Below are 72,089 nucleotides of genomic sequence, written 5' to 3'. Positions count from 1 at the left end.
GAGTTTTCTCCTTTGTCATATCACAGATACAGTATTGCTTTGTTGAATTGAACTCTGTCACAATTATAGATTGTGAGAAACACTGGAATTACACACCTGAGTCTAAGTGGTTTAGATATCGTTTTACCAGAGATTCCAAGTGTTGATGAACCTTTGGTTAGGTTTTCAGAATCTATGAAAACTGTATGTTTTATCTGTCTACTCTTTGCATGACTGAATCAGGTGATCACTGGATTATCTGGTCTCTGACCACTACCATACAGCTGGAATATAACCAAGGGTGTTGTAAGACTAAACTCACTCACTCACTCACTCCAACCTAAAGTTTACTGAACAGCAAAAGAAGCGTAAGTTTCAAAGAATGAAATATCATTAAAGTAAGCGTTCATGTTTATCTCTTCTATTTAAAAACTTGACAAAAAGCCAGTGTTGCATTTCTTTTGTTGTTCAGTATAGTATCCTCAACACTGTTGTATGTTATCAGTGATACCGCTCACACTGGGGAGGTGGAGGACCTGTTGGGATGCATGGAATCTCCTGAAGGTAGAGCTTCAGTTTGATCAAGAGACAAGACATCACCTATATTGCCATCTGTGTGATGAGAGAGTCACACAAAAATAATTCAGTCACGGTCAGTTTTGGAGGGGTTCTTGCATAGTTTGTATCTAGTTTTGAATATTTATCATTTTTTGAAATATGTTTTTGTATTTTAATTTGAGTGTCAATCCAGTGATTGAATGAAACCAAAGATTAAAAAAAATAAGGAAAATGCAAGTCGTTCAAATTTCTACCAATCTGTCATGACATCATAAATACAGCGATTATATCATGAAAATATACAGGTCATATTTCATTCAAATAGTGTGTCTAAAAGGTCTGCATTCACAAAACATGACAAATCATTTCAAAGCCAACTTAATGTGTAGTTTGAATCTCTCTGTGTCTAATCATGAAGGCATCATCAGTCACTAGCACTGCTTCTAAGTTCTTTTCATGAAGCAATGCATACTAAGGTTAAGCTTAACTCCCACTGTCTAGCATTGCAATAAGGATACCTTAGTGACTTATGATCACCTTAGTGCTTTGTTCAGGAGGCCCCGACTGATTGTAGGTAACTAAACGGTCAGCTGCTGGAGACAGGATATATACATTTGTTCAAATGGTTCACGTTTCGTCTTGATTAATTTCAGATATTTTGACCCTTGGATGTACTTTGGAAATAAACATGTAAACTTCCTTGTGGTTATTTGTGTAAACTTCACAGGACTTTGCTGTTAATGCAGAACTGATGTTGTAGTGGACACTGCAGTGGACGGTCCTAATTGTGATGTGACAGGATGTGGAGTCTGGACATCTGGTGGAGGTTGTGGCCACCACTGTGAACATGGGTCAGGATGTCAGTTTGTCACACACACCCCTCCCTCCCCTTGGGGATTCCAGTACAGAACAAAAGCCTCATGTCCATGTTCTACCACTAACCAAGTGTGGATCTGTCACAAGGCATGACCTAAACCCTGTGACATGCCCATCAAATCGTCATGGCAGAGACTGGTACTCATTCTATCAATCACTGGATTGCTGGCAGGATATTGCTCACTGAGACATGAAATGTACCCACTCATTTACCCTCAAGTCCCCCTTATTTATAACCAACATTACACCTCATCCCACGTATTCCTAATCTAACTCACTTTGTAAGTGTCAGAATTGTATATAAGACGAGTACATGGATGACAACTTCTTTTTTCATGTAACACAATGTTATAGGGTTATACAGTAAAAACAGGTTGTCATCCATATACAATGTCTTATATAGTCACCAGCATCTAAATGCCCCTGACTGAAGGAAGGTTGGGTAAGCCAGTAGTTAAAGTATTCACTCAACACACTGAAAACCTGGGTTCCATTCCCTACATGAGTACAAAGTGTGATGCCGATTTCTGGGGTCTCCAGCCATTATGTTGCTGGAATATTTATAGAAGTGGTATAAAACTGTAATCAATCACTTAGTCACTCACTGTTTCTTTTCGTTCCCCCCACCCCCCTTTACTCCAGTAAAACAAAGTGTTTCACTTTCTCCCACTCCTGCAGATCCTGCAGTCATTCAGTGATCTTACCCATCCTCCAGCTTCCATTCATTAAGAAAATGAACTCATCTACATCGTCGTGATTCATGATTCCCATTCATCACCAGCTTCAGACAATTCATGGCAGCCACACATGGACAATAATTAGGATAATGATTTCAGAAAATCTTTCACTTTCAATCCAATTTGTCACGTAAGCCTCAAACAGTCTCTTGTTTTATAAAGATCCAGTCACTGTAAATAAAACTGAAATCTCTCTAAGACTGGATCTTGTAGTGCAGCTCAGGTCATCTTTGTACAAGAGCAAATTAAACATCACTTTGGGTGTATCACAAACTATTGCTGTAGATGCATCCATTGTAAGCTTTCAAAATGGCTGACATGGTTGAACTTTTATGAACTCCCAAACTACAGAGTTCCATATTTTGTGAATCAGTGTGTTCCCCTTGATCACCCCTGTACACAGTGTGTAGGTCCCAGTGGGCAGTGTTGTTGCAGCAGGGGAGAGGATTAGTCTTATCTCGACATTTCTAATTGGGCAGAATGGCCAACTTATCTGGGAATGTGTAGATCAATGGGTATTGGAGAAAAATAATGCCATATATACCTGAACAAATTGTGTATTTATCTGGGTTGTTTATGTGTGAATTGTGGGGGTTGTATCAAAATGTATTTTACTAATATACAGAGATAATTATTTCTGTTACAGCAGCAATTTACATTGAGAGTAATCATATAAGTTTGATTGTAATTGTTTGCAATTTACATAGGTTTTTGATAATTAATTTCAGAAAAGAATCAATGTAAAATGCTGTGTATGTGTAATCCAGAAAGACATTTCAAATCTCCCTCTCTCTCTCTTTCTTTTTCTCTCTCTCTCTCAAATTTTCAAGAAAGCTGGATCAGGTGGTCATGCTCGCTAACTTGGTTGACACATGTCATCGGTTCCTAATTGCACAGATCAATTCTCATGCTGTTGATTATTGGATTGTCTGGTCCAGACTTGATTATTTACAGACCGCCACCATATAGCTGGAATATTGCTGACTGTGGGGTAAAACTAAACTCACTCACTCACTGTATGCCATTTACGGCATGCCCAAACAGTTTTGAGATGCCCCCCATGAATGTATCAGAGTCTTATTTTCTGCCTGACTGGAACTGGCCATCAGTCAGGGCAGAAACATGTCTATTTCTTCTGTGCTTGATTTCAACAGCGTTATGCTTGTCAAACTCTAATCACTGGAAGTTTGTGTGCTTTGAATGTTTGAGCTTCCATGATGGAGCATGATTCTCCATAAAACCTCATAAATTGAATGTATATTTTGTCTTGTTCATTCATCATTAAAGATTCATATATCTGATTTAAAACAAACTTTAAAATTCCTGATACATAATATTGACAAACTCTATGAATAAGATATTCTTTTATTTCGGTACAGATTCTTGTACTGTTACTATCATTGAAGTTGGTAAATATTGTACTTCCCAACTTTTAAAATGCCATCCAAACAATTCCTCATATACTAGTATTTTGTTTGAACATAGTTAAACATCACATAATGCCTACAGATGGGACACACCTGACTGAATTTAAGAATTACTTTTTCTATTGATTAAAGAAATGTATATAAAAATTAAATGTCTAGTTGCTGTTTAATAATAGGATTTATTACATCATCCAGTGTTTTCTCTGTCCTGTGATGCGAGTTGATATTTGTGATGTTCTTGAAGGACAGTGTGTGGTTGGTGCCAATGGAATCAATATGAGATGAGCTCTTGATTGTACACTAGCTCACGTGCACACACACACATCCACACACATCCACACATGTATGCACTCACTCTCTCATGCATCCCCACTCACTCACACACACATGCACTCACTCACATATCCCCCACGCACACATGCACTCAGCCTCACACATTTACTTCCATGTGTGTATGATGGGTTACATTACAAGTGATGTTACATAGGTGGTACAGAGATGGTACAGAGATGGTACAGAGGTGGTACAGTGGTGGTACAGAGGTGGTACAGGGTACAATGGTGGTATGCTCACTACATGAATGGTACATCAGTACTTTGTTGTTAGTCACAATATTGAGCATGTTATAATATAAGAACTCCCAATGGCATAATGGTCAGCTTCAGGCACTAATGGACTCCTAAATATAATTGCCTCTATGACCTGGCATTACTTACGAGGTGAGTAACTGTGACACTAATTTGCAGAAATCAAAAAGAGGTTCATTTGCCTCATTCTACCATCCAGCTCCTTACATCATTAGAGAAGCCTAAATAGAAGCCACGCCAGAGAGCTTTGAATAAAAGGATCATTTGTAACTCCAAACCCTGCTTCAAATTGTTCTAGATTATTTCCAGCAATGCCAGTGGGTCAATTGCAAAGACCATTAAAATTGCACTCATCCCAGGAGTGTGTTTCTGGGCAATGTGCTGCTTAATGATGAATCAGGAACACAGATACTGCTCTCCTGAAGACTGCCTGGCAGGGTGAGAATCTGGGTCTGTGGGACCCCAGGCTCATTAGCACTAATCAGATTTAACCTTTTCATCTGTCATAAATCATTACCCGGATGAAGTGCAGATCATTATGGTTTATGGAGATCCATCTTGGAGATCATGTGTATCAAAATAATGATGTGGGTGTACTCAGTGGTTGAACTGGGGGATGATGCAGCATTGCCAGGTGAGGCATGGTAGGGTAAGGTGACTACAGGTGAATTGTGTTGGCGAAAGGTGAATACAGAAGCATCATGTTAGCATTATGTTAGGGTGAATACAGGTGTGTTGTGTAAACATAAGATGAATACAGGTGAGTTGTGGTAGAGTAAGGTGAGTACAGGTGAGGTGTGTTAGGATAAGGCAGACAGACTAGGGTAGATGGAGGCAAATTGGGGTAGATGGAAGTAAACTGGGGTAGATGGAGGCATATTTTCCGTTAGCTGTTGGCATAGTTTATTAATGGAAGTTGATTGGAATAGATATAAGCTGTTTGTGGGTAAGCGTGAGCAGATTGAGACTATGGTGTAAGTATTTTTATCAATTTGGAGCAAAATTCATATTTGTATATTTGTCTGTTAAATAGTCCCCTTATATGTATACAAGAAGACTTTATATTTTTCTCCACACAGCTGGCCAACACTTTGGTGGAAAGTTAAAACTTTTAAAATAATCAGATCTGTTTGTTTTGCTGTTAACAATCATGAACATGATTTAATGGTTGGAGACGGCTTTAACTGCATCAGCTGTGTACATCAGACGTCAAGTTGAACAGATTTATGTAGCTGACGTTGTAATGTGGGTGATGTTGTTGTGGCTGGACCGTGTGCTGTCTTTGATAGATGTAGTTTGATGTTTTTAACTGAGTTTGTTTATACTGGCTTGGCTCAATTACAGTTAGAAATAACACAGAGAAGTAGGATAAGCAGCTCTTCCAGCAACACCTTCCATTCTTCACCAGCTCATGGCAGGGAACACCACTCATGTCCTCTTTATCTTGGCAGAGTTGTGTCCCCTGAAATGCACCAGGAACCCATGACTTGCCACCCATCCCCTTCCTTCCCCTCCACTTTGAACTGTTGAATTGGAAATATGAAATATAATTGATTAAAAAAACAGTGTCAGGTGGAAGTAAGCATGTAGTTCATTTGATTGAATGCTGACGCACTGCAGTGGCATGTATCATCTCTCATAATATCAATCATCAGTTTGTCTGGTCCACACTCTTAAAGGCTGGCACCATGGTTTAAGTATAGAACAGTATTATTCAAAATGACCTTTATTAATCTGAAAAAAAATGGTTATGGACAGAAATAACTACAATGTGTCTTATTTAGTGTTCTTAAATCTTTCTGTTTAACCATTCATTGACTGAGAATGTTGAAAACTTACTTTCCATATTTTCACTCACTGACTCTCTCACTCAAACATCCATCCTCCCGCTGCAGAATGTTCAAACCTGGACCAGACGTTCCAGTGTCTAGCAATAATTTGCCAAGCTTGACCACCCAGTGCACAGCCTCATAGTTCCTGGCGACCTGTTTGATCATGGAATCACTGAACCTTATCATGGTACAGATAGTTTATGAGGAAACAGTACTACATGCAAGAACTGTCATGCCACGCCAAACATCCAACATTACCAGTAATTCCTGCACAAACGTGGGTAATCCTTTAGTCAATGGTATTAGTGATTGCCATGGCAAATGAACATCCCCACCCTAAAGATACATGATAAATCAGGATTCAGTATATTTTGGGATGTTGACTGGGGATCTAAAACTACTGGATGATAGTATTTTGACATGAGACATTTTGGTTTGCTAGGCTGAAGAACCCCCACTGTAATGCTGTGAGTTGAACCCCCACTGTAATGCTGTGAGTTGAACCCCCACTGTAATGCTGTGAGTTGAACCCCCACTGTAATGCTGTGAGTTGAACCCCCACTGTAATGCTGTGAGTTGAACCCCCACTGTAATGCTGTGAGTTGAACCCCCACTGTAATGCTGTGAGTTGAACCCCCACTGTAATGCTGTGAGTTGAACCCCCACTGTAATGCTGTGAGTTGCTGCAAACACCACCCATAACTACATGTACTTTGAACAAGTTTAAAAAATGTGAATGTGATGTTAAAACCCATTTCACCTGTACAAAATAAACGACTTCCTTCTTCACACCTGCAGCCAGAATAATTGAGTGGAATATTTTTGTCTGTGATTATTTACTTTGACAAGAAACTTACATACATGTAAATCCTATTTTAACAACTTGTGAAGATTTGAATTAGCACTGGTCTTCAGCAGCCAAAGCTTGTTCTAAGGGGGTCCGTTGAACCATGTCATTGTATCTGAATTGTGTAGATCTGTAAAACTGTACATCACTAGATTGTCTGGCTCAGAATTGATTATTTACAGACAACCATGATGTAGCTGGGATATTGCCGAGCTAAACAACAAACAAATCTATTTTGACAATTATTCCAAGAGGAGGTATAGCAGCCTTAAAGTTGTTGCTTCTCAGATGGAGTGAGTTTAGTTTTACACCACTAGCAATATTCCCCCAGAAATGGCCTTCACACACTGTACCTGTGTGGGAAACTGAACCTTTGAGCCCCTTCTCACATGGAATGTCATGGCAATATCCACAGACAATATCCACAGGTGCATTTATATTTTCATTCGCTGACTACTCCTGTCTCTCCTAACACAAACACAAACGGTAACACAACCTTATCCCACCCATGCAACCACTCACTCACACAACAGAAAAACATCACGAATATAGTACACTAAAGTTACTGATCTTGAAATGTCTGAAGACAAGCATACTTGATTATCACCTCTTTGCTGCAAGTTCTTCTTTTACTACTGCCTAATTTATGACAGAACATAAAATGGGAACAAATTGGTTCTGCTCATTATATTTAAATGGATAATGTCTTGTATGAAATCCTAGCCATGATATCAAAGCCCTAATAACTTTGTTCACACAATATTTCTGGGTGGCTTGCCAGATGGGTGTCTATGGGAACATGCAGCTCAGGTTCCTGGCATTCTTTCTTCCCCTCGTCTCAAGTTATGACGCGCTGAAAACCAAGAGCAGAGGGGAGAAAAGCAATTAATTAATAAGGGTCGTTAACAAAGTTAGATCAGTGAGATAATATTCAGAGGAGTTGAAATGAAATCATCCATGCTCCATTTAAACCCTGTGAGAAATAATTCAATAGATCATGTTTGTTTGTGTAAATAATCCTACAGGTTTCACAAATGTACATGATTCTCCCCAGCCCTATACTCCACAAGTGTCAATCACATACACCAGCTTGCTGGTGTATAGAGCTTCATATTACATAACAAGCACATATTGATTAGAATTAACCCCTTGACTGACAGGTAGTCATCAGGTGTATTATTGTGGGTCATGTTTCATATACATACACACACTTTGTATCAAAGGGATAAAATAGAAGTTTTTGTAAGAATGACTTTGTTTATTTTTATGTTATTATTTTGTTAGTTTGTATGGTATATTTGATGTTTCTGTGAAGGGGTTAATAATAATTGATTTCATTTGCCATGTGTTTAGATTTCCTCCAGTAAGGTGTTAGTGTCATTTAATCACCATGGTAGAGTGGTGGACACACAGTTCTCATGAGGCCAGTAGTTACTACATATTCTGTGAAGTTTGGAACTGGTAGGTCAGTAGGTGATGTGTTTGTCTTTTATATATTAGGTCAGGGTTTGAATCTGTGTAAATGTTGCCTTATGTCAAAGAGCAATGTTTCAAGGTCTGTTACTTCAGCATGTAAGTAAACATGCCTGCATGGAAGAAACAAGATAGAATATCACAATGAGTTGTGTTACCATAGATGTAATGGGTTCTCAGAAGTGACAAATTATTTAAAAACATTTTCTACAAGCAAAACTTTTGGTAGGGTTTTCTAACTCATTAGGTTTAGTGTGTAATCAGCCGTCCGTGGTTTAGGCCTTTACTCATCATGAAGAGAGTCTAGTTCACTCACTCACTCACGCACGCACGCACGCACGCACGCACGCACGCACGCACGCACGCACGCACGCACGCACGCACGCACGCACGCACGCACACACTCACTCAATCACTCAATCACTCGATCAATCACTCACTCACTCACTCATTCACTCACTCACTCATGTGAGGGATCATCATATTCAGCAGATTGTACAAATATCAAATCCTATGAACCCCCAAAGTATTCATGGGTTTTAAAACCCATAGTACTTCTGTATACAGATAATATCCCTGTGACATGTGAAGACTCCATCTGTAGTCACCCTCCACTAGACATCAACGTGTGCAACAGGCAGGTAGTGTTTGTACAAACTGGCTGTTATATAATAAACAGGTCTTCCTTTCCAAGCCACTTCAACCCACCCTTCAACCCAACCGACTCTGCTGATCTGAAACAGTAAACACATAAAGGTAGATGTCAATACAGTAACAAGTAGTTCTACTACTGACTGCATGCCTAAGTTATGAGACATCCTTCATCAATGAATGAAAAGACTTCAATACAGTATTTATTCCGAAATGCAGATCACAGGAAAATTCAAATATGTCTGTGGTTAGTTACATGCTCTCAAGTACTTTTCCTTGTTCCTGCTATAACTCATTCATGCTTTCCAATACTTCTCATGTTATCCAGGTTTCCCACACGCTTTCAGGCGTGCTGCCCTTGCTGTCCAAAGCTTCTCACTCTTGTTTGCCAATCCATGCTTCAACATGCTTTCCAAGGCTTCTCATGTCCTTCCATGTTTCCAACTGTCTTTTGGACTTGCTCATGCTTTCCAAGGCTTCTCACCCTGTTGCATGCTCTCCTATGCACCATCTTGCTGACGCATGTCTTTCCAATGCTTCTTACTCTCTTATATGCTTACCTGGGCTCCTTTATCCTTTCTAATGCTTTTCACACTCATTGCTTACCTGGGCTCCCTTATGCTTTCTAATGCTTTTCACACTTAAAATGCTTACCTGGGCTCCCTAATGCTTTCTAATGCTTTTCACACTTATATGCTTACATACGTACCACGTTTTGTACCAGTGTTCACACGTGCCTTCCAACACATTTCAAGCATCGAATGCTGCATGCTTACCTGTGCTAACCCACACTCTCTTGCTCAAGATCATCCACTCTGACAAGAGGTCATATAATAGATATCTCTGCTCTGACACATTTTTCCAACTTCTGTGAACTTTTAGAGACATTACTGTATGCGTTTGACTCCATGTAAATTGGACAACATCTGTGAGTGGCAAGCAGTGAAGCATGCTGACAGTGACTCACACAGTTCCACATCTCAAGTCACTGTACCTTTGACTGTAGCAGGCCTGTACTGTTGACTTTCTGTGATGCATAGTACACACAAACTGTCTTCTTCAAAAGCATGGATTATATATAAGTGTTTGTAATGTTGGCTGAATCTTTGGTAGGAATGTCATGCATTCAATCTTAGAGAGGTTGTGATTCACAGTTTTAGATTTGGTGTCATTAATGGTATTTTTTTCCAGCACCATACTTGAGATAATGGCCTCAACCATCTTATTCACTATTTTGGTTAATGTAATGGATTTGTGACTCATTATTGTTACCCTAGCTACACCCAATCCATGCACTCCCATCCACCCTCTATCTAATCCCATCCTTGTACCCATCTACCCCACCCCTACTGTCTATCAACCTCCAGTCCTCCATACCCATCCATCCACCCTCCATCCACCCTTACAAACACCCAGTCCATCCGTCCATCCCACCTTACATACGCCCAGTCGATCCATCCGTCACCCTCCATCTACCCAGTCCATCTATCCATCCAACCCCATCCACCCTAAAATACACCCAACCATCCATCTTACTCCATCTACCCATATATACATCCAGTCTAACCACCTTAAAATACCCCCATTCCATCCATCTATCCTTCAGCAAGGTGTCTTCTCAGTAGAACATTCCCAGCTAACGACATCCCTCGCAGATGAAAGTGGTCACAGTACTCAATATGTAATTACACAGGTATGTTTAATCCAATCAGCCTCGCACATCAGTAAGTTGGCATGCAGCTCCACTGAACAGGTAATTACACATCTCTACAGGTACAACTTTCAGGAATGCCTCTCACCCTTCAAGGTCATCTGTACATGGACAAGACTGGACCTTGCACTTACCTGTCCTAATGACAGGCTAGACCTGACCTGTAATGACAGACGAGACAGCCCATCACTGGGCTGGGGGCAGATATTGGCAAACCACTTACCTGTGACTGATGTGGAATCATGAAGATGTGAGCGAGTTTCCATACCTGTGTCATTCGTCATTATAGCTGGAAAGATGTTGTTGTTTCTTTGAAAAGGTTGCCAGAGGGGGGAATATAGCCAGCAAGCAGATGGTGTATTTTACATCTTTGAATGAAATAAAAACTGAAACGTGAAATTCTTCTCTTTTCCTTTTTAATTCAGGAGTGTATGAAATGGTGCCCAGAGTACAAATGTTGTCAGTGTTTGAGGAAGTGGTAATGCTCGAATTCTTCCCACTGTGGTGTGTATACATACATATGCTTTTCCTTTTTAATTCAGGAGTGTATGAAATGGTGCCCAGAGTACAAATGTTGTCAGTGTTTGAGGAAGTGGTAATGCTCGAATTCTTCCCACTGTGGTGTGTATACATACATATGCTTTTCCTTTTTAATTCAGGAGTGTATGAAATGGTGCCCAGAGTACAAATGTTGTCAGTGTTTGAGGAAGTGGTAATGCTCGAATTCTTCCCACTGTGGTGTGTATACATACATATGCTTTTCCTTTTTAATTCAGGAGTGTATGAAATGGTGCCCAGAGTACAAATGTTGTCAGTGTTTGAGGAAGTGGTAATGCTCGAATTCTTCCCACTGTGGTGTGTATACATACATATGCTTTTCCTTTTTAATTCAGGAGTGTATGAAATGGTGCCCAGAGTACAAATGTTGTCAGTGTTTGAGGAAGTGGTAATGCTCGAATTCTTCCCACTGTGGTGTGTATACATACATATGCTTTTCCTTTTTAATTCAGGAGTGTATGAAATGGTGCCCAGAGTACAAATGTTGTCAGTGTTTGAGGAAGTGGTAATGCTCGAATTCTTCCCACTGTGGTGTGTATACATACATATGCTTTTCCTTTTTAATTCAGGAGTGTATGAAATGGTGCCCAGAGTACAAATGTTGTCAGTGTTTGAGGAAGTGGTAATGCTCGAATTCTTCCCACTGTGGTGTGTATACATACATATGCTTTTCCTTTTTAATTCAGGAGTGTATGAAATGGTGCCCAGAGTACAAATGTTGTCAGTGTTTGAGGAAGTGGTAATGCTCGAATTCTTCCCACTGTGGTGTGTATACATACATATGCTTTTCCTTTTTAATTCAGGAGTGTATGAAATGGTGCCCAGAGTACAAATGTTGTCAGTGTTTGAGGAAGTGGTAATGCTCGAATTCTTCCCACTGTGGTGTGTATACATACATATGCTTTTCCTTTTTAATTCAGGAGTGTATGAAATGGTGCCCAGAGTACAAATGTTGTCAGTGTTTGAGGAAGTGGTAATGCTCGAATTCTTCCCACTGTGGTGTGTATACATACATATGCTTTTCCTTTTTAATTCAGGAGTGTATGAAATGGTGCCCAGAGTACAAATGTTGTCAGTGTTTGAGGAAGTGGTAATGCTCGAATTCTTCCCACTGTGGTGTGTATACATACATATGCTTTTCCTTTTTAATTCAGGAGTGTATGAAATGGTGCCCAGAGTACAAATGTTGTCAGTGTTTGAGGAAGTGGTAATGCTCGAATTCTTCCCACTGTGGTGTGTATACATACATATGCTTTTCCTTTTTAATTCAGGAGTGTATGAAATGGTGCCCAGAGTACAAATGTTGTCAGTGTTTGAGGAAGTGGTAATGCTCGAATTCTTCCCACTGTGGTGTGTATACATACATATGCTTTTCCTTTTTAATTCAGGAGTGTATGAAATGGTGCCCAGAGTACAAATGTTGTCAGTGTTTGAGGAAGTGGTAATGCTCGAATTCTTCCCACTGTGGTGTGTATACATACATATGCTTTTCCTTTTTAATTCAGGAGTGTATGAAATGGTGCCCAGAGTACAAATGTTGTCAGTGTTTGAGGAAGTGGTAATGCTCGAATTCTTCCCACTGTGGTGTGTATACATACATATGCTTTTCCTTTTTAATTCAGGAGTGTATGAAATGGTGCCCAGAGTACAAATGTTGTCAGTGTTTGAGGAAGTGGTAATGCTCGAATTCTTCCCACTGTGGTGTGAATACATACATATGCTTTTCCTTTTTAATTCAGGAGTGTATGAAATGGTGCCCAGAGTACAAATGTTGTCAGTGTTTGAGGAAGTGGTAATGCTCGAATTCTTCCCACTGTGGTGTGTATACATACATATGCTTTTCCTTTTTAATTCAGGAGTGTATGAAATGGTGCCCAGAGTACAAATGTTGTCAGTGTTTGAGGAAGTGGTAATGCTCGAATTCTTCCCACTGTGGTGTGTATACATACATATGCTTTCTAACCTTCTTGTGCCAAGACTACTGATTCAAGAAATAATTTTTGTAAAGGATACGTTGAAAGGGAAATTGTTAAACCAAAAGCACTTAGACTGCATTCAAATAGGCCATTAAAAGCAATGATTATCACCTGTGCTCTCATTAGAGGTCCTCACATAGTGCTCACCTGTTGTACTCGGGTTGCATCGCCAGGTCATCGCTTTGATGTTGGCACACCTGTAATTAACTACTACATCTAACTCTGGGAAGGCAGGTGCTTGTCTATCTTGAGACAGGTGTAGATTTTGTACTGGACATATTGAAGACCTGACATTGACTAAATAATTTCTGTAGCTAATGGTAGACATATTCCCATTGTAGTAATATTATCAATTGGTAATAAAATGTAATCTAGGTCACTGGAATGTCTCATTGTCTAAGAGGGTGTATCTTACAGGGTTATCTCACTAACAGACACCAAGTCAGACACAGTCAACTAACAGACACTGTACAGGAAGGTTAATTAGGCTAACACCGATGGGTTTAATGGACCAGTCTTGTGAGTAGAGTAGGGTAAGGCTGAAACAAGTTCGTTACTGAGAAGTTCTTTTCTCAAAATTGTTTTTGCTATTAATTACTATCGAATATAAAAACAAGTTTGTCACTCATAAGTTTGATCGTTTTTCTTCTTGAAACATATTTCATTCACTCAAGAAAAGGGTTAGGCACAATTAACTTCAACTTCAACTTACAAAGCCCTCCCCTACTCAGCTGTTTTAATACTGCAGCAACAAATAGCCAAATTAATGTCTTTTTGGCCATCTTTCAAAGTAAAAGTATAGCTTCAGTTTTTTCCTTGTGTTATTCTTTGGACTGTTCCATTATAATGTGTAGGTAACAGGTAATAGTATATCTGTTCATTGAACTGTAAATGTTGTTCTAAGGTGTCTGCGAACTGCCTGTCTGTGTAATGGGAGGACATGTCTTGTTGCCCTTGTTGGTCAATCTGTTCTTAAGTAAGTTCCAAAGTGCACAGAGGTTAGGAAAACTGACACAGATATCAGCCAGGGAGTTCAGAACACACTTGACCATGCCTCATCTTGGAGTGAATGAGTTTGCTCTAATGCCACTTTCAGCAATATTCCAGCAACATCACAGAAGGGGTCCTGAGACATGGTCTTCACACACTGCACCCATGTTGAACCCCACCATGCCTCATTCTGGAGTGGTGCCCCACCATGCCTCACCCTGGAGTGGTGCCCCACCATGCCTCACCCTGGAGTGGTACCCACCATGCCTCATCCTGGAGTGGTATCTCACCATGCCTCACCCTGGAGTGGTACCCCACCATGCCTCACCCTGGAGTGGGACTCCCAGAGTCTACAGAATATGTTAGAAAGAAGACTCCTGAGTAACATCACAAGTCCAGTTTTCCTTACCTCTCAGAAATATAGAATGATTCTAGACCCTTCTTTTAACACTCATTCTTTGTATCCCATCCAAGATTTGCACCCCCACTCACAGTCAGTCAGCTAGTCAGCAGGTCAGCCATCTAACCCACTCAGCCACTGTGGCTTTGGCTAAAAATGGATGATGATTTTTCTTTATTTTATTTCACATTGAAATTTCTGTCTTGGACTAAATGCCAATCAACTTGTCATTCAACAAAAGGAAGAATATTAACAAACAAAAACATGTTGATTAAAAATGATATTTTGTTTGTTATCTTGTAATCTTTTATGTCAAAGATTTTATTATTATGATATTATTGTCAGGAATTTTGACATTTGTATTGTCCCGAGACCTGGAAAATAATCTATGAAATTCAATTTAATGCTTTGTTTGAAACAAGGTGGCTAGGTTTGAAATGATCCATGTTCATTGAGAATCAAATGTCAACAGTCAGTCTTTTTGTCCTGGAATATTTAAAACTTGGATGCTTGACATTTATTTCCAGGGCTTTAGACAGGTCACACAACATCACAAGGACAGCATGAACACAATGCTCTAACCTGAAATTTTATCCATGTAACTTAGACTGAAATCATTCATCTATGAATTGTGTTACCTAACTTTGTGTGTCAAGATACATTAAAAATTGCAATTAAAAGAAAATCACACGCAACAAACCAGCAAAACTGCACAGTAATCAGTGTAGGTTACCAGTCTGCGTGCAGAGACATCAAGGTCTTCGATATGCAAATACCAAGGTCACAGACACTTGACTACATCTATTAGCCAGCACACAATGAGCATTGTCACATTAAAAAGGGCTTCAGCTATTGTATCCAGCCAGCCATCTGTTCAGACACATCTTTTTACCTCCATAAGTGGAGAGCGCCAGTGACTATTTGTACCTTCTCTTCTGAAGAGGCCACAGTGGTCATGCTTGGTTTTTAATGTGTCTGCCACTGCAGGGATTAAGGGGATCTTGGAAAAATGTCAGGGTTGTGCAAAGGAAGTCTTTCAATAGTTTTTATTAAACTGCTAATTAGTTCCACCACAGATGCTTCTCAAGGAGAGGTATTGTGTATGGATTAGAGAAATCAAGTGTGATCTTGATTTAAGACGCTTATCATTCTTTTGGAAATTTGTTTGATCTGAAAATTTAAGCTGATCATTTGAATCACTATTCTGTAGTGATTTGGGTAATTTGCTTGAACTGAATTAAAATTAACTGTAGATTGTGTTTCATGTTTATACTTGATTCAGAATATGGTCATGATGTATACAAGTCAAAAAATGTGGAGGATATTGGATTTACAAGAATGATAAATGTAATTGATGAAGCCAGGGAGGAAACAGATGATGAAGGGTAATTAAGGGAAATTGTGACAATTTAATCCATTCCTTTACAAATGTTTCATCATTTTGGTCATGTACTTTTTCCAAAATGCTTTGGCACTGGCTAATGGTATGTTCCTCAAGTGGAACGTAACCAACTGTGTTTTAATGATATAATATTTATTATCTCTGGATATTCAGGGATGAGGTCCAGTTACTGATCGACTGAAGGAGAAAGCTTCAGTGTTGAGTGGTAGACACATTTCAGCTGACTGGGTGCAGATGTTTTTAAATGCCCTGACTCGTTACTCATGATATCAATCACTGACTTGTACGGTACAGACACTTTTGTACTTCCTCCCACGGAGACAGCAGGCAGGAAGCTTTTGGCTGCCACTGTCCAGTACCCCTGCCCCCCAGATATTATGCTGTATGAGGGAAGAGTAGGTGGAAATTTTAGATAAAGCAAAATGGAGTACCTGACAGGAGAACATGCAGAATAGATAGGAATCGGACATGACATATTACTGCGGAACTGGCGTAGGTACTTGGAATGCAGAAATAATACACTGCCATGTGCTTTGCTAAACTGGTTACTTGTTGACAGCATAAAACTGAAGTGCATGAAATTACGTGAAGGAACTGCCTATGACCTATATAAATGTTGCCTATGACAAATTTAGTGAAATACGCCACCTTGATAACTGGAGACTGGGACAGATTTTGAAAGGTCACAAGCAACCAAAAAATCAAACATAATATAAAAACAATTATCACTTACTCATGACATCTATTATACATTGCTGCTTGTTAAAAAACAAATAAACAAAATTATAAGTATACAACTGCGATTCAAAAGTGCAATATTTTGTACTTGGGCTTACTTCCCTCGAAACGAAGCCCTTGGGAGACCGAACCCGGTCATAACGGGTGGCTGTGCACTCAAGTGTAACGACGACTTCTGATTGGCTGGTTCATTTGCTGAGGGCTCATTGTGTGTACAGAAAGATGATCAGTTTGATGGGCCTTTTATAAGTATGGCAAGTCACAGGAAAGTAAGATTCTTTATGGATAACAACTTCTTTTATTGTACTTGATGCATCGTTTCAGTATGGATTCATATACCGTTGTCAAACAAAATCATTTACACTAGAATAAGTTGTTATCCCTAGAGAATGTATACAGAGATGTTGGGTTTTGTAAATACACGTCATAAATCAATTTATTTTGTTTATGGCGTATAGCCTGATAGATGTTAAGTTCAAACTGCATGTGGTCAATGATTGAAGCTGTCTATTGTATATTGTCTTTAGCAGACAGGCAGACAGACATACAGGTGTCAATAAACCAGACGTTGAGCTTTCTCTGTGACAGAGGCTGCTTACTACAATTTTTTAATGTAATGAGTAGATTATTTACTTGTTTGTTTACACAACCAAGATTAGACTACTGGTCACGACCTCATACTCCGAGCATGCATACTGTTTCAAGTTCCGCGTACTTATTCACTGCGCATGTGTTTTTGGGCGCAGCACAGCTGTTGAAACCAGTTTTCCCCCCAGCGCTGTGGGAATTTAGTGAATCATTTGAACTCTGATTTCGCGGGCTTTTTTTCATTGTTTTTTTTTTCAACTTTATAGACTGAATTGGCACTTTTCATGATTTGTTTCGTTAACCGCATACCTAAAGGTATCAGAATCTGCAAAGTTGTGTTTTACGTTGCATGTGGCCTTTAATTGAATATACTGCATAGCATGTTAACTGCAGTGTTGCATCGGAAGAGATGAAGAATGACACAGTAAGAGTTGTAGTCAAACATTAGGTATTGGTGTGTATTTCACATGCTGTAAACTGTGCAAGTGTCTTATGAATGCTGCCTAAAAACCATTTAACGCTAACTGTCATTCACAGAAGTAATGTACATTATTACTGACAAGATTTGAAAGTTACTTCTTCTTTCTTGTCAAAGCCATTAAAGCAAAGCATTGTGAGCATAATCATTGACTCATGGCTATAACAAACATTTGTAATATATCTACCCATGTTCCCACCTCTGATGTTTTATGAAGGCTGCGATACTTTTACAAATTTAGGGTTCATGCAGCATAAAAAATCAATTAAACATTTTGCCTGTCGACAGCAGAATGCAGGTTAATCCCCAGTAAAACTAAATAAGAGCAATGATTTTGTCAACCTCTAACCCTCCCAGCTAATGTTCCGATTTGTTTATTGGCAGGATTAACATGCTGTCTCAAAGTCACAACAGGCCAAAGGTGGTGTTGTATCTGTTTTGGTCAGATGGTCACTTTCAGACTGTCATGAAAGATTGAGACAGTTGAAATGGGCCAGACTGGAATGTTTTATTGGCTTAGTTCTTATTCACCCAATCAGCAACCAGACGTTGTTATAAACAATAACTGTTGTCAGACGGCTGGCTGCCACTCATGATGTTTTAAGATGTTTTTGTGATGTCAGGAATACCCTCAGATAAATATCATTTGTTGTGTTTTTGTCTGCCAAGGCCTACTTAAAACTTTAAGTCAAGACCTCCCTTGAGAGAAACAGCATTGGAGTCATGAGCTGATACGTGTGACAGACTTTAAGCTGAAAAGTGGATATAAGGGTAGATGTATGACACCTGTGAATGAATTATCCCAGAATATTCAGAGTGGACAATACCAGTTATCCTCAGAGAACATTGTGTCTGCCTGTATATTGTTGCTGGTGATCATTTCAGGAACATGTGACTGGTTGTGTACAAAACTAACAAATTTCAGTCCTAAAACTGATCAGCAAAAATTTTCTTTTCTATGCAATTTGTATTCTATCAGCGTTTAGTGAAATTATTGAAAACAATAAAAAAATAAATAGGTGGCGTTTATTTTCAAACTGGTGTGGAAGAAAAGAGTTAGAGACGAAATATCTTTAAACACACGTACGCATGCACACACGCACACCAGCTTTGCCCAAGCATCCCAAAAGAAAGGCAACAAGGAGATAAGCATAAGGGAGAGACAAGCATTTGGTACTGAACTCCATTCTTTTGTTCCCTGCTGGCATCCATGCAGCTATCAATCATACCATCACCCCCAGCTTGTATGCTGATTAGGGGAGTTTTTAACTGTTTTAGATTTCAGTCACGCTTAATTCAATTATGAGCAATACATGCAGTTGAAATGAATGGGTTTTATTTGATAGACAAAAATTGATGTGAATGATTTGAACAGAATGCTTAATTTGTGCAAGTCTCACACAGGTTGATTGCTGAAGAACAGCCTCATTAAGATTATATTGACTTCAAGATTGATGCCACCATTAAACCCAAGCTTGTGTTCTAACAAAACCCAAATTAGGCCATTACAAGGGAATTGAAATTGTAATTGATTTTCAGTTTTAAGCCAGGACAGTATTTTTGTCCATTTCAAAGATTTTTCAAAGCTATTTCGTAAAACTTGCAATAAAGGTAATTAGATGATGACGATGATGATGATGATAGAGGATACCTTAAACATTCAGGTTCGATTGTTGTTTAATTTTTCGGTAGAACTTACTTTCAGTACTTCTAACACTGTATTTCACTATTCATTGTAAATGCAAACACCTGTGGGAAGATGGGGACAAAACCTTTTCAAAAGGTTTCAAAATATTTTTTTAAAAGCATTCAGTTTCAACTTCGGGTGTGGGGTGGGTGGGGAACAAATTTAAATGTGAAATTTTAATGCGCCCACCCTTTTGTAGTCTGTCGTACAGACCCTGAAGTACATATATCCAAGAAAGCCCAAGCAAGTCTAGAAAATGTGGCAAGTCTAGATTTCCATAGCTTCAGGACTCGAGTGAATAGTTCATGTACAGAGGATCATGTCCCAGTGACTTGTCAGATGTCAGGATCATGTCCCAGTGACTTGTCAGATGTCAGGATCATGTCCCAGTGACTTTTCAGATGTAAGGATCATGTCCCAGTGACTTGTCAGATGTTGGTGAACAGCCAAACTAACTTGTAACTCGTCATCTTCTGAGCACAGCTTGGATGTCACATCAAACAAATAACCATATCTGTAACTGTTGCCTTGTTTTCAGCCATCAGCATACACGACCCAGGGAGAAAGATCATCAGATATTTGAAGACAGCTGGTGTAATACATCTGGTTGAGATGTTCTCAGAGCATTCCTACAACTTGTGAATGTTATATGTATGATGCAGCTTGGTAAATTCTGAGCAAAGGTCTTGTGATGGAAATCATGATTAAAGTTTGCTGGGGGTACATCACCTACTCCCATGTACTCCAGAAATAGATATAATATGGAGAAAACTGAGCAGAAATAGTTACAAAAATGTAGCTTCAAGATTTATTTTCTGAGCTCTGAAAGCTGGCAGTTGGAGCTGAGAAAAGTTTGTTTTCATATGTTTGTAGCTGCGTTCAGCAATAATCCAGCACTGTGACGTCGGCCTCTAAATAATCAAGTCTGGACCAGACAACCCAGTGATCAACAGCATGAGCATCAATATAAGCAACTGGGATACAAGGACGTCTTATCCAGGATAGAGGGTCTGGCCAATAAACCTGAAAAAGGTGAAAGATAACAGTTGAACCAGATGAATAAATAATATTTTCTTGGACTGTGTGTCTTTGGATGAGAGTGGATGTATTGAAACATCCAATCTTGTTACAGAGATTGTCTCTTGGTGTGAATGAGTGAGTGGGTTTTGTGCCGCTTTTAGAAATATTACTGCAATATCACAGGATAGGACACCAGAAATGGGCGTCACAAAGTGTACCCTTGTGAGGAATCAAACCCAGGCCCCGTTTCACAAAGCTCCCGTAAGCCTAAGATCTCACAACTTTTTTCGTATCATCCATAGCTCCTGTGTTACAGTATAGCAGGTACAATGGCTACGAGAAAACTTATGAGATCTTAGGCTTACGAGAATTTTGTGAAACGGGGCCCTGGACTTCAGCTTGACAACCACACCATGTTTCCACCCCACTTTCTCTCAGGGGTGTGTGGTACATAAACCTGTAGTAGGTCATGCCATTTGGCCAAGTTATTCAACATACAAAATTATATAACACATGACATACAAAGGATTATAATTTGTGAATAAAGTACGGATTCTTTTAAAATTTTTAGGTAGAGCCCATCCATGATTTGAGGCAGGCACCTAATTAATCAATTAATCACCGGCACTCACAGTCAGCTATCTAACTCACTCTGCCACCACGGCTTCCACAAATATTTAAATCTGATGATGGTAGTCAAGGTCACAAGTTCAAGGTTCAAGTTCCCCTCAGACAAGTGTGAACTGGCACGCTGTAAGACTGTGTAATCCTGAATTTAACCAAAGTTACCTCTGGCCGTTTCCTAAATGACCTTGTGTTGGCAGAATACAGGTATATAGGTTCATCATTTTTTTTAATTATTAGGAAAGTTGGCATGACAATCGAGTCTCTTCTTGTGACAAGTGTCACATTTGTAAGATGACACATTCTGTCAGTGTAAGTGCTCTTGTAGTCTGGTATACAGAAGTTGAAGCAAACATATCCATGAAAACATGACGGGTCTAGTCTAGATTTCCACAGTGTCAGGAAATGAAGCAGGCCTAAAGGCTTCTTTTTATTATATTTTATTGTTTTAATATGAACTTTTTACTGTAATAAATGTTCACTTTAGGGACTAGTTGATAGTATAGTACTCTTGTGACAAGCCTGGCATTATGTGAGCTATATGTTCTTACCCATAATCCCCTTGGGTTGTTCTAGACGCTACACATAAGTGTGAAGGTCCCGAGGCAGCTTTAACCTTTTTTTAGCCCAGTATGATTTTACTCAGTCCAGTTTAAAGCACAAGTTTAGTGCAGTTGGCAGCATATCAAATTAATATGCAACCATACCTAAGGATCAATGTTTTCAAATGACACAAATTTTGCATGGATCAGTTAAAAACTGTTGACCAGGTTTTTCAAATTTAAGATGATAAAATGATGCTCTTTATTTCCAAATTGGTCTCTTCACAAGTATTCACAATTCACAAGTATCAGCAACTTGACCTTTTAAACCTCATTGGGGTGTCCGTAATTGCAATTCAGACCCGGGTAAACACTCTGATGGTGATGTCAGTAGTGTTTTCATCAGGGGATGATGCCAACCGATGACTGTAATCAGCAATATCACTCTGCGGGTTGCCAGCACCACAGCTCATTCATGTCACCATCATGCAGGACCGCCACCCCTCATCATTCTTCATAAGCCTCATTGTGGCTCCACCACCATCTCGGACAAAACATTGACAAAACACGTAGAGAGGATTGTTCAACCAACCATGCTGATGGCCTTGGGAAACAAAAGTCTCTCAGCGATTTGGTTCCTGTGCCAAGTGAGATGAGACAGGTGTTGTAAGTAACCAGGCTGTTACCGGAATCCCAGTTGCCGGGTGGTCTGTTGTAGATGGTAACAGAAGCCAGGAGGGGGTGAGTGGTGGGGGATCAACACTTACGGATGGACTGGACCTGGACCACTACACTGATGTTACATTGAGAGACTTGGCAGTTATAACTAAAATAGCATACTTACATCAAAATAATTTGAGTTCATCTGTTCATCTGGACCAGTAGTTCCAGTAATCAACATGATGAACATCAGTATTCGCAGCTGGGATATGTATGACCTGGTGCATAAACCAAGTCTGTGGGCCTGACCACCCTATCCTGTATGTCACCTTTTACAATAAGCATGGGTTGCTGAAGCCCAAAGTGTGGCAGGAAAGTCCAGTGTGATGACGATGTCAGACACAGAACTGTTTGTTGAAACCCACCTTCACAAACCTAGCTTAGGAACATATTCACTGTGAACCAAGTTTCGTGTCCACAGAGGCGGTGTCAGCTTCACAAGGGACATAACTCTTGACAGAATTGTAGCGTCTTAAACTGACCTAACCTCCACCGCTGCCACCTTACCAAAATACAAGACAGATGATTTAATAATATGAAATAGCTGCAGTATATCACAGATGGGTTTATTAGTTAAATTAAAACTCTGACAGTTCTCAGGAAGTAGTACTTTGTAATAATTTAACTAAAAGGCTCTCTTAAATCTTCTGTAGAACATTGTAAGTCAGGATGTGGTCCCATGAATAATTGATGTGACTGACAAAATCATTATCTTTATGTCCATGCCTCTGCATTATCAAGACAAAACCCATAAAGATCGACAAATTTCCTTCTTTGGCTGAAGTGTTTGCACTGTCTCCGCTCTGTCAAGTCCTCCTTGTGGGATAATGAGTATCATTATATGCAATTATGAAAACATGCCCCATACTGTCAAAAAAAGTTAATCTTTGGAAAAAGTATGTTTTGAGTGAAATCCAATAAAAATGTATTTGACAGCAAAATACTGGATGAATCGATGAAGCAAATAATTCATGATTCAATAATGGCGCAGAGTCAGTGAAGCAGAATTGTGAATTTATTAATCTTGTATACAAGATGTCCATTGAATGGAGGAGGTGTGAGGTGAATAAATTATTGATCTGTTATCATAACGTGTCAGTTTAATCAGGTGTTTATGAGCTGAGTAATTAAAGAATTCATTAAACACCAGCAAAGAAAAACTTTCAAGGAGTTGTATCTTGTGATGAAATTTGTTGGTTTCTATTTTCACAGCATGAAAGTTAGATGAAACAGTCTAAAGCAATTAAGAAGGACAATAAGATGGTACAGATGTAACTGTCATATAGATGTGTGTAAGTGTTGAGACCCTGTCAATGACAGTACACACCTTGATGGCATTTTGTAGCATTACAAAACCATGTGCAAAGTTTGACGCCAAGTTACACCTCAATCTCAGGTACCAGCTGGGCAAAGGAGCGTGTAAGTGGATATGACAGTCGATGTGCATGGCTAGAAGCAATGCTACACAACAATACTATGCAACTCTGCAGAGTTCAGGATCCCCTCGGTCAGTGAGACCTCATTCATTTGCACCACTGGCTACAATGATGTTCTGGTGTGAGAATCGGCTGTCTTTGCATGGATACCATAGAAATGTGAACTGTATGTAGAACGGATGTGACAGATACACCTGTTGCTTGGCATGGTATGGGTTGTAAGGTTTGGTACAGAGAATGGGAGCAGGACAATTCCCACCCAGACAGTTCCCACCCGGACAAATGCCACCAGGACAATTTCCACCTAGGACAATTCCCACCGTGTTATTTTCACTATAATCCCCACCATACCACATGAAGTTTTTACTTTGTGCAATATTCACTTTGATAAAATATAAACTTGATGAAATTTTAAGATCAAATGTTTATAAAACCAGTTTATTTGAGCTTGGGTGCTACTGTTGTACAATATACATATTCTGAGATGGTGCCAAAAGAAGACCTATTTATCAAAATAACATTGAGAAATGTGTATTGTGAGCAAGTGCTTGGTAGATCAAGTGTTTTTAAACCACAATTTATTTGAGCTTGGGTGCTACTGTTGTAAGTATACATATTTTGATATGAATCTTAGAGTGAATGTTCTTATAAGGTGAGCATAAATACTTTGCTAGAAAAATAGTAGAATTCTACAGGTTTTATCCTTTCGTTTTTCAGCAAATAATTTAGTAGTGTCAGTAGTAAATTAGAGAGTTGTACTTAAAATGGTCTGTATTCCACAAGCATCTCACTTTCAACATGGATAACCAAGTAGAGCATGTTATGTCGCAGAGAGGTGTCAAGAAGGTTCATTTCAGGGGGTATCAGTAGACACAAGGATCTGAAGAATGGAGTTGTCAGCTACCACTGTGAGCTGAGACGGAATGGATAGTACCGTGTGTCCATCAAGGTTCTCGATGACCAGTGTGTTGGTGTCCTGCATGACCAGATCTTATAGAATATAAGAATGTAGAGAACTTGAGTTCAAGCTACATGCAAACATGGCAGTATCATGCAAACATAACATCAGTAAAAGTTAGAACAACCTCATGCTTGTCACAAAATAGTGCTTCCTTACTTTATAAATGCTATCATTTGTTATGTATTATATATGATCAGTAAAGCTGATACTAAAGCATGTCAAGAAGAAGGTAATAGTTCATGTTTGTTTTATATGGAATATTGTTATATGGTACATATGTTAAAATGAATAAATGTTGAAACTGAACTATGTTCTTCATGTTACTTTTATTTTGGGGAGGGAATTGGCCGGGTGACATGTGTCTGGGTGGCAGTTGTCCGGGTGACATGTGTCTGGGTGGCAGTTGTCTGGGTGACATGTGTCTGGGTGGCAGTTGTCCGGGTGACATGTGTCTGGGTGGCAGTTGTCCGGGTGACATGTGTCTGGGTGGCAGTTGTCTGGGTGACATGTGTCTGGGTGGCAGTTGTCTGGGTGACATGTGTCTGGGTGGCAGTTGTCCGGGTGACATGTGTCTGGGTGGCAGTTGTCTGGGTGACATGTGTCTGGGTGGCAGTTGTCTGGGTGACATGTGTCTGGGTGGCAGTTGTCTGGGTGACATGTGTCTGGGTGGCAGTTGTCTGGGTGACATGTGTCTGGGTGGCAGTTGTCTGGGTGACATGTGTCTGGGTGGCAGTTGTCCGGGTGACATGTGTCTGGGTGGCAGTTGTCTGGGTGACATGTGTCTGGGTGGCAGTTGTCTGGGTGGCATGAGTCCAGGTGGCAGTTGTCACCAGAATGTCTTGATGTACAGTCGTTACAGGTGTTTAGTCACTGCCTCAACAATCTATAACTTTTTACTGAAAATGTTGCTGTGTGTGTTTAATTGTGTTTCTGTGGACATTAAATCAAGAAATGACATTTTGTGAGGTACAAGACAGAAACATATCTATCCCTCTCCATCTGGCATTTTCCCAAGGTTGAGCATGAACAATGACTAGGGGTCTTTTGTACCTGTGCACATCAAGACAGCATTAACTGGAAATCTGTTTGACTGGTAATTTAAGGTGAAATATGCTTATGACTGTGTCAAACGTGTTCTCAATTACTTCATATTCCATACAATTCAAACAACCTCTTACCACTTGTCTTCAGATATTTAAACACATTCTTTCTCAGTTATTGTGTGCATGACCCTTTTTAGAACAATACAGCTATTTTAGTCTCTTGTTTTAAAGAAATAGTACAAGAGAAATTATTTCAAAACGGTGAACTTGAGAAATAGTAGGATTCAAGTCTACAAGATTGATGTCATAAGTACTCTAAGACCTGTTCTTCTAACACTTTCATTTGTCAATATGTTGTCATCCCCATCCTGAAAATTTGGACATCAGAACTTAACTTAACAGGAAAGGATAAAATTGTATCTTGATTGTATCTTGAATCTCATGTTTTGACAAGAAATAGAATATAGTGCTGTAACTACATTCAACATACATTTAACCTATCAATGAATTGCATTTGGTGAGTTTCCAAGGGTATTTAATTAACAGCAGAAGCGAAAACCTGTTGATGCGTGGATAGTGTGTGTAACTGTCAGTGTTGATATACGCAGGAAGTACCAGATTTGTTCACTGTGATTTAGTGTTATCTGCCCCTGTAAGATCTCAAACAAACATGGCATGGGACTCAGAGTTTGAAATTGAGAATAACAATAAGTTTGTGTTTTTTACTGTTTCTTGTCAGTTAACAAAAGTGACTGAACAGTACTTCAGCTTGTTTTTATTTCATGTAAAGTTTACATTCATTTGGGGAATGACGTCATTTGAGACGATTCAAGGCGAAAAGTTCTATGACTATCTCCATAGGATGTTGCAAGAAACTCCATCGTTATCACAATTGTCGTTTCCCCACCAATTATCTATACACTCCCAAGTATTTCTCAGTTACATGGTATCTACCTGTGTCTTGTGTCACTTCTCAAGTTCTAGGTGGCCATGTTTATCTCAAGTCAATACCACCGTTATTATTCACTGACTCAGTTTTTAGTGCACAACTATCATTTTCTATTCTGCATAACTCCTTCTTATCATTTTTGATAAATCTCCAAGGACAAATTATCATCAATTCTGATAAGGTGGTTCCACAGTATGCAGCTGCCCTTTGCAAGCAAGGTTAGTCAACATGTTTATGACCTTGATGCATTATTCAGTGACACACATTATATACATACTTTCCATGTAGGTAATATGCAATGTGTAGAATGCTTCCATGATACAGCAGACATGTAAACACAACCAGATATCTCCTGTGTTATCCGAGAAGGTGTTTCACACTGTAGGGTCGATACCCTGGGATCTTGGAAACTTGATGAACAAGGGTGACTGACTGCATCCGTGACATTTCATATGTAATTCTTCACCAGCCAACTTGAGAGTCTGGTTCTTTATTCAGTTTGGGGAAGAGGCGGAAATTTGACAGTGCCAACTCTTTAGCGTCAGACCTTTTAGCAGGTTTTAATTGGAACCAAAGACAACTAAGCCAGCGCCTTTATACATTGTAAGTTGTCACCTTATTTCATGTATACTGAACAACAAATGAAATGTCACCCTACCAAAAATGTTGCCAAGTTCCATCATAATTTTCATTATTTTTTCACTTTTTTCATATGTAAGCTAGACCTGCTTTATAGCCAGTGTTCCAGAAAATTTGGCTTCAGATCCTGTATTTGATACACAAAACATGTCAGCAAAATGCAGTTACTAAAGCAATCATGGGACGAGCTTTTTGTATGTATGTCATGAAAATGACAATCCATCTTGAGGTGTCATCCCTGTAAGAAGAGCCACTGAACTTGCACTGAATCATTTCCTGTCAGCAGGAGTGCCATGCACGGAATCATTTCCTGTCAGCAGGAGTGACATGCAGTGAATCATTTCCTGTCAGCAGTAGCGACATGCAGTGAATCATTTCCTGTCAGCAGTAGCGACATGCACGGAATCATTTCCTGTCAGCAGTAGCAACATGCAGTGAATCATTTCCTGTCAGCAGTAGCGACATGCACGGAATCATTTCCTGTCAGCAGGAGCGACATGCATGGAATCATTTCCTGTCAGCAGGAGTGACATGCACGGAAACATTTCCTGTCAGCAGTAGCGACATGCACGGAATCATTTCCTGTCAGCAGTAGCGACATGCAGTGAATCATTTCCTGTCAGCAGGAGTGACATGCACTGAATCATTTCCTGTCAGCAGTAGCGACATGCATGGAATCATTTCCTGTCAGCAGTAGCAACATGCAGTGAATCATTTCCTGTCAGCAGGAGCGACATGCACGGAATCATTTCCTGTCAGCAGTAGCGACATGCACAGAATCATTTCCTGTCAGCAGGAGTGACATGCACTGAATCATTTCCTGTCAGCAGTAGTGACATGCATGGAATCATTTCCTGTCAGCAGTAGCAACATGCAGTGAATCATTTCCTGTCAGCAGTAGTGACATGCATGGAATCATTTCCTGTCAGCAGTAGCAACATGCAGTGAATCATTTCCTGTCAGCAGGAGCGACATGCACAGAATCATTTCCTGTCAGCAGGAGTGACATGCACTGAATCATTTCCTGTCAGCAGTAGTGACATGCATGGAATCATTTCCTGTCAGCAGTAGCAACATGCAGTGAATCATTTCCTGTCAGCAGTAGCAACATGCACTGAATCATTTCCTGTCAGCAGTAGTGACATGCATGGAATCATTTCCTGTCAGCAGTAGCAACATGCAGTGAATCATTTCCTGTCAGCAGTAGCGACATGCACAGAATCATTTCCTGTCAGCAGGAGTGACATGCACTGAATCATTTCCTGTCAGCAGTAGTGACATGCATGGAATCATTTCCTGTCAGCAGTAGCAACATGCAGTGAATCATTTCCTGTCAGCAGTAGCGACATGCACGGAATCATTTCCTGTCAGCAGGAGTGACATGCACTGAATCATTTCCTGTCAGCAGTAGCGACATGCACGGAATCATTTCCTGTCAGCAGGAGTGACATGCACGGAATCATTTCCTGTCAGCAGTAGCGACATGCATGGAATCATTTCCTGTCAGCAGTAGCTGACATGCACGGAAACATTTCCTGTCAGCAGTAGCGACATGCACGGAATCATTTCCTGTCAGCAGGAGGGACATGCATGGAATCATTTCCTGTCAGCAGGAGCGACATGCACGGAATCATTTCCTGTCAGCAGGAGTGACATGCACGGAATCATTTCCTGTCAGCAGTAGCGACATGCACAGAATCATTTCCTGTCAGCAGTAGCGACATGCACGGAATCATTTCCTGTCAGCAGTAGCGACATGCACGGAAACATTTCCTGTCAGCAGTAGCGACATGCACGGAAACATTTCCTGTCAGCAGTAGCGACATGCACGGAATCATTTCCTGTCAGCAGTAGCGACATGCAGGGAAACATTTCCTGTCAGCAGTAGCGACATGCAGTGAATCATTTCCTGTCAGCAGTAGCGACATGCAGTGAATCATTTCCTGTCAGCAGTAGCGACATGCATGGAATCATTTCCTGTCAGCAGTAGCAACAAGCAGTGAATCATTTCCTGTCAGCAGTAGCGACATGCACAGAATCATTTCCTGTCAGCAGGAGCGACATGCATGGAATCAATGGGTAGCCTAATGACTCAGGTTCAAATCCCCACATGGATACAATGTGTGAAGCCCATTTTCTGGTGTCCTCTACTGTGATATTGCTGGAATATTGCTAAAAGCGTTCATAAGACTAAACTCACTCACTCACTCATGGGGAAGATTTGGCCAAGAGGAAGTTTGGCTTGTTACACCAGATTTTCACACACAAGTGCAGGTATAACCTGCTACCCCTGGTTATATGTTGGCAATCCGGCAACCTGTAAGCTGAGGAGGTATTGTACGACCCAAGGAAAGTATCAAGGATGTGCCATGAATCCTTTGTAGTCAAACTATTTATGCCATCCTTTCTGCATTATCCATTGAGTGTCATGAAGGCTATGCCAGAAAATAAATATGTGTGTTTTGAGCATTTCTTCATTTTGTAATAACATTGTCAGAATTGGGGATTGAAGATAACTGGAAAAAGTCGATACCTGATTTTCTCATGAACATTGACTTTCATTGTGCTCTGTTACGACTACCAAGTAGAACTTCAGAGATCTCACTGCTTACTGCTACATAGTTGGGGTCAGTTTCAATGTCTCTGACCAATCATTCCTCTCTGTTCTTATGCAGCATAGGTAAATGACAGGGTATGATGGAACTCAGGAGAATGAGTGATGAGTGAATGAGTTGGGGTTTACTCCACTTTAGGCAATATTCATGCAATATCATGGTGAGGGACACAAGAAATGGGCTTGACCCATTGTGCTCCTGTGGGGAATCAAACCCTGGTGTTAAGAGTAATGATTGAACACTTTAACCACTAGGCAACCCAGATGCCCTTGAACTCAGGGGGCCCAATAACAGGCATGTAATGAGTGTCTGAGGGGTAAGACACTTATGGTCAAAGACATATGTATTATAGCCCATATAGTACAAAACAATTCATTTGATTGTGTTTTCCCTTGTCTTCACTTGTTTTGAAGCAGGTTCATATATGAGACCAAAATAGAATGAAAGCCATTAAGACTACAGTAACATCTCTGTATCTGCCAGGTGCAGACATGACAAGTAAGACTGTCCAGTTTATCCAACCCTTCCTCCTCATGTCATCACTGATGACAGAGTCCATTACCCAGGAATCATGGAGAAAGGTCCCCAATTCAGTCATTTCCAACTACTCCTTGGAATCTGGACTTTGGCGTGCCTTCAGTGTCAGTGGGGTTATTCAGTGTGGTGTGCTGTGTGGTCAAGATGACCACTGTAACAGCTTCCAATACTCGTTCTTGACCAGCATGTGTTCAGGATTTCTTGTGTTCAGGGCACCTGGTGTCACAGACAGAAGTGTCATCAGCTATGGAAGAAATGGTAAGTATATTTTCAATTTTTGAATTTCATAAATGTCATGAATCTTTGATAGAAACAATCAACTTGTCACCATATGGATAAAAACCTTCAAAGCAAATTATGCCATCAAAATTATGGTTTTGACATTAAACCATCTATAGAAGTTGATCAGGAGAAGCTGTACATCTCAGTTAATTAAGTTTCGGTTTAAACTGAATATTTTACTAAAGTACTGTCGGAATTAGAAAAAAATGTTTTTAGACTGTTACTCTGTATCCTAAAATTTACAAAATTGCACATAGGATTTGTCGAAGTAAGTCACTTTGGCCTAACTGGGCATTCAGTGGGATGTGAAAGAAGATATCCAGAAAATCATGTTTACTTGTAAAATTGGCCAAAACTTGTTGAACATAATGGATGTTGGCAAGCTGATACACCAGCACATGCTTGTTTCTGGACAGTGACTTGTCCAGAGGCTAACGGATATAACCTGCATAGGACAAACACAGGGATTCCTCTGTGCTTCAAATACTTCAAGGATAGGGTTCCCTGGGAAGAGGCAAGAGAACGTTGTCATGCTGATGGGATGGAACTCATTATTCCAGACTCTAAGGAAAAGGCTGATTATCTGTTTGAATACACTGTCAAAGTCAATAATGGAAAACGTAAGCATAATTACAATTACTGTTTGTGTGGATTGGTTGAGTGGATTGGTTGTGTGGATTGGATGTGTGGATTGGTTGTGTGGATTTGTTGAGTGCACTGGTTGAGTGCATTGGTTGAGTGGATTGGTTGAATGGATTGGATGTGTGGATTGGTTGTGTGGATTTGTTGAGTGCACTGGTTGAGTGCATTGGTTGAGTGGATTGGTTGAATGGATTGGATGTGTGGATTGGTTGCATGGATTGGTTGAGTGGATTGGTTGAGTGCATTGGTTGAGTGGATTGGTTGCATGGATTGGTTGAGTTGATTGGTTGCATGGATTGGTTGAGTGGATTGGTTGTGTGGATTGGTTGAGTGGATTGGTTGCATCGATTGCTTGTGTGGATTGGTTGTGGACCAGACAAACCGTGAATGGCATCTTGAGGCTTGATCAATGGATGACATGCATAAACCAATTGTCCACCCTGTCCCTACTGGTCTCTTACGACAAACTTCGGTTGCCGAATACCAATAGTTTCCAACACCAGGTGTTTGTTGGAGTATCCACATGGAGCAGCAATACATGTTGAATTATTCTGGACCACATGTCCAGTTATCAATAGTTGTGAGTGCAGAGTACAACTGGAGTATTCGTCTTTGACTTCAACATTTGTCAGCTATATGGCTGCTAAAAGGGCGTCCGTCATTGATACCAGTTTGTACAAACTGTCTCTGGCACCCACATTCACATGGCTATAAGTACAACGATTGTGAACATTCTCCCTGTTTCACTTTACCTCGCTAACACAGAAATATGCTAATGATGTTTGTGTCTCCATAGGTAAAGGCACCTGGATTGGGTTGGTGAAAGAGACACATGGCAAGAAGATAGTGTACAGGTTTCTCAACAACTCCACCGACATCCCGTGGGGTTACCGTGAACCAGACGCCTGGGATAACCAAGAATGTGGTGAAATTGACAGAGATGGAATCAGTGATATGCAATGCTACAAGCGTAGGGCATTCATTTGTGAGAACAAGTAACACAGCGGATCCTGCTGTCACTATGTCGTAACGTCATTCCTACTGTCTCCCTTTGTTTCCTGCTGCACTAAAAGAGAAGTAAAATCGCACATTAGACTCGTCAAACAGCGTTCTAAATGTCTAGATGTACTGTAACCCAGGGTGTTAGGTCACACAAGTCATGTTTAAACAGATACTTTTTCATACAGGTAAAAGCATCATAAAACTCCATGATTAAAACTGAACATTAACCCAATGAACACTTATGAAACTGTCTTGTATATCTGCCTATTATGGAAACACCCAACAGTTAATGAACAGATAAAGCTATGATGTGACATGACATGACATGACATCATAGGTGCCTGTTGCTGATGACTTCCTCTTTGATTTTACTGCACAACGTGACAGTGACCATGGATTCTGAAGCAGTAAAAGATGTTCCTGGTGTCACTGCTGACATGGACGTTAAATATCAGTGGAAACCAATTTTAGATCTTGCAAGACAAACTTCCAGTGATGATGAAGAAGACTCAAGCAAAATGGAGGCTCTTTCAATTTGTTTCTTACATGACCACAAAGTGAACATGAACGTATCTATCGCTAAATTGGCATAACAGTACCTTAATATTGTATTTTGTATCTGAAATACTGTTACATAATGGTCTATTATATTAGTAAGATGGGTTGAAATTCACTGCAGTACAGATGATACTGCTGATCAGATGTAGAGGGCTCCACAACACTTCATCACACTGAACGTGTGTGTTCGTCTTGTGATGACACTTTGTTCATACCCTCAGTAACACTGGTCCTATTATATCCTGTTCGCCATATTCTTCTTATTAGCCAAAGCCATTATTACCTAAAAAATTCAGTGATACATGTTTTCTGCATATTTTTATCCAGCTGTACTTGTAAAATGTCTTTATCTTCAAGACTGTTTCCATGGAAGTTTTGCTTTGTACTGATTTTTATTGTACTGACATCGAAAAATATGAGAATTACCCAAAAATTAAACTGTGTGGCCACAAAGTTACTTATTTGGAAGTTTTAAGAATTCATACATTTTTGTGTTATTAGACTTTACATAAACAATAAGAATAATCCCGCCTACAACAAGAAATGGAGACAATGTGAATGACGAATCAGCATAAATGACAGCTATCACAAATAAAGTCGGAAGAGGCGTGTGAAGGGCACACTGCATTTGGATCCTATCACCATTGTATGTTTGGCTGAGCTGATTTCATAATGAGTCAGTTAACTATTTCTGTTATTGCTTATAAGGATTGTCTTATTGTCAGATAGGTGCACATTTAGGATGCTCTGCAACTTTTATTTTATACCATTTTGAAAGTTGTAAAGCATGTGAATGGTGAAACAGCCAATTCCAGGATGTCATAAGAAAACGTATTGACTCTGTGAATCTGAACCAGAAAGATTTCCGCCCATAACCCCTTTATTTTCTAAAATCATTCTATGCCTTAGAATACAGGCCTGTGTTTTTTCGTATACAGCCTAATTCTAACCCCAAACCCTAAACCCTAAATTCTAAACCTAACCCTAAACCATCGAAATAATCTTAATAAATAGCATACTTTCTAAGTGGTTGTCACAGGCAGAACTCTTACCTCTAAACCTTTCTTCTGCCGAAATCTGTCTTTTCACTTGCAAAATGGAAGAAATGGTGGCTTTTTCCAGTGTTTGATGACACCATGCCTTCCCACACAACACAATACTCCTTTTGCACCATTTAAGAAAACGACAGAAAAAGCTGTTGACTTTACTGTTGCTCTTAGGCAGGATGGCCAACTTTTGTCACATATGACATCACGAGTGTGTTGAGTGTGCAAACGAGTAGAACAAATGTTGGTGAAAATAATGTGTACATATGAACTCAAAAACAACTGATCAAACCATTTTCCAACTCCTGATGTCATACAATTGTTAACAATATATACAGATTCTTGGCAGAGAGTTTGGCAGAAGGCAAGAAGGTAATAGTTTTCCAGTTGTCACCTTCCCTGGAGAGGTGACATAAAAACTGTATAAAGTGTCATTGACCAATGAAATCCAAGTATAGTCTGGTTCATAATTATTGAGAATTTTTCTTCTTACTTTGAGCTATCCTAACACCTCAACTGATTCACTGATTCTTAAAACTAAGTAATGGTGTAAAGGAGGTAACTCATCTTGTCCTACTGAGTATAGTAAAATTAGAGTTACCTCCCCTGAATTTGTAGCAGACGTCATTTTCCTCAGCACTGTCAACAATGTCTGCTGAAGATAAAAGGAGGTTGATTTTTGAGTTGTGTAATCAAGGAATTGATGATGTAAATACATTGGCAGAGAGAACAGGAACTCCTCTTTCTACTGTGTATAGGATTAGGAAGAATTTTAAAGAGGGAAAGGATTTTGGGCACCAGAAAGGAGCAGGGAGACCCAGAAAATTGGACTTCTCATATCGCGTCCGGCTGGGAATTTTAGCGTCTAAAAAGCAAAGGGCAAGCATCTCCAACATCAGGTATGAAATGATAGAAAGGGGATCAACAGTTGTATCAAAATCTACAGTTAGAAGAAATTTGATTGATCTTGGATGGGAGAAAAAGACTGGAATTCCTTCTCCTCTCATGAAACAAGAACATAAAGACAGGCGTGTTGAGTGGTGTTTGGCACATGAAAACTTTGACTGGGAAAATGTGATTTTTACTGATGAAAGCTCAATATGGGTATATCCCAATAATGTGAAAATATGGACAAAGTCTGCGTCAGCACCGTTGTATCGACGACCTAAATACAGCCCAAAGTTTCATGTATGGGGAGAGATATCCTTATTAGGAACGACCCCGCTGTGTGTGTTTGAGGGAAATCTGACAAGGCAACGCTACACTAACATATTAGATAATTTTCTCCTTCCAAGTGCACATGTGTTTTATGGAAATGACTGGATTTTGCAGCAAGATAATGATCCTAAACACACCGCAAAACATGCGAAGCAGTGGTTTCAGGAGAAAAATGTGACTGCATTACCATTTCCAGCATATAGTCCTGACTTAAATCCCATTGAGAACATTTGGGGGATGATGAAGGAATGTGTGAATCAAAAGGGGTTGACAAAAATTGAAGACATGAAGAGAGAAGTGGTCCGATACTGGGATAGCATAACTCACGAGACACTAACCTCTCTGATAGGAAGTATGCCTACCCGTCTTAGACTGTGCCGTGAAGCTCAAGGAGACTTGATAAAATATTAAATTGTTACCTACACAACATGAAAAGGTCAGTTTACTTTCACAATACATTCAATTTTATCTGATTTGTTCTCGTTTAATAATATGAAATGCTTTAGCTATTCTCAATAATTTTGAACCATACTGTATTTAACATGAATGTAAGATAAATAACAATATATACAACAGAACCAACACATTCATAAACAAAGCTCAGTCATTCTCAGAGCCAGAAACTGGGAAGGAAAAAGATGACACATGTGAATGAAATAGTCTTTGTATTCCTACTGTTCTAGTTACATTACATTTTGTCTATACATAAATACCTGACTAATCACATGATATTACACCATCATTTCACTGTAACTGTAAGTTCTATTGCTGTTACAGTTATGTTATGATTTGCTTGACTCGAAGTTAATTTTTTTTATTTTGTATGATTTTCTTTGCCTTTCTGTGTAAGGCTAAACCAATTTTATTTCTTGTTTAATAGATTTTTATCCTAAGAAACAACATCACCAAAGCAAAACCCCACTTGGCTTTACATGTTGATTCTTATGCTTTGTTTAAATGAACTAAAAATAAAGTGAGTTTCACACTGATTTCATAAATATTTCACTTATATTGCATTTAGGATTTCAGTTTTTGAGCAGGGAAAATATTTTTCTTATCCTTGAAAAAATACATAAAACGAGAAATAAAATAGAGTGCCTAAACCTTCTTACTATTGTTTTTCTTAAGAAAGAAAATCAGCGAAAAACAATATCAATTGTATCTAATTTTTTCCCCTCCAATCTGTATGAATGTTCAAAATATTGGATTGAATTTTTATTGAGTGAGTTACATAACAAGTGATACAACCATGTTTTCATGACATAAGAACTGATGCAGTTTCTTAGAAACTTGAAATGGTCCAGCTTGATGATTTGTTTAAATAAATAAAGCCATTGTTTTTAAAAAAAATATTTAACAATGCAAAAATATCTTTTTTATTATCATTTTTATTATTAAGGGAATTTTCAATGAAAAACCTGCTTGTGCCGTCAGTGAGAGCAAGCAAGACAAAGCCAGGAAAAGTGAGAGTCTGAGGAGATGATGCGTAAGATAGGCAGTTTTACCCCAGCTCACTTGTCCACGGCCTTTATCTACATGAAATTAAACAATTCTCTCAATGAACGCATGTGAAATTGAGCCATTCTCTTGATGAAACATGTAAAATAAATCCATTCCTTGATTGAAACATCCGAAATTGAGTCTGAGATAAATCACCAGACAAGTTCACATATTGGCTAGCTGTTGACCAAGGTCATTACACGAGCCTTTGTAGCAATAAATCTTATACCAGGTACGACATACCTTTTCCTGCGAACCCTCTAATGCAGAGATCCATACGATCAAAAGTCTGTCGCCATGGTGATGGGAGTGCAATTTATGATGACATCCAATCAGGGTACCTACGGAAATGCCCAATGAATTTGTTGTGCCTTTGTGTGCAATTTCTCAACCATTGCCATGGATATCTGGGCAGCCATTGTTGACAGTGTTATTTATGTTTCACCTCTGTCGGACGTCATTGGCAGGGTTAATGAAAGTGGAATGATGAATCTGATTTTTCTACTAAATCCACATGAAATATTTAAAATGTCTGAACATTCACCATGAGATATTACGGTATTGTGGGAAATTGGAATTTTTGACGGAAATTAACGCTATCTGTTTTGTTGACCGCTTGTTGAACTGGCCCTGTCACTGTAATCAAGAAAAAAAGAGATATTGACACATCAGATAGTTCAAATGTATTGACATCAAATGTTTTAGTGTCATGAATATAGGAGCATGTCATTAAACTGGTTTTCTTGACATGCAGTTATACTGATGACAAGATGTAAAGGAACACATGACTAACAAGGCAGATATATAGCTCACCCATACCGATGTCACTTGTGAACACAACAGTGGACATTTTAGTCAAGGAAACTTGCTTTTCTCATTGATTCCTTTACTGACCAATCCCCTTAACACTGAATTTTTGTTTTTTCACATTTTCAAATTGCTCTTTCAATGATTGGTTGTGAAAATAGAAAAGTACATCACCCAAAATCAACAAAATATTAACAGTAATCTTTAGCAGCAGTCAGCCCAAGCTAATGAGCATAATCTTTGCTTCTGTGGATACTGCATGCAAGAACAAAGAAGTCCTCTTTGACAGTCCTGTAGGTCCTCTTTAGACAGAGATGGGTGAGTGAGTGACTTTAGTTTTAGACAGTTTAGCAATACTTCAGCAATATCACAACAGGGGGTACACACACTGTACCCACATGACAAATCAAAGCCCAGGTCTTCAGTGTGACATGTAAAGACTTTAACCACTGGGTTCCCCGACTGCCACAGACAGAAATGATAAGACACATGATTACACGATGCCATTTAGAAAGTGGTCAAATGCAACATATGTCATATTTGGGATTTCACTTTCTTAGTAAAGTACAAATTCTAGTACTTTTTTCGGTTGAGTCCCATCCGGGATTCGAACCCGCACCCTCAGAGTCAGGCACCTAATCGCCAGCACACAAAGTCAGCTGCCTAGCCCGCTCAGCCACCGCGACTTCCACAAAAATGAAAGTCGGACAACTGGTAGTCTAGACTGCGTACTTTGTGAAATCCCAAATATGACATATGTTGCATTTGACCACTTTCTAAATGGCATCGTGTAATCATAGCTTTCGGCCGTGGGAGCCGTGCCAATTTACACTCATCAGAGGGGTACACAAAGTACGCAGTCTAGACTACCAGTTGTCCGACTTTCATTTTTGTGGAAGTCGCGGTGGCTGAGCGGGCTAGGCAGCTGACTTTGTGTGCTGGCGATTAGGTGCCTGACTCTGAGGGTGCGGGTTCGAATCCCGGATGGGACTCAACCGAAAAAAGTACTAGAATTTGTACTTTACTAAGAAAGTGAAATCCCAAATATGACATATGTTGGATAAGACACATGTAGTACTGACAGATATAAGTATCCTTAGTAAGAGTGGAGTGGTATTAAAGAGCAAAACATCTTGCACAGTCAGCAGAATTATCATTTATGGATATTTTGGGGTAAAGCTGAATGTATTTTCCATGTGTAAAGTAAGCACAAAACTTGCAGGCACACCTAAACCATACAGGCACTAGAGTGTCAGTCAGCATCACAAAATCTCTTTCTTTTGGGGGAGTTTTGTACTTATACATGGACCTTGTTGAGATGTTTTTACGAGAATGAAAGAAATTCTCTGTGAGTGTTGTCCTTCTGATTGTACTCCTGATTGTCCTCCTGATTGTACTCCTGATTGTACTCCTGATTGTACTCCTGATTGTCCTTCTGATTGTACTCCTGATTGTCCTCCTGATTGTACTCCTGATTGTCCTCCTGATTGTACTCCTGATTGTCCTCCTGATTGTACTCCTGATTGTACTCCTGATTGTACTCCTGATTGTCCTCCTGATTGTACTCCTGATTGTCCTCCTGATTGTACTCCTGATTGTCCTCCTGATTGTCCTCCTGATTGTCCTCCTGATTGTCCTCCTGATTGTACTCCTGATTCTGATTGTCCTCCTGATTGTACTCCTGATTGTACTCCTGATTGTACTGCTGATTGTACTCCTGATTGTACTCCTGATTGTACTCCTGATTGTCCTCCTGATTGTACTCCTGATTGTCCTCCTGATTGTCCTCCTGATTGTCCTCCTGATTGTCCTCCTGATTGTCCTCCTGATTGTCCTCCTGATTGTCCTCCTGATTGTCCTCCTGATTGTACTCCTGATTGTACTCCTGATTGTACTCCTGATTGTCCTCCTGATTGTCCTCCTGATTGTCCTCCTGATTGTACTCCTGATTGTACTCCTGATTGTACTCCTGATTGTACTCCTGATTGTCCTCCTGATTGTACTCCTGATTGTCCTCCTGATTGTCCTCCTGATTGTACTCCTGATTGTACTCCTGATTGTCCTCCTGATTGTACTCCTGATTGTACTCCTGATTGTACTCCTGATTGTCCTCCTGATTGTCCTCCTGATTGTACTCCTGATTGTCCTCCTGATTGTACTCCTGATTGTACTCCTGATTGTACTCCTGATTGTACTCCTGATTGTCCTCCTGATTGTACTCCTGATTGTACTCCTGATTGTACTCCTGATTGTACTCCTGATTGTCCTCCTGATTGTACTCCTGATTGTCCTCCTGATTGTACTCCTGATTGTACTCAATACTTATCTCACTTGTCTTCTGACTGGAGACTTGTGTACTGGATGCAACATGACATCTGTACTAGACTTGTGTACTGGATGGAACATGACGTCTGTACAAGGCTTGTCTACTAGATGAAACATAACGTCTGTACAAGGCTTGTCTACTGGATGAAACATAACGTCTGTACAAGACTTGTCTACTGGATGGAACTTGGTACTTGTTATTACCCTGCCAGGGCCTGGAGACTGAATATTGTAGGGCCAAAATGTTAAAACTGGCACCAGTCTACAACAGCAAACACTGGCATAGACACATTTAATTCATCACATTTAACCCTGTGTCACATCACCAAACATCCTCATTCGGCAGCAGAGTGGCTCCGTGTTGATGATTACTCCAAGATATATCAAAGTTTGTGTACATATGTACAGACTGACAACAGAGATTCACCAAGATAAACTGCTGTATTTTGACCATTGTCATCGTCCACTCTGAAACTCACCAAAATGAGTAACTGTAATTTGACCATTGTCATTTTCTACTTTGAGCATTGCCAGGCTGGTAACTGTGTGTTGACTGTGGAGATTTGGTCACTACAAGACTGGGCCAGGTTAGAAGTGACCACATTTCTAGAAGGTCACAATGAAAGACCATGCTACTGACACTGTATCAGTAACTTGTTAATTTAATAGCATCCAGACATACTTTGAAAAGTGACCCTTCCTAGTTTGAACATACTCTTGTTGAATGTGTGGCCAGACACTGAGAGCAGTGACCCTAGTTATCTTGTGCGTGAATCACAGCTAAGACTTCATTGGCTATACCTCGTATGTGTTAATACTTCAGTCTGAAAGGTCACTTTGAGTGTGATTCATCAGCGAGTGGGTATGGTTTTACACTGCCTTTCACAATATTCTAGCAATATCCCGCCTGGTGACACCAGAAATGGGCTTCACACATTGTATGTGGGGGATGTGGGGGATTGAACGGGGTCATCAGTTTGACAAGCAGACACTTTGACCACTAGGCTACTGCCTTTCAAACCATTTAGTAAACAAAATACAAATGTATGAAATAAGTGATAAGAACCACTATTATTTGTGCAATTAGCATCATTATATTTTAGACAAATGTTTTGTCTTGTTATGAACAATGCATGCTTGTGATGTGAACAGCAGAACGTGGAGGTCAGGTTGACCTGGTTCACACTTTTCCCATTTGCTTAGATCAGAGGGGACAATGTCATTGCAGGATTGTCTTTTTCAGAGCCTTTACAGGAAGACATTTGATGTCTGAAATATTAAAGTCCAATGTAGAACAATGAACAAAACAACAGAAAAATGTGCTGTTATTACTATCATAAAGCATGACTTGTCAGCTTATCAAGGCACATTTCTAACTTTTGAAGCAACCCAACACTTTTTATAATAAGGTTCCTCTTTGTTGATAATTTCAGTAAAGCAGATAAATGACTTTATCAATGTTTTAGTTTTCGACAGATAACAATAATACAAAACATAACAATATTAAACGCCATCGTAACAATCTCCCTCTTGGAAATTATCTACAGAATGCTCTTTTGATATCAAAGCTTGGGTGAACATTTACACTTAATCCTATCATTTCATGCCACGAACATAAAAACAGTCCCCTTCATGTGCAGAAATAATTTCATAAATACCCATATTTGGTAAATGATACGTTAAGCTACCCACAACATAGAACAAATGGCAATAATTGCACGCCTCTCACGACCCAGTGGCTGATTTCCTCTCAGAAAGTTAACATTCATCCACAAACATAATTGTTCATAGGGAGTTGTTAGGGAAGTAGTAGGGGGTTGTTAGGGAAGCAGCATGACTGTTAAAGTTACATGGTTCAGGGATCTGATAGTGATTCCAACCCAAATACAAGACACGATCATCAATTTTGTCCCCTAAATTCAAATTGAGCGGATTTTATTGTCTCATCCGAGCATGCTAACAGACATTTATTTACAGTTTCTGGATTCCTGGACAATTATGGGATGGACCAAGTGGCCATTTGCATTCTGGAACAAGTCAAGTGACAAATAAATCTGGTTGAAATGGTTAATATTGTAGAATTTTACTTCCCTCAATTTGTTGGATGATCAGACAGGAAGTGCAACATCATTGGTTGAGAGTGAGTCACTTTAAAAGTGCCATCTATGTTTACTCGTGGAAATAAATGGCATAAGAGGTTTGTGAGGCATGATGGGAGCTAACTATTATGCAGTAGTGATTTGCTAAAATCTCGGCTGGTGTAATCACGGTGGAAAAATGAAATATTGGTAGCAGAGGATATTTGTGTAGGAAAGAGAACCAACAGCACCAATGAAGTCAACTTCTGGTGTGCTTCAATAAGATACTGGTGGAATGTTCGTAAAGATATATAAATATTATATAAATCCACAATTTGTTTCTCTGACACTGTGAAGACTATTAAAATGAGAAGCAGAGAAATTTATGACTTTGTCTGAACGTGTTGCATGTCCAATCAGTTTACTGACATGTTTACGGTTAGGGTGCGGTATGTCCATTCATTCTATAAGTTGGTCTGTATAACAACCACGCACATTCGTTGTGTTGACGTCAGATAGTTTAATTCAGATGACAGCTTACTGAGCCTCGGTTCACATTTTTTTCTGGTCACACAAAACAGTGTGTTCTTGGCAGATGTGATGTAAGTTATTAGCGTCCCCTTGCCTTGGTTAGCAGCATGAACCTAAACACTCTCAGGTGACTGCTGAAATGGTGAAACTTCATGTGGCACATGAGAAAAGCACTATCCTATATCTACAGAACACTAATAAAAATTAAGTGTGAATTTTTTATTCATCCCTGACAGAAATCCAGCCTCGAGTTTACACGGGATGTAGGAGATGCTTGGGTTCCTCCTACTGGGAATTGTGGGTACTCCAAGTTCCCATGATCCTCTGTAAGCTCATAAACCTTGGTTGTAGGTGTGTTGCTGGTACATAGTTGGATTGACCTTATGGATTTGAAATTGCCTTTCTTCACTGATTCATTTTGTGATTGCATGAACATTGTTGTCATTACTGTACTTTTACTTGTACTACTGTACTGTTCAGCAGTATTTATCTCGTGCTGGACACTTTCAAGCATTCACTCACTCACTCACTCACTCACTCACGCACCCAAACTGCACTCACCCATGCACTCACTCACATCGTGCTGCAATATTTTCAATATATTTACAACCAATCTGTTTATGGCAAACACTTCTTGAAGTCCTTCAAAATATTTGATGAAATAACACTATTAAATACACATGAATCTCTTTCCATTTAACTAATACTGTATTGATACCAGTCCGATAGACTTGTATTTACACTTCTGACAGGGAGGGTGTGAGTTTGCCGATGTCGGGAGGCTGTAATTAGTCCCTTGTTTACAGAGGGATGAATAATTTGTAACATAGCCATCAGAATAATTAGATATGCAGCTCTAAGTTTGGACATCATTAATCAAAGTGACCAGAAGATTTCACTTGTGACCTTGACACTGACCTTAAATTATTCTGGAAGACAACCAGGAGCCTTTTGGCGACAGTTTTTGAGAGTGACATCTTTTCACACGTTTGAAAGAATATTATTCTTTATCAAATATTAGATGACATTTGCTGTCATTTTCTTATATATCAGAATGATATGTGGTTCTAAATTAAATCTTTTTCTGCAAAAAAGTACAATTTAATCATTTGTTTAGTTTCTCAAGGTTACAAGTGATGATTTAGAGGAGATATGTGTTGTCTCAAAATTTAAATTTAGTGAATTGTATACCACGTATCTTACAAAATATGATTTCAAATTACTTTCAGCTAGATCTTTTCTTGCTAACATTCTCAAGTTTAGGAGAAAGTAACATCCTAGAAATACACTAGTGTGAGTTAACAGAATCAGATATGTGAAAAAGGAGATAATAATAAGAAGAATGTGTAGTTTTTTAATTATGCTTTTAATGAAATAAATCTTTTGAAGAGATGTACTTATAAGTCATGCAATGAAAATCTGGTATTCTTTGCAAGTGTTTTTGTGTGTAAAACTTTGCATCAAAAAGTGAAAAATTTAAAGGTTTTGTCAATAAAAAACTACCTGTAGTTTACCACTAGTTTTTGTTGTTTGTTCCATGTCAGTACCTTTTACTTTCACTGAAGTATGGACATGAGACACAGTGCTGGAGCAGTGCTAATCAACTTAACCAGTGCTCAACTGTTTTTGTGTTTCGCTCCTCATCCCACAAAAAACTAAACTAAAGTCAGTTTTTTGTAAATAGAAAAGGTCCACAATTGTAACTTTGCAGACAGAATATTGTAACATTTCCAGTGAATTGTTTTTGTAAATATTTTGTGCCCTCAACTGATATTAAGAACCCAAAAAACAACACCCTCAAATTTATCTGTCCACTACATGGCATAAAAAAGGGCTTTTTTTAAAGGTGAAATTGGTTAAATAATCTGACTGAAAAAAGCAAACCTACCCATACCCCCTAAAAATGCCCAAGAGCCTTGTAACTATTCATGAACTGATAGTTCATGCAAAGCTGAGATGTGACAAAATTCAGTCATCATATTGAAACGTTTGAGTGTCAAATATTGTATACAATGGCCGTATCACATCCCTGTTTGTACCAACATGTCCAATTACTATTGTAATGAATTACATTGTGATGTTATGGATGTCGGTATTGGTAGCTCCAGTTATTGCTCTGGGTGAAATTGATGATGATGTTGACATTGACATCTTCATATAATTGGATGTCTAAGTGACAAATTGCTTTGTTGTGACAATCAGCTGTGACTGTGTTGTCAGGATGAAATAGATACCACGTGTGTCAGAGTGAAATCCACATCAGTAGAGTGAGTGAGTTTAGTTTTACACCACATTCAGCAATATTCCAGCTATATGATGTCAGTCTGTAAATAATCAAGTCTTGCGCAGACAATCCAGTGATCAACAACATAACCATTGATCTGCGCAACTGGGAACTGGGGACATGCGTCAACCAAGTCAGCGAGCCTGACCTCCCGATCCCATTAGTCGCCTCTTACAACGAGCATAGTCGCCTTTTGTGGCAAGTATGGGTTGCTGAAGACCTATTCTACCCTGGACCTTCACAGGTCCCACATTGGTAGATCAGATCTAACTGGAGTCGGCATGTGTTTCTGATGAATGACATGTCGCTTGGCCAAAGAATACATGCATGAGGAACTCATTTTATGGATAGACAACTTCTTTCCTGCAATAGTTGCACCTAAACACCCTTATCAAGCAAATGATAGTAAATGTGTTAGGATCTACACTGAAATATTACTTCATTTGCAATAAAGAAGTTGTCTATCCGTAAAATGTGTTCTTCATGCATGTATTCATGCAATTCATATCTGTGAAAAGCATTTCATCATCATACGAGCTCCTGTATGCCACTTAAAGATGGACTGTGATGGAGATGTTTGTATTGTATACTCTACCATGTTGTCGGGCATGTAGAATATGCATATTCCAGCAATATCCTGACAGGGAACAGCAGGAATTGGCTTTACCCATTGTAACCATGGCATCACGGATGTCTTAGCCTTTACCACTGGACTACCCAGCTGCACTGACTGACCATAGTTAAACAGATATTCAGCACATTAAGTATAAGAAGGGAACATTATGTGAGAATCATTTAATCTTTGCATTTTTCAGATAATATTTTATCTTTTTATAGACAGACAGTGGGGTCACAGAAGTAATTTGCAATAAACAAGAACCATAGAATCAACATATGTCATATTTGGAACTTCACTTTCTCAGTAAAGTACAAATTCTAGTACTTTTTGGGAGGGGTGAGTCCCATCCTGGATTCGAACCCGTCACCCTTCCATGTGGAAGTCGCAGTGGCTGAGCGGGCTAGGCGTCTGACTTTGTGTGCTGGCAATTAGGTGCTAGAGGGTGCGGGGTCAAATCCTGGGTGAGGGTTCGAATATGACATATGTTGCATTTGACCACTTTCTAAATGGCATGGTGTAATGATAACCATAGAATCAGTATTCTGTGTTTTTCTGTATAACTATTATTCTTTGGGAATAAAAAAGACATCTTAACGTTATATCAGGCATGGAGTGGGGGTGGGGGTGGGGGAATAATTATGAAAAAATATAATGCCCACTTTCGAAAAGTAAATGCCTTTTGTAAACACATGGTTAAAAATGAAATTTTCAAGCATGTTATAAGCCATTTACATCGCTTTATGTTTTGATAGGATTGAGGGATTGCCCAACCTTTTTAGCAGCAATCATGTGTAAACCTGTTTTGTTATTTTTTGATAATTTCCCTTGGTTTTAATTTCCATCCTCACAGCTGGTGAGAAGATTTGATTGAAAATAACTTTTTCCAGTTTTGGCCCATTTGAGTAAATTCTGTTGACATACACCAGCCATGGACTTCAATCATTTTCCCCATTTTCAGAATCAAACCCAAGTCATCAAGTAAACACTTTACCCACTAGACTCTCACCAACTGGAAAAGTTTGCCTTAATGAAGAAGATAAGTGGAAAATTTGGAGCATGAGAACTGACACATCAGCTTGACTACAGGTCAAATGTCAGATGTTTAACTTGTGAAGTATCACAATAATTTGTCACCCGCTTTTATTATTCATAACTCTGTCACTCATACCAGATGGGACCAACCTAGAATTTGTTTAGATGAAATTGTCATTTGAGTTCTAAGTCAGCATCAACATGCCATCTCGTTTACAACTGACACTATTTTGACATGGAATCTGATCGTCAGATGTCTCGCCATTGTCCATGGGTCATAATTTTGTCATTTGTCATCATGGGTTATTGGTCAAGACAATGGCGGGGCAAGACTGGACATGAGACATGTTAGATTGCTGATAGTGGACAGAAAAGCTCAGTGTTGGTCTTTGTTTACTGATGCAGATTAAGCTCGGACTTCAGAATTGATATGAAAGTTATAATCTTGTATCAAGAAATCGCAACAGCACTATTTGTGTTGAGAGATATAAATTTATTTATGAGTGTTTAAAGCATCTCAACATTATTCAAGGCTTGATGGTTGCGTCATAACCACTGTCGTGTAGAAATGAGTGTGAAACTTTGTGGTGCAATGATGCCAGAATACAGTATTGTATCCCATGACAAGGTCCACCTTTGAATACATTCATTTACATCCATATCCAAATATGGAAATGTATAGTTGTGTGCCATAATTTCATGTCTGCTGAGGTGCAAGATTAAACAGATATCATGTCAATGTTACTTTAAAAGCTAAAGATGAATACATGTGTGATGCCTACTACTTCACATCCACTGACTTGAAGCATTGCGGTGAACACTCTCTACAATCCGTTTGAGTCAGAAACGGACCAATGAATTGCAAATTTTTCATTGTACAAAATTGCCACATAAATATAAATAGTACACATTTATCATTTATATCCAACAGCTTTCTTATATTTGAACATTTTCCGGACTTCACCCAAAAGTTGTTTGAGAAACTATCATCATAAAAATCCCAAAGTTGTTATCTGTCACAACAGGATGAAACCGCAGCGTGGGACATCTCAAAATCTATTCAGGGAGACCTGTCGGTTCCTCGGGTCTGGTAGTGTCATAGTCACAACTTGAAGGGATGACAAGTGGTGGCACAGTTGCCTGTTGTAAGCCATCCCGAGACCAGTAACCTTGTTCAATGAAGTTAGCTACCATGTTGACATATTTTGCCAATTTTCAGTTGTGATTTTGTTGAGATATTCCTTAACCGAAACCTCTACATCACATAATCTAAAAGTTGTGTTTGATCTGGCAACATCTCATTTCACAATACCCCATATCATTTCAATGGGGTTAGGGTGCAGTGATAGGGTGGATGTCGCGGGATATCGTAACCCTTACTTTTTATATAACTGTCAGCTTTGTAGAAAGGTTCGCCTTTGTGGGGTTTTATGATCTCAAATAGCTGAAGCTTCATTGCCTTTGAAGGTCGTGCGATCTGAAATTTGTAGAGGATGATATCATGCCACCTTTTCGACTGTTCGATGTCGAGACTTTACTGTCGGGGTCCTCCATGCTGTGGTACCAACTTGTTTTTAACCCATTCAAGGAAAACCGCACCATTCATCTCGGAATGGTAGTCTCTGTCATCTGTGGACTTTGCCCTGAATACCAAGTTGCAGCCTGGCAGAAAGCCTTTGCTGAAGCAACCAGCTTGGAGAATGATTAGACTCTCTCCTTTCCCTGGAGGCAGCTTTCTACATGACCCCCCCCTTATCACCCGCATTGGGTACCCACTGACTGCTTGCACTGTGCAAGGCATTGACCCAGGTCTCATCCAAGTACACTGGCTCAAACCCTTCTCCGCGCTTCCTCTTTATTACCCTGAGAAAATTATTTCTCAAACAAACGAAGTCTTTCACTAAGTACTGACCTATTCTCCTCCAAATTTTTTTTTATAACAATACCTGAAAGAATGTAAGAGTCGCCAGAGTGTGCACTTTGATGCTCAGAGGTTGTGTTCTGATTCAAATATTTTTTAACAATTTTCAGCGACATGTATTGGTTTTCAGAATAGAGCTTGTTGATAGACTGCCTTACAAGGTTCTTTTGAAAATTGTCCAAATGTTTTGATTTGTGTGATTTTGACATGAACCCTACCTGCCTGGCATCACCCTCACAATGTTTGTGTTCCAGAACATTTGTCAGTACCCTTGCTAATACTCCTAAAGGTTCTGATGCCTGCTTACGGAAGTTATTAATGGCATAAAATGGTTTGCCCCTTTTGGCTTCAGCATGGAAAGAATCGTACACTTTAATCATCAACTGTTTCACGTCAGAGTTACTTCATCAGGCATCCGTTTCCCATGCATGACGAGATAGTGGCTGTTCCGATTCTCCGGTTTCACCCCACTGTGACAAATAACAACTTTTGCATTTTCAATGATGATTGTTTCTTAAACAACTTTTTTGGTGGAATCTGGAAAATGTTCTAATATAAGAGAGCTGTTGGGTATTAATAAATGATAAACATGTGTGCTATTTATATTTATGTGGCAATTTTGTACAATGATAAGATTTGCAATTCATCGGTCCGTTTGTAATGCAAACAGACTGTACTACTAGTACTACTGCTGCTGCTGCTACTACTACTACTGCTGCTGCTGCTGCTGCTACTACTACTACTACTACTGCTGCTGCTGCTACTACTACTGCTGCTGCTACTACAGCTGCTGCTGCTGCTACTACTGCTGCTGCTGCTACTACAGCTGCTGCTGCTGCTGCTGCTGCTACTACTACTGCTGCTGCTGCTACTACTACTACTACTGCTACTACTACTACTACTGCTGCTGCTGCTGATACTACTATTGCTGCTGCTGCTACTACTACTACTGCTGCTGCTGCTGCTGCTACTGCTGCTGCTACTACTACTACTACTACTGCTGCTGCTGCTACTACTGCTACTGCTATGACTAAAACAGTCTGAAATTGTAAACAGAAAAAACATTATGTCCTGTTGTCAGTGAAACAGATTACCTCCACAGAGTATTTAAACTAATAATGACTTAAACTGAGAAAGATTTGATTCCAGTTTGTGACTTGTAAATGACATTTGCAGTAGACTTGGGAAAAGCATCGGCTCCTCAGCAGGAGGAGATAAATTTCTTCGATGATAATTTTCACAGCATTACTTTGTGTTATATTTTTCCTATTTACTGGACAATGTTTCTAATGTTCAATTTTCCTCAATAAGAGGAAATCTACACACCAGAGAAAAGTTATGGTATTAACTCTGTGTTTCCATGATGTGAATAGCAAGATTGGAATATTAATATGATTAATGTGGTGTTTGATGTCCTGCAGTTGATACATTTGTCAAACTTCCTTGTCAAACATGATGACTTTTGTGATAAATAGTGGTCAATTGACCATTCATATCCCAGCCGATTTTCTGCGGATCATTTAGGATACCTACTTCGAGGGTATTTGTGAATGTACTTTTTCGTGTATAGTACATTGATGAAAAAGTTTATTCAACAGTAATAGCAGACAAATGACCATTCATTTATATGAAAGAGCTGCTTTTGGCTGATATTTAAAGTACCCACACTGCGTCTGTTTGTAAATCAGTTTCTTTATGTATTCCTGAATCTAGATTTGGAGAATATGTTTACCTGGACAGAATGATGAACAAATGACCATTCGAAAGAAAGAGAATTTTCAGGTGAGTATTCTCAATGGTCATATAAAGAAAATCTGTCTGATTTATTACACCCAGATGAACATTTCATGGAGATGAATGAACATGATCCAGAGATCACTACCGATACAGTAGTATAGGGAATGGCGAGAAAAACCGGTAGAGGGTACACCTTTGCTCAGAAGCTTCAGAGTATAGCTAATTCTGCTACCAGCATATATATTCAACAAGACCCTTTCGATAAGACCATTTTTAGGCTGCTTCCAATTACTCCCAATTATAGTGTATTCCCAATTAGAGCTATGCGGGTACATAGACATAGAAATATGCCAGGAACCAAGCTCTCGCGAGAAGCATATACCGAGATCCGATCGGGTCGTTTGTCCATTCGGGAAGCGAAGAGGAAGTATCACATATCGCAAGCTCGATACACACGAATCCGAGGTGGTATAGACAAGCCCACAACTCCCGATATATCCGAAGAATTGGAGGCCCTGCTGCAGAAGTGTCGCCCCATGTTGCTTTCCGACCGAGAGAAACAAATCCTGGAGCAATCGGGACACACCTTCTACGAACACTACCAGATCCCCAAACAGTTTCTCGAACTCTACTTGCTGTGCTTTCGTCCACTAGTAGAAGCCGGCAAAATAGTTGATTTCGTCTACATCTACCCACCCAACCAATTTCGACCCTCGGCGGGCAAACTCCGAATCATTCTCGCTGATAACTGCTATCCGGGCCCCAAGGACAGACACAACCGATGCACCGACTGCCTAGCCACTCTATCGGAACTGCCTGCTCTCTTCGGACCCGACAACTCTACGTGCAAGTGTGGTGCCACCGACCACTGCGTCGACAGCAAGAAATGCATTCTCTGGGAACAGAAAGCGATAGACTACACACCCCAGGAGCGACTTCCACTCGAGGTTCCAGAAGAGATCGAGGTTGGCAGCTGTTGTGTGAATATAGAGAACCTATACGACAACGCCTGCCTTTTCTGGAGCATAAAATACGCACTCCTCATCAACAAATTGATGGACCGTTGTACGTGTAAGGAGAAAGAGTCTTGTATCTTATGGCGGTTATCGGAGAAAGCAAAGGTACCACAGGGGCGGGGTAATATTTGGCATACCCCATTACCCGACTATGGTGGACCCAAGCATATGGAAGTAGCACCCCCTCCATGCAGCGAACACAAAAAAGCTGCGAACGTCCCAGAAGGAGTCTACTTATGCAAAAAGTTTGCTGTAGCGGGACACGAAGGGAAGAACCGGCTGTTATTGCTACTCGATCCCCCGACTGGGGAAACGATTCCAGTCTATGGCTACAAGATACGAGAAACGATTCGGGCTGCCGGGGGAATAGAACGCCTACGGTTAGTGCGGGAACCGTTTCTATGCAAGCTCGGTAAAATCTGCTACTCACCTATATCAGAAAAGAAAGACGATAGAGAAATCGAATTACTGCTTCCAGACATTGGACGAGAATAGGTCCGGCAGCTCACCTAGTATTTTGGTAGATGCAGTCGTGGGCTTACAAAGGACGAATACTTATCTAGGCTAGTTTTTCGTATTCCAACTGCTTTTCGTGGTACCCTACTACTTTTTTCCCCTCAAAAAACAACACTCTACTGCATAATGAAGGGATCCCCACGTTTCGTCTTGGGTGTTTCTACCTTCTCGGTCGGTATGTGCACTGATTTGCTGTGCTTCCAGGTCTTGTAGACGACCTTCCAGAGAAAAACAGCGGCTAGCGAAAGGTAGGTCCACCTTTGGGCTGTTTCTAGTATCTGCCGCACCTTCTGGATATCCAGATGGGTCTCTTCTTGTTCCTCCTCAACGTTTTCTATTTCCTCTTCCTCATTGTCCTTATCCAGCATCGACAAGATGTCGACCAACAAATTCGTGGTTTGCTCCATATGAGCCGGCAACGTATTCGTGGTTTGTTCCAAACGAGCCGACATCGCTGCAGTTTGCTTCACACTAGCCTCTAGCCTCCCCAAGCGGTTGTAGAAGTCCTGGATGGTGGACACAGTCGGCTCTGCAGCAGGCAATACGCTCTCGCTAGGGGGTAAGATGGCCGCAGGCAATACGCTGCCGGCAGACGTCTCACTAGCGGGAGCAGGCAATGCGTCTGTGCTGGTCGGAGGTTCTACAGCAGGCTCTCGCCATATGTCGTAGAGTCTTGTGGATCCAATACCGAAGCGCTTTTTGACCTCGCTTGCTGGGAGCACCCCTCGAAGGGAGCGTATTTCTTGGACCTTTTCCGAAGACAAATCTCTTCTTGGTGGCATGGGGTGTTTTTCCTGGGAATATATATATATACCATACTTCCTACTTGTCTATATAGGAACCAATCCTCTCCCAGGAAACTTCTAATAATGCTTAGCAATGCTTAGCAATGCTTAGTAATGCTTAGCAAATGCTTAGTATTATTAAGCATTTGCTAAGCATTACTAAGCATTGCTAAGCATTGCTAAGCATTATTAGAAGTTTCCTGGGAGAGGATTGGTTCCTATATAGACAAGTAGGAAGTATGGTATATATATATATTCCCAGGAAAAACACCCCATGCCACCAAGAAGAGATTTGTCTTCGGAAAAGGTCCAAGAAATACGCTCCCTTCGAGGGGTGCTCCCAGCAAGCGAGGTCAAAAAGCGCTTCGGTATTGGATCCACAAGACTCTACGACATATGGCGAGAGCCTGCTGTAGAACCTCCGACCAGCACAGACGCATTGCCTGCTCCCGCTAGTGAGACGTCTGCCGGCAGCGTATTGCCTGCGGCCATCTTACCCCCTAGCGAGAGCGTATTGCCTGCTGCAGAGCCGACTGTGTCCACCATCCAGGACTTCTACAACCGCTTGGGGAGGCTAGAGGCTAGTGTGAAGCAAACTGCAGCGATGTCGGCTCGTTTGGAACAAACCACGAATACGTTGCCGGCTCATATGGAGCAAACCACGAATTTGTTGGTCGACATCTTGTCGATGCTGGATAAGGACAATGAGGAAGAGGAAATAGAAAACGTTGAGGAGGAACAAGAAGAGACCCATCTGGATATCCAGAAGGTGCGGCAGATACTAGAAACAGCCCAAAGGTGGACCTACCTTTCGCTAGCCGCTGTTTTTCTCTGGAAGGTCGTCTACAAGACCTGGAAGCACAGCAAATCAGTGCACATACCGACCGAGAAGGTAGAAACACCCAAGACGAAACGTGGGGATCCCTTCATTATGCAGTAGAGTGTTGTTTTTTGAGGGGAAAAAAGTAGTAGGGTACCACGAAAAGCAGTTGGAATACGAAAAACTAGCCTAGATAAGTATTCGTCCTTTGTAAGCCCACGACTGCATCTACCAAAATACTAGGTGAGCTGCCGGACCTATTCTCGTCCAATGTCTGGAAGCAGTAATTCGATTTCTCTATCGTCTTTCTTTTCTGATATAGGTGAGTAGCAGATTTTACCGAGCTTGCATAGAAACGGTTCCCGCACTAACCGTAGGCGTTCTATTCCCCCGGCAGCCCGAATCGTTTCTCGTATCTTGTAGCCATAGACTGGAATCGTTTCCCCAGTCGGGGGATCGAGTAGCAATAACAGCCGGTTCTTCCCTTCGTGTCCCGCTACAGCAAACTTTTTGCATAAGTAGACTCCTTCTGGGACGTTCGCAGCTTTTTTGTGTTCGCTGCATGGAGGGGGTGCTACTTCCATATGCTTGGGTCCACCATAGTCGGGTAATGGGGTATGCCAAATATTACCCCGCCCCTGTGGTACCTTTGCTTTCTCCGATAACCGCCATAAGATACAAGACTCTTTCTCCTTACACGTACAACGGTCCATCAATTTGTTGATGAGGAGTGCGTATTTTATGCTCCAGAAAAGGCAGGCGTTGTCGTATAGGTTCTCTATATTCACACAACAGCTGCCAACCTCGATCTCTTCTGGAACCTCGAGTGGAAGTCGCTCCTGGGGTGTGTAGTCTATCGCTTTCTGTTCCCAGAGAATGCATTTCTTGCTGTCGACGCAGTGGTCGGTGGCACCACACTTGCACGTAGAGTTGTCGGGTCCGAAGAGAGCAGGCAGTTCCGATAGAGTGGCTAGGCAGTCGGTGCATCGGTTGTGTCTGTCCTTGGGGCCCGGATAGCAGTTATCAGCGAGAATGATTCGGAGTTTGCCCGCCGAGGGTCGAAATTGGTTGGGTGGGTAGATGTAGACGAAATCAACTATTTTGCCGGCTTCTACTAGTGGACGAAAGCACAGCAAGTAGAGTTCGAGAAACTGTTTGGGGATCTGGTAGTGTTCGTAGAAGGTGTGTCCCGATTGCTCCAGGATTTGTTTCTCTCGGTCGGAAAGCAACATGGGGCGACACTTCTGCAGCAGGGCCTCCAATTCTTCGGATATATCGGGAGTTGTGGGCTTGTCTATACCACCTCGGATTCGTGTGTATCGAGCTTGCGATATGTGATACTTCCTCTTCGCTTCCCGAATGGACAAACGACCCGATCGGATCTCGGTATATGCTTCTCGCGAGAGCTTGGTTCCTGGCATATTTCTATGTCTATGTACCCGCATAGCTCTAATTGGGAATACACTATAATTGGGAGTAATTGGAAGCAGCCTAAAAATGGTCTTATCGAAAGGGTCTTGTTGAATATATATGCTGGTAGCAGAATTAGCTATACTCTGAAGCTTCTGAGCAAAGGTGTACCCTCTACCGGTTTTTCTCGCCATTCCCTATACTACTGATACAGTCATATGGGTATTATGCTAAATGAAGAATGTATGTTGATCATTATGTGTTCAGTGCTTGTTGATTCGTGCTATTGATGCCATTTAAAATGCCTCACAGACGATATCCCTCCACCAGGGCTCTGCTTTGTGGTCAGATTGAGAGGTGGTTGAGGGTTGTTTACAGTTCATTGAGTCATGGTACCAGGGACAGAAGGTCTAAGGTCAGACTGTATACCCTGAATAGACGCACTGGTCAGTGGTCAGACATGTCATCTGTCATCTGGACTAACATTTGGTCATAAAAATGAGAGTTGTCTTAGTTTAAAATATATTTCTACAAATTTAAAAATAAATCCAATTTGAACTTATATTTAACAGAACAGATGCCAGACTTGCCTAAAAATTCAAGACTGAAGTTGGAGTATGTTAAATATGGTTTCTTGGTTTTGAGTTCTCCAGGTATATCATATATATGTGAATGCATTACTTTCGGTTATTGCTCAGACTAGATTAAACATTAACAATATCTCATCAAACATTAAAGGGCTTGTAAATATATAGTTCTGTTGCAATGATAAAACATGGTTCTGTTTCACAAAGATGTTCATGATGGTGTGAGACCAATATTAGATCTGAATTTCATTTATAAAATAATATTATATATAATATTACACTAGTATATTATATATGATAAAAATTATGCCACGGCATCCTCCAGATACATGGCCACAGTCACTGAGACAGTCTAGTATACACATGCACTCAAACCCACACCCCCAACCCCACACCCCCAACCCCACACCCCCAAACCCACACCCCCAACCCCGCGCCTCCAACCCACACCCCCAAACCCACACCCCCAACCCCGCGCCCCCAAACCCACACCCCCAAACCCACACCCCCAACCCCGCACCCCCAAACCCACACCCCCAACCCCGCACCCCCAAACCCACACCCCCAACCCCACACCCCCAAACCCACACCCCCAACCCCGTGCCTCCAACCCACACCCCCAACCCACACCCCCAACCCCGCACCCCCAAACCCACACCCCCAACCCCGCACCCCCAAACCCACACCCCCAACCCCACACCCCCAAACCCACACCCCCAACCCCGCGCCCCCAAACCCACACCCCCAAACCCACACCCCCAACCCCGCACCCCCAAACCCACACCCCCAACCCCACACCCCCAAACCCACACCCCCAACCCCGCGCCTCCAACCCACACCCCCAACCCCACACCCCCAACCCCACACCCCCAAACCCACACCCCCAACCCCACACCCCCAACCCCGCACCCCCAAACCCACACCCCCAACCCCGCACCCCCAAACCCACACCCCCAAACCCACACCCCCAAACCCACACCCCCAACCCCACACCCCCAACCCCACACCCCCAAACCCACACCCCCAACCCGCACCCCCAAACCCACACCCCCAACCCCACACCCCCAAACCCACACCCCCAACCCCACACCCCCAAACCCACACCCCCAACCCCGCGCCTCCAACTACCCCTCCAATGAACACCTCCATTCATTGAAAGCCCCCTCTCTTGTTCAGTGCGAATGTTTGATATGTACAGAATGTGAGACCCACTCATTCCCTATCCTACACCAAGATCAGTCTCTGTGATCTATTTACCTACATCTATCTGTAGACAGTAATTACTGGAAGCTGTTCCACAAATACAGTAATTTGGCAGAATCATTTAAGCGGTTTGGAACTTCCTTCATTGCGATTACTTACAGTAAGTAAGTTTATGACAGTGAACTGATGGGAATAGTGAACAAATCTTTTAATCCTGACCATTTGCTGTCGGTTTTTTTCAAACTGGGTACAATGAACTATTGTTGTAACAAACCGAATTTAGTTGACCCTTTGAGTTTGCTTATTGTATATGAAATTCATTTTAAAATTTTCAAACACACATCACTTCTATGTTGTGCAAGATCGGGGTTAGAATTGGCCTTCAGTAACCCATGCTTGTCATAAGGGACAACTAACGTTATTGCGTGGTCAGGCTTGCTGAATTTTTAATACATGTCATTGTGTCCCAGTTGTGTAGATCAATGCTCATGCTGTTGATCACTGGATTGTCTGCTCCAGAGTCCATTATTTTCAGACTCTCGCCACATATCTGGAACATTGCTGTCACATAGTTGGAACATTGCCGCCACATAGCTGGAACATTGCTGCCACATAGCTGGAACATTGCTGCCACATAGCTGGAACATTGCCGTCACATAGTTGGAACATTGCTGCCACATAGCTGGAACATTGCTGCCACATAGCTGGAACATTGCCGCCACATAGCTGGAACATTGCTGCCACAAAGCTGGAACATTGCTGCCACATAGCTGGAACATTGCTGCCACAAAGCTGGAACATTGCTGCCACATAGCTGGAACATTGCTGCCACATAGCTGGAACATTGCTGCCACATAGCTGGAACATTGTTGGGTGCGATAAACGTAACTCAGAAACTAAACTCACTCACTCACTGACTATATGTTATATATTGTCATTGTCACATGCAGCCATTGATAATGATTAGGAAGGATTTACAGGCCAAGCAGAGTGTTGAAGATGCAATGCTATGAACAAGGTGATACATTCTCATGCGCACAATACACACTATTGTGCAGGTATCAAGAGCTGGTAAATATTTTCAGTCTTGCTTGCCTCTATTTCAATTGGCAGAACCATACAAATATAGCTGGGAATTGAGAAATATAACATTACATACTTAGTCAACACCACAAACAAATATTTGTTATCAGATCATTAATAATTGAATTTTGGCTTAAATTTTGTTTTGTTTAGTCTGTTCTCTTCTCATGTGTTTGAAAAAGATAAGGAAACACTTCTTCATGGCGGTGTTACATTATTGAGTCTCAGAATGTACCCTCAATGCATCGGAACGAAGAAACAGACATATGTTCCCTTACTTGTTTCACTAGGCATATATTAGTGAATGAGTCAAAAATGTAGTTCATTCAGTAATCCCCTTGTATTATTGCCTTTCTTCCAGGAGAGTATCTAGCCAAAGGGTACAAGTCGCTAGCTTTGACCTTTCATAGACTTTACCACTTAGAGATCCGAAACATCCAACTACACATGCCCTCTGTTTGATCCAGTGATTGATGCTTTAGTCATATCATCACAATTTTACTCCTTTACTCCCTCGTCTGTGCCTAGAGGGCGCTACAGTAATTAAATCAGCCAATCACTCTGCTTGTGCCCAGAAACCTGCTTTTGATTGATAGTGGTATTCAGGAAACAGGTGTTGTGGGTTGTCTCCTCCTAGGGCAAGGTTAGCAAGCAGCTGGTTATTTTCAGCATGGCAGCGTTTACTTTCAACATTAAACAATGATGAAAAATATTACATTTTTCAAACCGAAGAACATTTTCATTTTGTTAATGTAGTATAAGTGCAATCTTCGGTTGGACATTTATGATTTTCTGAATACATAATTTGCTACATTTGCCTTCTTTAATACATGTATATGTACAGGACAGGTCCTTAAAAACAAACTTTATCTGCCTAAGAGTTTCAATCATACTGCACTCAAAATGTTTAAACTGAAGATAGGCATACATATAAGACATTCATTTATAACAAAGTCCTCTCACAAGAGAACAGACATCTGAACACTCAAGGGCAGGTAACTGTGTATGCTCCATATCAAGGAATCAAAGGAACCATTATAAGCTGTGAAGAATCATGTATGAAAGCCAGGGTGACAGTGATACTACTGCACCCCAACACCTGTGGCTAGGATCCCACTGACCTTTCGGATGGACTACTACAATGGTGAAGTGACCAATCCGAAATGAGGAGTGAGTGATTGGCTGAGTGAGTGAGTGTGTGAGTGAACAAGAGTTTAATGTTTTTGGTTTAGCACCCAGTGACTGTCTTTGCACATGGTGCCCATGTGTGAACTCAGCCAGTGCTGTGATTTAGTCACTGCTGGTTACTCACCCCTAGTCTGCCATGTACACCCTGAAACAACTGTATCCTAGGATGCCCATGCAAGACAAGATTTCCACAGCTTCTGTCAGAGAAAGAAGAAAGTCTCTAGGCTCCTTTCCGTCATATTTCATGGTTATTATTCTGGAATCTGTTTTTCAGTAAAATATACTGGGCAAAGTAAGTTAGGGATATTGGTATTTTTATGTTTGATATCTTATCAGTGTGTCAATAAATAAATATGTTCATTTCAGAGACTGGATGTTAGTGTAACCCGGTGGACTTTTTTGTGTTAGGAGAATTCTTACACAGGGTCCATATAAAACCTACCTACTTCAAAGTCTGGCTTGTGAATAGGCCAGACAATTGCTGATGTAGGGTTGATTTGTTGTTCAAAATCTGAATTCCAGCAGATTTGTCAACACCAAGCACTTGCTTGTAGATTCAACTGACGATCCTAGTTGAGTTTCTTGAGTTTTTCAGATTGATGATCATCCATGCTATCTAATGAGGTATGATCAGTTTACATGCTGGGGTAGAACTTCTTCAGACTGACTACAGCAGTCTGTATACATGTGTTATGATGATCTGTCCAGGACTGACATTTCTCCTGATAGTTACATGGTGCAACATAGATTAATACCGTATTTCCTCTAGTAAATGTCTAAAATAGCAGTCAAGGCTCTAAGAGGAACAGGAAGATGTAGATGCCCAAATCTCTCATACAGTCTGGTCTCTGTTAAAACAGACACCTCTAACACAATCGGAGTCTTTTATACAACCACTTTCTGAAACAGACAACTGGTCTTTAGGATGAAGAGCAGGGAGAAATATCTAACACACACTGTGTGTCTTATGCACTGGTTCTGTAACACACTGGGTCCCTGATATATACACATGGAAAAAAATATCGCAACACCCAGGGTTCTTACTCCCTGTATTGTCATTAATGTCCATATCATAATTATATTTCAATCATTATTTTGACCCTTCAGACGCACCATGCATTGATTTTAGATATTAACATGCCGTGATCAAGATGAGCATCATATGTACCCATCATTAAACAACTATCAAGTTTCAGTAAACTGTTCTTAATAGCTCATTAACTTGGCAAATCAATTGCTTTTAATGTTGTTTAGCAAATATGGAGTTTCCTCAACTTACAACTGCTGATTGAAAATTATTGCGAGGTGGATTGGAATATTGGCGTGCCATTGAGAGTAATGATGGAGATTTGGGTTGTCGTTCATTGACTATCAGTTGATTTGCCAGAAAACATCAGCGAGCCAGTGATGTCAAGGACGGTCAGAGTTCAGGTCAAGAGTGACAACTTTCTCGGAATCACAAGTTATCATCCCTAGCAGTGATGTCTGACAAATACTGGTGGCAGGCTTTTAGAGAATATGCGGTACACTGGGTTGCTATGTGCCTTGTGCAACACACAGCTATGTGTTTTAGACATACTGTAAACACCACAGCATGCTGGAGGCCACACCCACCTGATTAGTGTGATGATATGGGATGAAGCATCAGAACATAGAGTTGACAACTTGATTCAGTAACTGTGACCAGTTATATACGGTGCAGGGTTGTTTCCCTGCAGAACTAGAAGCCAATGATTGTAAGTTAGAATCCCAGATGACCACAATCAGGTTCCTAAGTTTGTCCCCTCTATTTGTGTGGCACGTATCTCAGGCTTGTGCTGTCTTGCCACTTCAGGGAGACATGAATCATGTGACTTAAATACTCCTCGAACCATCACTAGACAAAACTCACTCACTCACACAAGTTGACACTGTGGGATATAAGTGCAATAGTGATCCAAGCAATATTAGACCTGTCTATTTCTTTCATTTCATTTTATGTTATTTTTACAATCAGAAAATCGGATTATGGATTCCTGAGAAGCCAGCTGTGTTCAGGATGTGAGTGACATCAATACCTGGATGTAATGGTCACCTCCTGACATGCTGCAGCAAGGTGCGGGCTTTGTCCATGATGACCCTGATGGTCAAGAGTCATCAATCATGTCTTGTGCTGTCTCAGACAATATCCACCTTGTCTGTCTCAGCATATGTCTCAGACAGTATCCACCTTGTCTGTCTCAGTGTATGTCTCAGACAGTATCCACCATGTCTGTCATTAACATAAGACCTTTATATTCCATCAAACACTACTTTTTTTGTATTTGCTCTTTATTTTAAGGATTGGTAATTAATTAATGAGAGTTGTAGACATTTGTGACATAGATTTCTTCTAAATACTTTCATCCTTGATCAAGCTGCCCACATAAAACTAGCTGAGTTGAAAGTAGTGTTAACCCAATGCATACACTCTACCATTGACAAGTTTCTGAATCAGATCTAACAAAGCAGCATTAAACTTGTAACAGAAGATAAACAGGTGGGGAATGAACCCCAGACATGTGCATCTAGGGCAGGCACAGCAGCCAGTGACCCACCGTTAGACAACAAACCAACTAACCACTTGCATATAGCTGCAAACATACACTTATCTTATTTAGAAATATAGGTCAATGAACATAAAACAGCCTGGAGCTTGAAGCCAAGGTGATCAAGCAGTACATGAAATAAGCCCAAAGCCTCACCAGACATCTAAAACTAGATCTCAAACTTTTACCAGACCATCGAGCTGTTAAAGTGTAAATTTAGACCATCCATCAGAAATCTAGCCAGTTTGGGGCAGTCTGATGGGCATTATGTCATACACTGAGTCTAGACTTGCACAGTCATTCTAGGCTTGAGCTGGTTTAATTTTTTACATATTCAGTGGGGTCCAGGAGACAAACACGCAGGTACAATTATCAAGCTTTAAAAGATGCTGGGGGTTTTAGGGAACTGCAAGAGGGAGCTCATCCCCAGTGCCGGGGATCATCGGGATCAATGTCTGAGGGTCATTATCGGTGGTCCAAATCCTCTGATGATCATGTGGGCTGGCCAGGTACATCAGGGGTCGATAGCATCAGCTATCAATACTCTATAATTAAAGGGATACACACTTTCATCTTGATCTGTACATTGATGTGGTGGAGATAATAGCATTGTGTTCATAGCAGTGCTGTATAACTTTCAGAATCACTCACTCACTCACAGAATTACATATGGTAAAAGACTGAAATCATATTTGATGAAAGTTAAGTAGCAATACCACAGAATTATGAATTTGCATATATATACACGTTATCCTCGGTGGAGGCATCTACGTGCGGTCTGGAGATGGGCACATTTGAGTAGTGTCCTTGGACAAGATACTTAGGTCCACATTGTCTCTGTTCACACAGCTGGAAGTGTGTTAGTTTATTGTGCCTAACCTGCAGCATACTCTCTGTACCCCTCTGATTAGTGTTAGTAAGTGTAGTCCCAAATAGAACATATGTTACATTTGACCACTTATATGGCATGGTGTAATCATAGCTTTCGGACGCGGGAGCCATGCCAATTTACACTTATCTGAGGGGTACACAAAACCCACAGTCTAGACTACCAGTTGTCCAACTTCATATTTGTGGAAGTCTCAGTAGCTGAGCAGGTTAGGCGGTTGACTTTGTGTGCTGGTGATTAGGTGCCTAACTATCAGGGTGTGGGACTACACTCAAAAAAGTATTAGAATCTGTACTGTTACAAACTGTTTGGAATAAAGTAGAACCTGTCATTCATGCATGCTCTTCATATTTTAAGAAATAAACATTCTGTACAAAGTTTGCTAGAGAACCACTTTATCTCCACAATAATGTTATGTGCTCAGTTCAATAAACATAATTATTTTCAGACATCCAATATTCCTGTGAAGAAAGTACACCAAAGTAGGCTGGTGGAGGTGAGAGGAGATGAAAGTAAGTAATTATAAACCTATATTCTCTAGGGTCTGTGAGTGAGACTACAAGTTCTTTCTTGCTAGACTGTTGACAAATAGAGTTTGATATAGTACCTTTCCCCTCCGATGGGCTACTGTGATGTAATGATTACTTCAACCCAATCAAAGAACAAGATTAAATCATTCTTTTCTTATTCCCTGAACAACAAAGAAACCTTGAACAAAAGCCCTTACTTAATTAGATGATTCAAATTTTACCATCAATCTAACGTCCATTCCACAAAGACCCCCCATCAAAATCAGATTTCAAAGTTGAAATATGTATAAAATGATATTTGACTTGATGCTAGATGAAACAGTAGTTTTCTCAGAATCATGAACGAACTTCACATCAAAGACATATTTTGACAAACAGACGCCAATAAAACTAAATTGAGCAAAAACTGTTGAAAGACTCTGCTTCCCATCTCCATCAACATATGCTGATGCTGGTTCATCCCCATGTCACAGTTGCTGATAGCTGTCAATTATTGCAGATCAGTGGTCAGGGGAATAGCAGCAGGTCATTTATTACGGTCAATCAGTGTAGGTATTGACAGTAATGGGATATGACACAATGGGCCCCGGAACTTGTAAAGGACTTGAAACAAGCACCAGTTGAAAGTTTAATCTTTGAAGATCAGTTAGTTATTTGGTAACAGTTTTTAAATTTACAAAGTTATTACATTTTGACAGATATTTTTTACATTTATATTTTATTTTTTGCCTGTTTGATTTTGTGTATTATCCTTTGTTGGAGCTTAGAACTAATATTTTCTTTTCTTTACAGACAAGCTTCAAAATAGAAAATGTAGAAAAAAATGTGACAAAATTAGAAGGATTTTTGTGTATTCCAGACTCATATTGTAAACATCACTTGAAATTTTAGAAGTATTGTAGTTATTATAACCCAAATGTAAGACATTTTGACTTCTTACTAAACTTATTAGTAATTAACTTGCTGAAAAGCAAGAAATTTCTGACCAGTAGTTAAATTTTCATGTACAAACAAAACCTGTTTTGTTCTATTTTTACAATAATATATGTTTCATTCTTTATAAAAATATTTTAGCTTTTTACAAGCATGGTGTTCTGATAATTTTTTTAAACATCTGGAATATGTGCATTAAATGTGATTTGAGAATAATATACCTTAAATTCAGAATGACATCCTGACATCAACGTGAGTGTTAAGGCGTGTTTGTTACAACAGTATAACCATTCTATTTACAAATTTAACTTTCCAATTTTGAGGGTCAGCAGATTCTGTGTTTAAAAGGAATAAATCCATGCATGTCCTGATACTTCTGTGCACAAATGCATGTCATATATCTACATTTATGTAACTACGCAGACAGTGAAGTTGTTTCATTACATCAGAGTCCAGCAGTTCCCATCGCTGAACTTGACACAGACTCATGATTAACGGAAAGGGTTTAACATGGTGTTTCCCATCACACAGTAAGTGAGCGAGTATTGCTTTATCCCACTTTTAGCAATCTTCAAACCAAGTGTCATGGGAGTAGACACATTAGGCATGTGGAAAATCGGCCGTCAGTGTGGCCAATGAAAATTTGACTCGCTAGCCTTGACACAAGACCAGTGTCTGAATACACCTTTCTGGTGTGTACATGTCTATATATACATGTAGGTCCTTGACACGACAAGAAAAGTGTCTGAATACACCTTTCTGGTTTGTACATGTCTATATATATACATGTAGGTCCTGAGGTAGGTCCTTGACACGACAAGAAAAGTGTCTGAATACACCTTTCTGGTGTGTACATGTCTATATATATACATGTAGGTCCTGAGGTAGGTCCTTGACACGACAAGAAAAGTGTCTGAATACACCTTTCTGGTGTGTACATGTCTATATGAGTGTGGATACATGTAGGTCCTGAGGTAGGTCCTTGACACAACAAGACCAGTGTTTGAAAACACCTATCTGGCGTGTACATGTTTATATGAATGTAGATACACATATATCCTTTGGTGCTTGTATATTTCCAGATTGATTATTATCACACAAATGTCAGAATGCACTTGAGCCTGTAGATTAAATTCTTGTTGGCATGGGGGTATCAGAAAAGCTGGTTTCTGACACTTGGGATATCAATGCAAGTACCTGCATCAACAGTGACCCAAACAGCATAACTGGTGAATGAATGAATGAATGAATGAATGAATGAATGAATGAATGAATGAATGAATGAATGAATGAATGAATGAAGTGTTGGTGATCTCCTTTCACTTTGTAGTTGGCATGTGGATACAAAGAAACACTGACATCGATATACTTTATGACCTTCTTAAAATACAATGTACAGTACTTCAACAAAACATTCACAATCCTTAAGTAACACATTTTCAATACTCAAATTAAACGTTTACAGCTCTTACACAAAAATGACATCCAACTGGATAATGCTTGAAAAAAGTTTCAAATTTGTTTCATTTCTTTGATGTCTTTAATCAAAGCTTAGTTCTTTGTGAGATTGTAACACACAGTAAATAAGTGACTCGTTCATCCGGACATGCAGCCTGTTATATTGCTGTGTTGTGGGAGGCAGCTTGTGATCGGGAGTTGGAGGGGAGGAAGATGTCTTTATCCTTTTGTTGAAGTTCAGTGAAATCTATTGGTCAATTTGCCATAGAAAATCGTTATCTTTTATTCCTGACATTAGAGAACTGCTGTGGAAGCCGAGGACCTCCATCAGGGGGTCTCCATCAGGGGGTCTCCATCAATATTGCTAGACTAACAGCTAGTCTCTGAAATGAACATATTTTACAGAAAAAAACGTTCATAGTGAAAAAAAAATAATATAATGAAATGGAGCCCTGGGACTTTCTTCATTTTCGGAAGCTATGGAAATCTAGACTTGCCACATTTTCTAGACTTGCGTGGGCTTGCTTGGATATATATACTTCAGGGTCTGTACGACAGATTACAGTATTGCTAAAAGTATCATGAAACTAAACTGACTCACTCACTCTTAGCTGTTGTAGATATTCATGATATAATCAGCTGTGGTCAAGCTAGACATGTTGAATGTTGTGTGGACTTTGTGGAAGATGCAGTCTCAATTTTTTGCCTGTTTTGTAATAAGTACTGTAGTTACAAGAACAACATGATTACATGTCAGTGTGGTAATGCATGGCAAATATCATGGCTCTGGTTGAGATTCTATACTTCTGAGACTACCACCGCAAAATGTACTCCCACTTTACACCATCTGAGTGCTGGAGGTGACTGACTGACTGATAACAAGTGAATATGTAGGATGTGATAGTGGTTTCAATAACTCCATCAGTAATTGACAAGCATATGTAAACCAACTGACTTCATTCAGGGACAGTATCCATTTCACATAAATATTGTCAGTCTGGGGAGTGTTTTTGATGCTGATACTATGGAAACAGACAACAGTGTTTTGCCATCCTATCACACTGACAGGCTTGCCTAATTAATCCTGACACGCAACTGTAAACAAACAACAGCGATATGGATAACAACTGATTGGTGTTATCCACACAAACATTTTCATCTGTAGGAGGGATTTAAAAAAAATAATGAATCTCTCGACCTAAGAATGGAGAAGAGAAACACATGTGAAAAATATCCTGGACCTAAATAAATCGTTGTAAATACAATCTATGTTTGGTTTTTTTTTTAAGGATTGCAGATTACATTTGGTTATTTGCAGGACAATTGCAAGTAAACCTGTTTATCAAACAATGTTCTGGACTTACAACAGAGGAATGTGGACATGGTAGAATAGTACCAGAGAAATTTTGTTTGCTTTATATATTTGTTTCTTGATCGGCTTATTCAGGGAACTGAAGCAAGGCAATGAGTAGGATCAGATAAGATCAGATAAGATCAGATAAGATATGAAATTTATTGCATTGTACATTGCATATACTGCAGATATAAACACTTTTCATACAAAGATATACAGATACATTGCACATATAAATGTTGCACATTATAACAATTTTATTTATTTTTATCTTAAACAATTAATATTTGAAAACATGAAGTACAATAATATGGAAACAATATGGGAAGTGAGGAGACTAGGCCATAGATGAAATATATTTAAAATTGTAAATAAACGGTTCATGGATCTGTCACTCAGATATCTGAAACAAAGAAGGGAATGCACACATACAAACTTAATTACTACTCACCAAACAAGGAAATTATCAAGTCTGGTAGTTTTAGTGGCACCTATATGCAGCTGAATCAACACGGAAACACACGACTGTTATGGACAACAACTTTTGCTAAGTGTGACTGCAGACAAGTGATTAAAGATGTGTATGCAGTGACAAGCAACAACAACAGCAACAACAACAGCAACAACAACAACAGGTAATTGGTGAAAAGTAATTGGACGAAGTGAGGTGGAAAGATAGAACAACAAATACCATGAGTCATAGAGCCCATATACTAGAAAAACTTGCTTGTCAAAAACATGCTTTTGAAATTCCAAAAGTACAAATGTGAATTCTGTTTTTGTTGACGTAGGATTTAAATTAAATAAATCTTCAAATCAGGACTCCAAAATCTCAAATCCTGGTACAGAAAGGTCTTGAAAAGGTTAATTTGGCAATTTCTTTATATCACAGAGAACAGATTCGCACTGAAGTATATGGCTCTATGAAATATACACAGTTGATATTTCTGTCAGATCTCATCTGATCAAAACTGTGAAAATGTTATCTTTGAAACCCAGCAGATACACTTTTCAACAGTTGTAGTCTTCTGGCCGAAACAATATGCCACTGACCTTTATGCGTGTAGGTAGTGATCTCCCAGAAGGATGAAGTTGGGCTTGGGAGGAGCATCACTCAAGGCCTTCACAGACACTTGGAGCAAATAATTGTTTATGTACAAGTACAAGCAGATAGGGGACAGGTAGTATTGTCTTTTGTGTGTGATCAACACTACATATTTTTCCTGATGTATGGAACATACATGGTTGAACTTGAACTCCAAATTAAGTATTTTGAGATTTTTAAGAAACACTTCTGAATGTTCATAATTTGGGTTCTTTTTAAGTTAAACATTCTCATTAGAGAGCATGTATGAAGGTAAAGTTCTGAAGTGAACAGTTCTCTTGAGCCAATGATAAGTTGTCTGGATAATAGTATTGTTGGCTAAAAGGTAAACATGATTCTGTAATTGACATGTTTACCTCAATAGATGACACTTTCTAATGACACTCTCTACACATGAAGCAAACGCAGATCCAAGGATTACGAACCACCGTTTTGTTTTCTTTTACAATGCATGGCCTGTCTACAGATGTCATGCATTGTCCTGTGTATTTACCTTCCATTGCATAACATTACACACACTGTAATCCAGCAGAACTTAGAGTAGGTTCCACCGAATGAAATCCTCCATCTGACAAGTGGAATTAAGTCTTTGATAAACCCAAGTCTGCAGCTCGCTGTTTGGGAAAACACCCAATACATGATAGAGAGGTTGAAAAAAGGATTACATCGGTCTGAGGTGTGTTTTATTGACTAATATGGGAATCTGATAGCATTGAAATTTCAGAGGAAGTGTCTAGTGGTGCAGAGACCAGCTGAAGTTATGCAACAGGGACAATGGCCAAGGGCTGACCACACAAATTGATGTTTGGCCGTTACTGAGGGTGAAAGAGTTCGAGAGAGCTAATTGTACCTGGGGCTGTGTGGGAGGGTTTTAATCTGAAATCTGATTCTGTGATGGCATTGTGGAAGTGCACAGGGAGGTTCTGGTGGGAGGAATTGGCAATTTGGTCAGTCAACTTTTGTAAAGTTCTGGCCCAAGGGAAGGACATTAGAGTGGTTATATTTGACTTCAGTAGGCCAGAGACCGGTGGGATTCCAGGGCTGAAATCTGATATGGTTTTACAGGGAACACTTGTATTTGAAATAGTTTTACTTGAATTGAATTGGTGTCTTTGTACAAATTAAAAGATTTAGTTTGAATGAGAAGTGTGAATAGTTGATCCTCAGGAATTATGTCATTACCAGTTTCTGAAATGGAAGTGTAGTGGCAGCTTCATGATACTGATAAGATCTGCAATACTTTAGGGAGTGCTCCTGCTTTATTTACAAATGTCCAAATGGTGATGTGATCCATGATATGTCCTTTAGAAATGATGATAGTGATGATGATGATGAGGAGGAGGATAATGATGACGATGACATCAGGGTTTACCATCATATTAAAGATAATACACTTACTAACCATTCATACATGGTTCTACTTATGCTGATGTTGGATATTTAGTGAGTAAAATCTCACAGTGTTGGCCAGTTCAGCTTCTGAGAAGGTATATACCACCAATGGATGGCAATATCTGTATCCGTGGTGTCTCCTCCAGATATCCCAACATTCCCCATAGTTAGTCTGTATTAAGTCAGTGGGCTTGGTTTAGGAAATACCAGTGATGTGAACCAGCAATGTCTTATCTCTCTTCAGGAAATCATTTCATTAAAATTTCCAAGATAGCCTGATATACCAAAGAGGTAATGTGTTGACAACTCCCTGGGTTGTCGACAACTTGCCTCTCAATGTAACAATGCTAGCTATCAGCACTCCTTTGATGTACATTATTATTAACATACTCAGTACAAGCTCTCAGAACAAGTGGGGTTCAAACTCAAACTGTTGACTCATGCAAGTTCAGAGGGACCCCTGGCATTTTCAGTATTTTGTGGACTGCTGTCCCAACATACATTTCTCATCAGAAAGATTTCATTTGTTAGTTTGTTGTTGCATGCTGAACTCAGCAATATTCCAGCTATATGATGGTAGTCTGTATGTAACCGAGTGTGAATCAGACAATCCAGTGATCCACAGCCTGAATATTGATCTACAGTACTGAGGTACAATGATACATGTCAATAACTGAGTCTAGACTGAACGATCCAGTCTGGACCAAATAATCCAGTGATCAACTTTATCAGAATAGAAATGACAAGATAAATCTTATGTATAATGTTTTCAAAATACCATATTTTATCATTTGAATTAGTTTGCTCAATGACCACAAATTTTCTACTGTATTATATACAAAATCAAATGTTCTTTCACTCATTTGAATAGTAAACACATTTCATTTGAAAACATTTTCATAATTTCCAAATATGTGATCTTTTGATTCTTTGGAACGAAAAATATTTTTGTATTTACAACAAAATAGTTCTCTTCTAGTGATTAACAGCTTAATAGTCGCAGTGGCTGAGCAGGCTAGGCGGCTGACTTTGTGTGCTGGCGATTAGGTGCCTGACTCTGAGGGTGAGGGTTCAAATCCCAGATGAGACTCAACCCCAAAAGTACTAGAATTTGTACTTTACTGAGAAAGTGAAATCCCAAATATTACAGATTATGAAGAATGAAATTCGAGAATGGTGTTTCTGCATATCTGAAGTAGATTTAACTTCTTGCAGCTTCTCCTGACCAATCAAAATAACTGCAGAACTTTTTAAATATTTCATACATAGTTTAGATAAATTTTAGATATGTGACCACTGATTACTTCATGGCGTGGGGACTCCCTTATTAAGTTTAAAGCACCATTTGATCAAGTATGCTAAATGTTTTGAGAACAAACTTGTGAATAAGTTTTTCATCTTATCACTTCAGAAAATATTATAAGCTGTATTTTGATGGCAAAAATGTTGAAAGATTAAAGTGAAATTTTATCAAGTACACTAAATGTTTTGAGAACAAACTTGTGAAATAAGTTTTTAATCTTATCACAACAGAAAATAATAAAAGCTGTATCTTAATGACAGGAGTGTTGAAATATCTTGCACAAATCTAGGCACATGCTGTGAGCTGTTGCCATGCTGCATATGTAGTGAAGGTGTATATTTCAACTTGAAACACACATCAAAGGGGTTTCTTAACTGTTCAAATTCTTTCATTAGCAGACTTGGTTCCAATGGTGTGGCAACATTAGGTAGCTCAACCGCTCAATCGCTCACTCAGCCACTCACACTGTGTCTGTTCATAGAACAAAGTCCATGTTCCTTGAGTGATGTTACAACATAACACATCTGTCCACCAACACTGGGAGACAACCAGTCTGTGATAATCATGGGCTTATCTGCCACACTTTGATTCTCAAGTTTGTCAACAGTCGTCCAAATATGTCAAGAGCGACGCCTACTGTTGACATTGTCTGCCATGTTTGATATAAACCCACAAACATCAGAGGCTTGTGTCAGTAGGTTATCATGACACAAGCTCTCATGTCTCATAATAGATCATTGCTTCCTGAATATATTCAGACATTGTATTTTTGTCATAAAACACGAAAAGAATGATAAGGGCTGTTTTGGACCATGTGACTTTTAGAATACTTAAGATATGGCAAAACATAAAGTTATCAGACAGACGCAAATTGTATATAAGTGCAGTTCATATATACACATATTGGAGTGTTAGACTGGAATGATGTACAACTGCTAAACAGCAATGTGTGGGGTGTAAGCATGTCTGAAAGGCACCTCTATGTGGACAGATGAAGGCTTGTTTGAACGGATGTCACTTCAGTATGTATTTCAAAGTACAATGTCTAACTGCCAAACTGCAGCCCAGACCATCAGTTGCCAAACATCCCAGTCCATGAAGGTGCAGCCCAGACAACTAGTTTCCAAACATTCCAGTCCATGAAGGTGCAGTCCAGACCATCAGTTGCCAAATGTCCTAGTACCTGAAGGTGCAGCCCAGACCACCAGTTGCCAAACATCCTAATCCATGAAAGTGCAGTTTACTACCACCAGTTGCCAAACATCCTAATCCATGAAGGTGCAGTTTACTACCACCAGTTGCCAAACATCCTAATCCATGAAGGTGCAGTTTACTACCACCAGTTGCCAAACATCCTAATCCATAAAGGCACAGCCCAGACCACCAGTTGCCAAACATCTAAGTCCATGAAAGTGCAGCCCAGACCATCGAATATGAATGATCTCATGCCTTTGTGGATATAACTGTTCCTTTTGCTTTTTTTCTGAAATAATTCATTGCCTCTGAACTGTATGAATGTTTTATTGTATGATATTATTGTTAATGAAGAGGCACTTACAAAAGCCTTTGGCTTGTTGTGCCAATCCATATTCATGTTATTTATATTTTTCATGAATAAAAATATGTTTATGAAAAAAAAAGACCATCGGTTTGATGGCGCAAAAGAGCACAATAGCTGGTATTTTGATACCAGTCCAAACAAATGAGAAGTTGAATTTGTGCATCACATGCATGGTTTTGTGAAATAGAAACAGCAAAACTAATAAGTGTCAAAAATGTTTATTTCT

The 72,089-nt window shown here is 40.0% G+C and overlaps 2 protein-coding genes across 2 annotated transcripts; one reads left to right on the top strand and one right to left on the bottom strand.

Annotated features, from left to right (window-relative positions):
- Window positions 1-38,960: 38,960 nt before the first annotated feature.
- LOC137255777 (putative uncharacterized protein DDB_G0279653) lies at window positions 38,961-54,721 on the bottom strand. The gene is made up of 2 exons (XM_067793714.1): window positions 54,432-54,721; window positions 38,961-39,993 (listed from the first exon to the last, which is right to left on the bottom strand). Exons 1-2 carry the CDS (start codon window positions 54,719-54,721, stop codon window positions 38,961-38,963), a joined length of 1,323 nt encoding a protein of 440 aa, XP_067649815.1.
- An 882-nt stretch (window positions 54,722-55,603) lies between these two features.
- Window positions 55,604-56,545, top strand: LOC137254665 (uncharacterized). Its single transcript, XM_067792580.1, has one exon. The coding sequence runs from the start codon at window positions 55,604-55,606 to the stop codon at window positions 56,543-56,545; it is 942 nt and encodes a 313-aa protein (XP_067648681.1).
- Window positions 56,546-72,089: the final 15,544 nt, after the last annotated feature.

Source organism: Haliotis asinina, chromosome 1 (assembly GCF_037392515.1).
Source record: "Haliotis asinina isolate JCU_RB_2024 chromosome 1, JCU_Hal_asi_v2, whole genome shotgun sequence".
In the NCBI taxonomy this organism is placed as follows: Eukaryota; Metazoa; Mollusca; class Gastropoda; order Lepetellida; family Haliotidae; genus Haliotis; species Haliotis asinina.
This window is presented reverse-complemented; position numbering and strand designations above follow the sequence as displayed.

Excerpts from the sequence above, each read along its gene's own strand:
- LOC137255777 (XM_067793714.1), bottom strand. The coding sequence starts at position 54,721 with ATGCCAGGAACCAAGCTCTCGCGAGAAGCATATACCGAGATCCGATCG. Across the intron at positions 39,994-54,431 it reads TTTCTCGAACTCTACTTGCT|TACACAAGTCTCCAGTCAGA; the intron begins GTGCTTTCGTCC and ends TGTTGCATCCAG.
- LOC137254665 (XM_067792580.1), top strand. The coding sequence starts at position 55,604 with ATGCCACGGCATCCTCCAGATACATGGCCACAGTCACTGAGACAGTCT.